Source organism: Natator depressus, chromosome 28 (genome assembly GCF_965152275.1).
Source record: "Natator depressus isolate rNatDep1 chromosome 28, rNatDep2.hap1, whole genome shotgun sequence".
NCBI classification, from domain to species: Eukaryota; Metazoa; Chordata; order Testudines; family Cheloniidae; genus Natator; species Natator depressus.
The window spans coordinates 11,999,011-12,059,958 of record NC_134261.1 but is presented as its reverse complement, the minus strand read 5'-3'; the positions used below and the strand labels follow the sequence as shown (position 1 = coordinate 12,059,958).

Genomic DNA, 60,948 nt, shown 5'->3' with positions numbered 1-60,948 from the left:
GATGATGTACTCCCTGAATCCTGGTGTGGTGTTCGTTTATCATACAGCACTGCCAACATGCTATTTACCCTCCGCCAATCACAGGAGAAAGCTTCTGAACAAGAAATGCCTCCGTACCTTGCCTTTGTCGACCTCAGTAAGGTGTTCGACTATGTCAGATGCTCGTCTGTCGGGTGCTTTTTTGCAAAGTTTGGCTGCCCAGACAAGCTAATCAACCTTATACGCGGCTTCCATGACAACATGCAGGCCCATGTATCAGTGGATGCCCACTCATCTGATCCCTTTCCTGTAGCCCATGGGGTTACGCAGAGTTTGACACAGCACACAGGTACACAGGTTTTATTTACAAGTTTAAGTTGCAGATGGAGGTGGCTGCCACGAGGTGGCAGTGGTAGCCCGAGGGCAGAAAGATACACACAGAAGTGGACATAAAATAAATGATTAAAAAAAACCATACAAAATAAAACACGGCGGGAAAAGCAGCGAACAAAAGCAAAAGCAGCCAAAATGCCAGCCAGGTGCTCCTCTCACTAAAAAGGATCATTCCCACTATCTCACCATTCACATTTCTCATAGGAACTGCCAGTGCTTGAATTACATTTGCATATGAAATTGGGGTGAATTTAAAACGATTTAAAATATTTTTAAAATAAAGAAGTATAAACATTTTAATACATTTTATTGACAGCGTCATTATTCATACTAGACTTGCTTGCCCTTCCCCCACGGCAGAGGGGCACACAGAAGAGGATCAGGACCAGCTGTGCCCCCAAAAGACCAGGCCAACCCTCCAAATCAGACCAGACCCGCCTCCCTCCCCAGAATGCCCCTCCTCGAACCAGACCAGACCCAGCCTCCCTCCCCAGACCAAAATCCCTAAACTGGACCCTTCCAGTTCAAACCAGATTAGACCTCTCTATGAACCAACCCCTCTCAACCTGAACTTCCCCACTGCCCAAGCTCCTCCCAAACATCTATTCCCAAACCAGACCCTCCTGAATTCCCAGCTGGATTACTCTCGAGAGAGATGGATTTAATGTTCCCGGAATTCAAGGTGAAGGCTCCCGTTGACTTCAGTTTGCTTTGAATGAGGCTCTAAGACACCATAAAGCATTGGGACTAAACATAAGAACAGCCCTATTGGGTCAGACCGAAGATCCATCTAGCCCAGTGTCCTGTCTTCCGACAGTGGCCAGGGCCAGGTGCCCCAGAGGGAATGAACAGAACAGGGAATCAAGTGATCCATCCTCTCTCTCCCATTCCCAGCTTCTGGCAAACAGAGGCTAGGGACACCATCTCTGCCCAACCTGGCTAATAGCCATTGATTGACCTATCCTCCGTGAATTTGTCTAGTTCTTTTTTAACCCTGTTATGGTCTTGACCTTCACAACATCCTCTGGCAAGGAGTTCCCCAGGCTGACTGTGTTGTGTGAAGAAATACTTCCTTTTCTTTGTTTTAAACCTGCTGCCTGTTCATTTCATTTGGTGGCCCCCAGTCCTTGTGTTACGAGAAGGAGTAAATGACACTTGCTTATTTACTTTCTCCACACCAGGCATGATTTTATAGACCTCTCTCATCTCCCCCACCCCACACATCTTGTGAGCTGGGCTCTTCCCTTCCTGCTGCTGCAGCCTCCTCCCCACCCTTGGCCAAAGCAGCCACCCATGCGATTGGCACCCATACACCCCTCTGCCCCTGCAGCCACCTCCCCCTCTAGGGTTGCTTGGTTGCCAAGATTGGATGGACATATTCCTGGAGGTTTCATCACGTGATATAATCTTTAATTAAAGATTAATCTTTAATTCCCGGAGACTGCGTGACAATCCTGGGGGGTTGGCAATCCTATCCCCCATCCGCTTCTCTGCCCCCTCCCCTTCCCCAGCTCATAGGCCTGATGCTGGGAACTGAAAGGGGAAGGGATGGCAGGAGAAAGGCAGGTAATGCCCTTCACCCCCAGGGGAACTGGCCTGGGGGCTGGTCAGTGCTGGGAGGGGACAGTCTCTGCTGCGGGTGTCACTGTCAGGGACAGATACTCCCTTTGGCCTGAGCTGGGACTGGGCAGATTATCAGGGGAGACATATTTGTACCCCCTTTATTGTATTCAGGATTGAAATAAGGGCGGAGCGTCCCAGAGATGCTGTCAGGGAAAGTGAAGAGATGGGACTTGTCAGTCACATTGTAAAACGAGACCTCGCCCGCCTCATAGTCCAGGAAAATCCCCACCTGGCTGGGCCTGACACTCACGGGGAGGGGAGTCGGGGGGGAGGTGTTGGCCCTTAATTGATCACCCTGCTGCCATATTGTCCAGTATCCATTCGCAGGTACAAATAGAATATGCCCCTTCCTGCTCACATTTTCCCTACAGACCCCCAGAGTCCAGACATTTTTGTCTCCGACCTCCACCTCCCAGTAACGCCTCCCGCCCGTGAATCCCTCCGCACCCAGGACAACCGCCATAGTGTCAAATCTCTCAGGAGTGTCAGGCAGATCCTGGTGCTCGTCTCTGTGTCGCACCTGTTTCCGATCCTCAGACAGGACGAGGTAGGGATTTGCTGTGTCGGGATCCAGAGTCACATCCACTGGGGAGAAAGTCACAGTCAGTGCTGGGCTGGTCACTGGGATCAAAGGGAAATTAACTTGAGTTCCCATGAATCAGCGTTGGGGGGTTGCTGCGCATTAAGGGGGGGCAGGGCCTCCTCCGAAGAGAGAACTTGAGGGGAATGATGGGGCAGAGGTGGGGGGAGGGCAGGCATTGGGGGCAGCAGAGGAGGGAAGGGGCTAGCACCTGAGGGGCAGGGGAAGGGGGCCACAGTGTGGGAGGAGAAGAGGAGAGGGGTAAATCGGAGGCAGAGGGAAGGTGAGGAGACGTTCAGCTGCAAGGGGGCAGATTGGGATGAGGAGGGGGCAGGTGCTAGGCGGACAGAGGGAGGTGAGGGAAGGGCCAAGCTGCAGGAGGCAGGGGGTGAAGAGAGGGGCAGGTGCCAAGGGAGGTCAGGAGGAGCATGCTCCAGTGGGGTGGTGGGGTGAGAGACAGCCAGGCCCCAAGGAATCTCCGTTGCTTTAGGCCGTGTCTGGTTGGTTTGTTACTGTGACCAAGTGAAAAGAAAAGGAGGACTTGTGGCCCCTTGGAGACGAACCAATTTATTTGAGCATAAGCTTTCGCTTTTTACAGCTCACTTCATCGGATGCAATGCTGTAGCTCACGAAAGCTTATGCTCAAATAAATTGGTTCGTCTCCAAGGGGCCACAAGTCCTCCTGTTCTTTTTGCGAATACAGACTAACGCGGCTGCTACTCTGAAACCTGTAATATTTTTGTAACTCCTATCTGTGCCTCACTTTCCCCTGTATTCTCCATGACTACCCAGTGGGGGAGAAAGGACTGAGTTGCGAGACACAGGAGGTGTGTGTCACCCGGCTGTCTGAGCCTGACTGGGCCATTGGAAAGGACTGGCTGAGGCTCTCCCCGTATCAATGGAAAATCAGAGAAAACAATGGAAAACCAGGACATTGACACCTAACGCCCAAGGACCCAGGGGCAGATGGATTTTCCCACCGCTCGCAGGGAAGCTGAGCAGACCCCAGCTCAAGAACGAAGGAGTGAAGGCGTGAGGTGGGGGGATAAAGTGTTGGCTTCGGGAGGAAGCTGAGGGTTCTTTGACCTGGGAACGGACTAAGGAGGTCAGACAGAGCCTGAACATGGGGTTCACTACAGCTTGGTGGGCTCTGGGCTGTACCGAATGGACACATGCTTTCACCCGCACGGCTCCCAGATTCTGCAGGGTGGCTCCCTTGTTTTGCAAAGGCTGCCCGTGTCACCACGAATACTCACTGCCAGCCCGAAGCCCTGAAAGGGCCCAGTACAAGCCTCCGGCAGCCATCTGGCTGGGCTGGATTCACCGCCGCGAGCAACGGAGGGAGTCAGAGATGGCTGGTGCCGCTGGCCCAGTCTTGGCGCTTTGGAGGCCACGGGCCTGCTCCAATGCAACTGTGTGGGTTCTTGGGGCCTGGCACGCGGAAGGGATCACCGCCAGGTGCCTGGTTACAGTCTGAGCACAGACCAGACCGTGTGAGGACGAAGAGCAGGTCAGGGCCCTCTCCACGCACACTGGTCAGGCAGCCCTGTTCCGGGGGGTAAGTGGGACTCTCCATGCCAGCTGGACCTACAGTCACCACAAACGGCCAGGCCCGCCCCTTGCCTGTCACTCTGGGAACTTTCCCACCCAGACTCTGCAGGCAGTTTCATCTACGCTGCCCAGGGCAGTGAATTTAGCCCACTTTAATTGAATTGGTAAGGCAACTCCCATCTTTTCATGTACTGTGTGTATATCTCTTCCCACTGTATTTTCCACTCCATGCATTGGATGAAGTGGGTTTTACCCCCGAAAGCTTGTGCCCAAATAAATCGGTTAGTCCCTAAGGTGCCACAAGGACTCCTCGCGGTTCTCACCTGGGTTGACAGGCTTGGGCTCATGGGGCTCATGGGGCTAAAGATCGCTGTGTAGATGTTTGGGCTCAGGCTGGCTTTCATGTAAGATCTCACTTCGCATGCTTTGGTGAACCCCCTCCCTGAGCGGCAACGCCTACATCGCTCACATTACCGCCATATCGGGAGCCCAGGTCTGTCGCCCCAGCTCTGAGAGTCACTGCCGCGGGTTGTGGAGATGAACCCTTTGGGTTTAAAACACGAGACTTTGCTCAAAGCCAAACGCTTGATTTTCTCCCTGCACTCAGCCAGATTGGCCTAAAATATCCAGAGATTTTTCCCCAGGCTGGAGAGCGCTAAGGAGACATTATAGGAGGGAAGGAGCAAGGCGGGATGATCGGGGTTAATATGGGAAGCATCTCCTGGCCTTAGCTCTGGAGTCACAACCAGGCTCCATAATGACAACCTCCCTTGCTCCCCCCCGAGGATCTAGGCGCCCCGGCTTTGCCAGCAGAGTGTGCGAGTCCCCTCCGTGCAGATCTCTGGCCTATGGCGCTGACGTGCTTCCCAGTGACTCTTCAGGGCTCGTGCACGCCTCAAACAGCTGCTCCAGGCTGGGGCTGCCCAGACACTCCTCCCAGAGTTTACAGGCCCTGCAGGCCCCGATAGGAAGAGGTTTCTCTGGGTCCCTGAGCTTTGACAGCGTTTCTGCTCCTGGCCCAGCTCTTCCTGCCCCGTGGCGCTGACAGGCTGCACCCGCTGGGAGAACCGGGTCTGCCCCTCACCGCGCAGGCAGGGATATTGTCTGTGTCCACGTTCCCTCCCCCTAATTCCTGGGATGGGGAATAGCAAGGTCCCTCCCTTTACCCTGCCTCGGGCAGGGGAGTGAGAGCCCTTGGCCTCCTGGGCACTGGGGCCTCCCGGCAGAGATTCCTAGGTCAGCGTGAAAGTGTCTCCACCCGGAGAGCTCTGCACACCCAGCAAATACAAAGATGCCCCTGGGATGAGGTGCTGGATCTGGTACTAACCCCCTCGCCCTACCTCTGGAGGAGAGGGGGCCTCGGGGCAGTGTCAGTGAGTTCACTGCTGGGGCCCGATGACTCCTGCCTCCCCATGCTGGAGCCCCAGTCTAAAGGGGAGGACACGTGGCCACCCCATGTCTCTTCTCCCCTGAGCTCAGCCCCGGGCTGCCACGCTCTCCCTGCCCCGTGGTACCTGCGGGGTCAGGGGGAGAGCTCGGGCATTCCCGCCGCCCCAGCCAGGCTGTCGCAGGAAGCCACCAGGCTCGCTGCACAGCGCAGGCATTCGTGAGCAACTGCATCAGAAGCAGCTGGTCCAGCACCTTCTGCTCTCCACCGCCAGGGCCAGGGGCCGGGCGTGCTGGGGGGCAGGCACAGCGGGAGAAGGGAACTCCTCCCTCTCCCCGCAGCAGGCCAATCTGGGGGCACTTGACCCCACATGCCCCCCCGCCCCACATGTTGCTTCAAGAGGGGGTGTTTACAACCTGGCAGCTGGAGCTCCATGCATTGAGTGGGCAAGGACGTCACAGCGGCTGTGGGCAGCTGACATGGCTCAGCCCTGACCCCTGGGGAGGAATCGTCCCTGGGGAGGAATCGTCCCTGCGGCCCACGCAGGCCTTGGGCTCCCTGTGGAGACGGCCAGTGAGGTTGCCAGTAATGTGAGTTATGATGTGAGCGCCTGTCCACAAAGACCTGGACTCAGGCTGGACTGAGATAGGTGGCTGGGAAGTGAAAGGTCTCAGCTCCCATCACTGCCCCCCCGCCAAACCCGCCCGTCCTGCTTCCCCCCCCCGCGGTGCGGAAACTGCAGTGCCCACACTTGGTGACACCCCCCCCGTGGGAAGGGCGAGGGCCTGTCCAAGGAGCAATGGGCACCATCTTCAGCAAGGGAGGCGGAGGCTGGAGATTAGGAAACACTTTCCCACTCTCAGGGCAGTGAAGCTCTGGACCCAGCTCCAAGGGAATCGTAGAATCTCAGGGGCGGAAGGGCCCTCAGGAGGTCATCTAGTCCAACCCCCTGCTCAAGCCCCAATTTTTGGCCCCGATCCCTAAATGGCCCCCTCAAGGATTGAACTCACAACCCTGGCTTTAGCAGGCCAAAGCTCAAACCACTGAGCGATCCCTCTCCATCACTGATAGATTGTAAGAACAGGTTGGACAAAGGCCTGGCAGGGATGGTCTAGGTCCTGCCCCAGTACAGGGAGCTGCACTAGGCGACCTCTCAAAGTCCCTTCCAGCCCTGCATTGCTATGAGTCTAGGTTACAGCTCTGGTGCTGGGTCCAGGGCCCTGGGGGCTGGAGTTAACAGTGTTAGTGATCACAGCAGCTGGTAGCTCAGCGTCCCTGCCAGGCATTTTGGGATGTATAAGAAGGGGCGTTACTGGGTTGTGTGGACAGGAGCTGTCCTGTCCCGCATTTCATGGGATCACCCCATTGTTCAGCTCATTCTCCTGGGAAATCTGTGAGCCCGTGCAGGATGTTAAAAGTCCTGGGTTTGTCAGTGGCTGCAGTGGGGCGGGGGCCGGGGGGGGGGGAAGCTGTGGGGTGGCATTAACTGCTCAAAGGGAGCTCCGGCTCCAGAGCGTCTCGGGACCAGTAATCGGGAGACGAGGAGCTCAGGGCCGCTAGGGCCCAGTCACCACTGTGGAAGTACCAGCTGTGACGTTTAACTGCCGGACGGCAGTGGGGTGGATCGGGTGCCAGGTCCTGCTTGCCAAGGCTGGTGCCCAGGGCAGTGAGAGGAAGAGAAGCCTGAGAGGGCTGGTGTCCTCTCCCAGGGTGGGCTGGGACACAGTGCTTAGGGTGAAGAGACAGGGGGTGTATGTGGAGCCGGCAGATGTGCCATTTTTTGCACCTCAGAGGGGGCAACCGCAAAACGACCCCCCCACAGTGTTTGTGTAACTGACCCGAGAGCCCCCCTCCCTTCCGGCTGTGTGCGGTAGGATACCCCAGAGTACGTGGAGCCCTGGGCCATGGTGCTGCAATGTGCGTGCATGTCCCTTAGGGTCTCTAATCCCTGCTGGAACTGCCTGGACTCTCCCAGCGTGCACCAGGACACGCACACGGTCCGGCGGCCTGGACTCTCCCAGCGTGCACCAGGACACGCACAGGGTCCGGCGGCCTGGACTCTCCCGGCGTGCACCAGGACACGCACACGGTCCGGCGGCCTGGACTCTCCCGGCGTGCACCAGGACACGCACACGGTCCGGCGGCCTGGACTCTCCCGGCGTGCACCAGGACACGCACACGGTCCGGCGGCCTGGACTCTCCCGGCGTGCACCAGGACACGCACACGGTCTGGCGGCCTGGACTCTCCCGGCGTGCACCAGGACACGCACACGGTCTGGCGGCCTGGACTCTCCCGGCGTGCACCAGGACACGCACACGGTCCGGCGGCCTGGACTCTCCCGGCGTGCACCAGGACACGCACACGGTCTGGCGGCCTGGACTCTCCCGGCGTGCACCAGGACACGCACATGGTCTGGCAGCATGCTGGGTACAAACACACACACACAGCTCAGCCACAGTTGTGTGGCAGAAGAGCTGCCGTGTGGGCACACTTTTTTGTAACTGGACGGGGAGTGTCCTAAACTGGTTATAAAAACATGTCTGCCCTTGGAGTGGGGACAGGTCTTCCTTCTGAACAGCCCTCTACTGGTCCTGCTACAATAGAAGGAAACTGGGGACTAAAGCTCAGTCTGAGCATGGAAACCCTGCTGTTGGGAAGAGAGCTGAGCAGTTCAATGCAAAATGAGGGGAGGGTAGGGACAGGGTCCAGAGGGACCTAGACAAATTGGAGGATTGGGCCAAAAGAAATCTGAGGAGGTTCAACAAGGACAAGTGCAGAGTCCTGCCCTTAGGACGGAAGAATCCCAGGCACCGCTACAGACTAGGGACCGTATGGCTCGGCAGCAGTTCTGCAGAAAAAGACCTAGGGGTTACAGTGGACGAGAAGCTGGATATGAGTCAACCGTGTGCCCTTGTTGCCAAGAAGGCCAATGGCATTTTGGGCTGTATAAGTGGGGGCATAGCGAGCAGATCGAGGGACGTGATCGTTCCCCTCTATTCGACACTGGTGAGGCCTCGTCTGGAGTACTGTGTCCAGTTTTGGGCCCCACATTACAAGAAGGATGTGGAAAAATTGGGAAGAGTCCAGCGGAGGGCAACGAAAATGATGAGGGGACTGGCACACATGAGTTATGAGGAGGGGCTGAGGGAACTGGGGATGTTTAGTCTACGGAAGAGAAGAATGAGGGGGGATTTGATAGCTGCTTTCAACTACCTGAGAGGTGGTTCCAGAGAGGATGGCTCTAGACTGTTCTCAGTGGTAGAAGAGGACAGGACAAGGAGTAATGGTCTCAGGTTGCAGTGGGGGAGATTTAGGTTGGATATTAGGAAAAACTTTTTCACTAGGAGGGTGGTGAAGCACTGGAATGCGTTACCTAGGAAGGTGGTGGAATCTCCTTCCTTAGAGGTTGTTAAGGCCCGGCTTGAGAAAGCCCTGGCTGGGATGATTTAGTTGGGGTTGGTCCTGCTTTGAGCAGGGGGTGGGACTAGGTGACCTCCTGAGGGCCCTTCCAACCCTGATCTTCTATGAAATTATGGGCAGATAAGAAAGTCCAGCCTGCAGAACCCAGGTACCACCCTGGAAAAGTGACAGCAGGGAGTATTACCTCATAATCAGCACTTTCCCAAAGGCAGCGTGTCCCTGCCCTGCAAGAGACCTGGGGTGTAATCTGCTCCCAGTGACACTGCTGTTTCTAGCCTATTGCCTGTCATAGGGAAATGCTCTGTAGGGAACGGAGCAGAGAGCTCCCAGGGGGAGGTGGGTCTCACCATGGATAAAATATCAGCCACATGTACAGTACCTGCGTAGATCTGGGCGCTTCTCCACCCTGGAACCAAACACAGACAGAGGGGTGAGAATGCCCGGACACACTGGACAGGAAACAATGTCACACAAGGGTGATGCTGGGGGGAATGGAACTCACTGATCTCAGCCTCGAGTTTGGCTAAAAATAAAACACAGAGAAACAGGTCAGTATCGCATTTTGTTGAAGAAGGAAAGCGAGCCAAAAATACTTTAAAGCAGAGAAGTTAAAATCCTTAGACTGAGCCAGGGGGCTCCATCAGCAACCAGAGCCTGGCACCTCCTGGGCAACAAAGGAATCAGCAAGGGGAGAAATACAGTAAGCCCATCCTGCCACCTGGCCAGCTGCAAGAGGTTGTTAGCCCTGTGAAGTCAGCAGAAAGAAGAAAAGAACATCAGGTGAAGTGTATGTACAAGAGGGTACTTAAATACACTGAAAGGCAGCAAATCTCAAACTATAAGAGGAAACGGTATTTTATAGGAATCATAATTAGCCTGTGGAACTCCTTACCACAAGATAGCACTGAGGCTAAGCAGTAAAACAAAAGGACATTTACATGGCTAAAGAGAAGATGAAGATTTACACTGGGTAGGATTAAAAGCAAAACGGGCAAGCAAAGGAAAAAAAAGCCCAGATGGACAAAGGATTCAAAAAGGCCCAGGCACTGATATGGAAATGCAAATATCCAGAGTTGTGACCGGTCTCAAAAACACAAGCATTCTCTAAGGGAGAGAAGCCTCCTCCTGCTTCTGGGCACAAGGCAAGCGCTAACTGATGGGGGTCAGGAAGGAACTTTCCCTGGGGGCAGGTTAGTCCATCGGGCATTAGGGGGGTTTCACGTACCTTCCCCTGAAACAGCAAGTGCTGGCCACTGTAAGAAGCAGGATCCCAGACTAGCTTAGCCTGAGTCTGATTTGCTCCGGAAACAATTCATGTGTTCTGAAAAGCTTCTGTTTTAGAGCCTGATTCAACAAAACTCTTAAGCACATGCTGAATGGGGATGGACTGACTCATGGCTTAAAATGCAGCATGTGCTTAATTACCCTGCTGAATTGGGGCACTAGTGAGAACACATTTAAAGGCCTGTCTAGATAATGATCCCCGGCTCCTACGAAAACAATCGATTATTATTGGCTGAGGGAAGTGAAGCCCAACACTCGGCTCAGTGGTGTTTCTGTTGGTCTGTAACGTGATAACTTCTGGAAGTTAAAACACATCCCATCAGTGCCAAGGCTTCAGGGTGTGCTCTAGGCATCAGTGGGCAGAAACCTCCTGATTTTTGGTAAAAATTGGAACACTGTTAAAGCCTGATTTCCACTAAAATCACCATTTGATTCCCTCAGGATCCAGTGTGGGGCAGTGACCTCAGGGTTTAGGGTGAGGGCTTAGGGTGGGCCCTTCATCCCGCTCCAGCCTTCCCCGTCCAGCCAGGTATCTTGTCCCCAATCCAGCCAGCCCCCATGCAGCCAGACACCTCACTCCACCACTCCCCTCCTCCCCCAGTCAGAACCCTACTGATTTTGGTGAGAATCAGAAAAATGGAAATGGATCTGCCCGGGGTGTGTGTGTGTGTGTGTGAAGGACCTGGCCACAGTAGGACTGAGGGCTCGCCTGGGTGTACAGCTCAGCCTACGTGGGCCCCAGTCTCTGCCCCACAGAGCTCAGTCTAACCAAACAAGACAGACACAGGGTGGGGAAGGGGCAGAGCATACAAGCAGAATGACCACAGCGAGGGCCGAAACGGCCCATCAGTGCCACCGTTTAACAATCATGCTGGCTACCCGGACAGCAGAGTGAACCCAAACCTGCTCCCTCCCCGGGCTGGGTGGGAGTGATAAATCCCCTGTGAGTGGGGCTTGGGTCTGTTCAGTCCATGTCCTGGCTGCGAGGGACAAGGGGCAGAGCGTCTCTGCGCACGGCACACACTAAACTGACTTTCTGTTCATAGGGAGAGTTCTGAATAGCTCCCCTGGAGGTCTATGAAACTTGGTGCGAAGTCTCAGGTTTCCCGCAGTGAACAAAGGGACCTTACCTTTCTCTGCAAGGTGTGCCTCTGAAAGTCAATAAGACAGATGCATTACACAGTAGAAAATTTAACTTCAGTTATTGCAAACTCATCGGAATATTTTTTTTTCCTACTGGTAGGAAGCGGAGTACACCCAAGAGTGCTCTGCGTAAGGGGACTGTTGGACCCTTACTGAAATGTAATGGGGGTTTTTGGTTGGCCCTCTCCCAGAACCCCCCCCCGCAAAAAAAGGGGGAAAGTCCAATGAGAAATCGAGATCCTGAGACTGACAGTTCCCAGGGACAATGAGGAGGGGCCGGCGCAACAGATCAGCCTGGGGAGGGACAGCTCAGTGGTTTGAGCATTGGCCTGCTAAACCAGGGTTGTGAGTTCCATCCTTGAGGGGGCCATTTAGGGATGTTGGGGATCGGTCCTGCTTTGAGCAGGGGGTTGGACTAGATGACCTCCTGAGGTCCCTTCCATCCCTGATATTCTATGACAGGGCAGGCAGGCCAATGAAGGAGTCACCAGGCCAGAGGGTTCCATCCTTCCTGTGAGCTGGCACTACCTGGGCCAGCGTGGGGCTAAGCTAAGGAGAGGGCAGGAGCCGAAGAATAGCTGGGGAGCAGAGGTGGCCACCGTCAGAGCATGTGTCGACCTGGAGCACAGCCAGGGCCTGGGCAGGAGGCCTGGGACGTGTGAAGAACAGACTGTGAACCGCCCTTGCAACCCAGAGATGGCTGGTTGTGATGTCCCCGTGCCACAGAGCGGAGTGACACATTTTCCTTTAACCTTTCCCATTTTTTCCTTTTTTATTTTTTATTAGTTGCTGTTTAATAAATTGTATTTGCTTTGAACTGTATGGAATTATCAAGTCAGTGGGTCAGAGAAGAGCCCAGGGCAGAGAGAGCCCCCCGGAGTGGGGACACCCTAACTCCTGTTCTAAGTGACCACAGCAGGGTTGGGGGTCGAGCCTCCCAGGAATCCCGGGCCCAGCCTTGTTGGGGTGACGAGGACTCTGCCACACAGGACAGTGGAAGGGGAGTCCTCCAGGGCAGGGAGGCCTCTGGGTAAGGAAGTGGGAGCAAGGACTCAGATCCTTTTAACAGCCCACTTCACCAGGGTCGTGTATAAGCCAGGAAAGTTCCCCACAATAGCAGGACCATTCCCCCTGTCATAAATATAAAGGGAAGGGTAAACCCCTTTAAAATCCCTCCTGGCCAGAGGAAAAACCCTCTCACCTGTAAAGGGTTAAGAAGCTAAAGGTAACCTCGCTGGCACCTGACCAAAATGACCAATGAGGAGACAAGATACTTTCAAAGCTGGAGGGGGGAAGAAACAAAGGGTCTGGGTCTGTCTGTCTATATGCTGCCTTTGCCGGGAACAGAAAAAGGAATGGAGTCTTAGAACTTAGTAAGTAATCTAGCTAGGTATGTGTTAGATTATGATTTCTTTAAATGGCTGAGAAAATAGCAGTGCTGAATAGAATGAATATTCCTGTCTGTGTGTCTTTTTTGTAACTTAAGGTTTAGCCTAGAGCGATTCTCTATGTTTTGAATCTAATTACCCTGTAAGGTATCTACCATCCTGATTTTACAGAGGTGATTCCTTTACTTTTTTTCATCAATTAAAATTCTTCTTTTATGAACCTGATTGCTTTTTCATTGTTCTTAAGATCCAAGGGTCTGGGTCTGTGTTCACCTATGCAAATTGGTGAGGATTTTTATCAAGCCTTCCCCGGGAAAGGGGGTGTAGGGCTTGGGGAGGATTTTGGGGGGAAAGACATTTCCAAACGGGCTCTTTCCCTGTTATATATTTGTTAGACGCTTGATGGTGGCAGCAATAAAGTCCAAGGGCAAAAGGTAAAATAGTTTGTACCTTGGGGAAGTTTTAACCTAAGCCGGTGAAAATAAGCTTAGGGGGTTTTCAGGCAGATCCCCACATCTGTACCCAGGAGTTCAGAGTGGGGAAGGAACCTTGACACCCCTGCTTACATAAGCCTAGCTATTCCCACTGCCAGCATGATACTGGGGACTCAATGACTAGTGTATCTGAAATGCTGAGTAAATGGCTGTTTCCTTTCCCTTTTGGCTGAGTGAAGCAAGGCCCCACATTGAACTCGATGGCATTTCTGTCTGTGATAGAATAACTTTTGAAAAAAACATCCCATCAGAGCCAGCATTTCAGGGCATGTTTTAGGAATCAATAGGCAGAATCCTCATGGTTTTGGTAAAAACTGGAAATCTGTAGAAGCCTGATTTCCACTAAAATCACTGTTTGTTTGATCCCCCAAGATACAGGATGAGGCAGTGACGTTAGGGTTTAAGGTGAGGGTGAGGTTAGAGTTAGGGTTAGCAGGCCCCTCATCCCCACTCCAGTCAGTTCCCCCCCCCCCCCCCCGCTGGACTTCTTGTCTCCTATTTAGCCAGCCCCTGCCAGCTGGGCTCCCCACCTCTGTATTCCAGCCAGGCCCCTCATCTCCCCACTCTGGTCAGAACCCTAGTGATTTATTTGGGTGAAAATCAGAAAAGCCTGATTTTAATGGAAATTAGTTTTTCCAGTTTTCTGCTTTTCTCCAAAATCAATGGGATTCTGGCCAGAGTTGGGGGCAGAGGGAGCGGGACCCAGTTGAAGTGGGGGGGCTGAGGAGCCCAGCTGGATACTCCCCTGGGCCTATGTAAGCAATGAAGTCTGCAACCCTCTAGTTAAAGAATTGCCACATAATTGTGCTCCGTGGTTTAAACTCTTAGGGTGAGATTCTGTGCTTGGAACCTGCAGCCCAGGGGCATGTGAGGGCGAAGGTGACTTTAAGTCACCCCACCCACATTCTCCTGATCCTGGGTGCTCTGGATGCCAAAGCAGCCCCCAGTTTAACTCGAGGCTTCTCTGCAGGGGAAGATTACACCAGTGTAAGGTAAGGTGGGAATTTAAACCACTCTTGTTTTATGGGTACAGTGCACTATGTCAGCGCTCTTATTGGGTATTTTTGTGGCTTAGCAGATGCCTTCAGTTATGGCAGCCTTTCACTGTGTGCTGTGGCCCCGAATACCCCTCCTGTTCCCAGTCCCATCTCCCATACACCCGTACAATCGGGCTTTCGAGTGGGTTCTCTGCAGTGCCTCCCAGAGTTGGATCCAAGCCTTCTGGAGCCCTTTTACACTGCTCTGGTCTTTTTACTGCACATAAAGGATTGAAGCGGGGGTGAAAATCTCACCCGCCATGTATTAATAAGTGTGCAGCCTTTCTGGGTATGAAGGTAGCATTCTGCAAGTGACCTGGGTGTAAGCAGTGCCCCAGCCCAGGGAGATCTGCAAGCAGCGCTGTTTGCTGCTCACACTCATCACAGTGGGGTTGGGAGGCTGACACTAATGAGTGACTTTTCTTATCTTAGTGCTGATCATTTTAGCAGAAACATCCAGGTCATGCGCTTCTCTGTCACAGCGGGATGTGAGGGCAGATACTGGGGTGGGGGACAGTGAATTCAATTCCCTCACACCTCTATCCAAATCTTGAGTAACCTCTCTTCATGCTAAAATGGGAAAGGGAGAGGAAATACATTCCCCCTTCCCTCCCCGCCCCAATACAAAATGCCTCCTGGATACCAAAACAAAGAAACACAGCCCATGGTCACTTTGGGTGAAATCCTGCCCCTTCCCTCTTTACGTGGCCACAGAAGGGCCAGAATATGGGAGGGATCCTGCTAAACACTGGACAAGTCTCAGTCACCAGCAATGACCCTGGCCTGGCTGGTCTAGGGCTACTCAGGCCCTAGGCTCAGGGTGCTGTTTCTATCATTTCCATGGGGTTTATTAGGACAATTGGCCCCTTCCCCTTAAGAACCTGTCTGTGTCAGCATGAGCAGCCCTGATCTCACCGCTTGGGCTCTGGTGCTGGTACATCACCCATTCAGACACTAGTAGGTTATTTGTAATGTGTGTTTTGCACTTTCTCCAGATCACACGTGTAGCCCCCTCCCACCCCATCAGACTTGTCTCTGTGCAAATACCTTCCCCCACAACCCCGACTGAAATGAGGGTTTGCTGATTTCCCACCCATCCCTGCTTCCCATTGCTCTGCCATGTCCCCACTGCAGCCCACACAGCCCCATAGCCGCAGCCCGAGCCATCACTTCCCATGGGCCCTCCAGGCCCAGCCATGTCCCAGGGGTGAGTGCCCTATGAAGATCTTTACACTGAGCCACATTTTTGGGAACCAGTCACATATAACCTTTAACCCACGGCACTGGTCCCACACACTGACCTTTCTGTCTCTCCAGTTCAGATTCCAGGGTCTCTAGAGGGAGAAAAGGGGGAGAGGTGAGATTTCACCCTGTTGTATTGGAGAATAAGCCTCATGTCAGTTAATGTAACGGAACCAGACACTGACCTTTCTCTCTTCCCAGTTCAGATTTCAGGGTCTCTAGGGGGAGAAAAAGGGGGAGAGGTGAGATTTCATTCCATCACATTGATGAAGAGGTTCCTATTACTGTTTAACGCAGCTCTGCTGTAGTTATGAAATAGAGAAACAAGAACACAGAGCCAGACACGTGGGTCATACAGATCTGTCTGTGGAGGTCCCTGAACTCAGCATCCCTGCTGCCTGAGCCCGAACTGCAGTAGTGGATGATTCAACCTGTCCCCTGTGCCATGCACTCTTTGGGCCATGGCAGCCATCCCTGCTTCTTGAGCCCCAGATCCACTCACATCAGATCTGGCTGTCACGGGAAGGGAGGAGAGAAGGTCTCTGTTTATCCAGTTCCCTTTCTGCTGCCCTCTGAGCCTATCTCCTGAAAGGCCCTAGCTCCTGACTTTGGGGATGGCGGACCTTTGAGGAGCAGCGGGCGCTGTCTGGGATTCTCTGCTTGGTGTCCCCCTCTGCATCCCTGATTTTGAACCTCTGACCCTCATTACTGTCCCTGTTTAATTATTGGTTGTCCCACGGATTAGTTGAACCCTAGGTTTAGTGGCTCCTCCCCTTAGGCTGGAGGAGGAGCCTTCTGATCGGGGTGGGCTCACGCTCACCCCTTTCCCACAATTCAATGGGCGGGGATAGGGGAGGGAAGAGAGCGATGGGAACGGGGCATTGACCTGGGTTGAGTCAGAGGCAGGGTCTGGTTGGCTTCATCGTAGGCCAACTCCTGACTTGGAGAGTAGTGCCTGCCCCTGGTCTTTATGATACCTAATGTTGGGGAGGAGAGTTAACATGGAAATGAGACTAATATGTATGTACAAGTGAAGAGAACAAAAAGATAAAAATTGTATAACAAAGGGAGGTTAAAGCTGTACTGTCCGGTGCTGGAGGAGACTGATGAGACCATCCTAATGAGCAATTACTTATAAGTAATTGATAACCACGTGGTGAGTGTTTTGCCTTACTAAGCAGATGGGTCGAACAAATCTTTATTAAGTGACTCTCACTCCAACAGAGACAAGCAGGGTGATGAGTGCAAGCTCCCTGCAGAGCCTGCTCCACTCATGAGGGCCTCCGGGCTTGTCTACACGAGGAAAGTACACTGGGTTGACTTAAATTGGTTTGAGCACTGCTGTGTGACTCTCCCATCTCCCTGTGGAAGTAGCTGATTGCATTTAGCTCCAGGTAGGTGAGGAATTGACCTGAACTGAGCTCAGACACGCTCAGCAAAATATGAGTGTAATGCGGGCTGGCTCATTGACCGGTTCCTATAAGGGAGAAGGAGCCGACTCAGACCCACCCTAGGTGGTTGGTTGGCAGCTAATTAGCTAACAAGCCTAATAAAGGATTACTAGGGTTCAGCTGAAGGGATCAGAATCATAGAATATCAGGGTTGGAAGGGACCTCAGGAGGTCATCTAGTCCAACCCCCTGCTCAAAGCAGGACCAATCCCCAACTAAATCATCCCAGCCAGGGCTTTGTCAAGCCTTACCTTAAAAATTTCTAGGAAAGGAGATTCCACCACCTCCCTAGGTAACACATTCCAGTGTTTCACCACCCTCCTAGTGAAAAAGTTTTTCCTAATATCCAACCTAAACCTCCCCCACTGCAACTTGAGACCATTACTCCTTGTTCTGTCATCTGCTACCACTGAGAACAGTCTAGAGCCATCCTCTTTGGACCCCCTTTCAGGGAGTTGAAAGCAGCTATCAAATCCCCCCTCATTCTTCTCTTCCGCAGACTGAACAATCCCAGTTCGCTCAGCCTGTCCTCATAAGTCATGTGTTCCAATCCCCTCATCATTTTTGTTGCCCGTCGCTGGACTCTCTCCAATTTTTCCACATCCTTCTTGTAGTGTGGGGCCCAAAACTGGACACAGTACTCCAGATGAGGCCTCACCAATGTCGAATAGAGGGGAACGATCACGTCCCTCGATCTGCTGGCAATGCCCCTACCTATACATCCCAAAATGCCATTGGCCTTCTTGGCAACAAGGGCACACATCCTAGAGACACAAAGATGCTACCAGAAGAGCTCCCAGGAGAGCTGATTGGGAGAAGCTCACCAGAGCAAGGGGCTTGCAAGGTGGGCTCCTAGAGAGAGGGGTTCCCCTCAGGGAGAATTAAGAGCTCCTAGCAGTGGCAGCCGCAGCAGGACTGAAGGCTGGAGAGCTGCTCCCGGCTGGGGAAAGTGGCTATAGAGAAGGACGGTACAGTCTGAACTGAACCCAGCTCTGCGAAGGAGGGCTGAGGGCTCCTGACTTGAGGAATTAGAGTGAGAGCCAGTGGCTGGAGCACAGAGAAGGAAGAGATTTTATTTTCTGGTTTATTTGGACTCGTATCAAGTAGACCCCAGCAGGGCACTTTTGTGTCCCACCTTTTGGGGTGTGTGGAGTAACTTAAGGAGTGCTCAAGAGGGGAAACTGAGGGAGGGTGCTTGCCAGGCCACGCTGAGCCAGCTGAGGGGGGTGGGGGGACAAGGGTACCATCTTATGATGAGTCTGTAAAACTGGCGCCCATTTAACAGAACTGCTGCCTATTCCCCATGCAGACAGAGCCTCGCTCTCTCCAGTCTGTCTGGGTGGGACCCTCACAGCAGGGTCTGACCCAATGGTGACCCACGGGTGAGCACCAGGAGCGACTGAATGCTGGGAGAGCAATCCAGCAGGGCACAGACAATCCAGGCAGTTTTTGGAGAGGGTTGGGGACAATTTCCTGGTGCAAGTGCTGGAGGAACCAACCAGGGGTCGTTCTCCTCTTGACCTGCTGCTCACAAACAGGGAAGAATGGGTAGGGGAAGTAGAAGTGGGTGGCAACCTGGGCAGGAGTGACCATGAGATGGTCGAGTTCAGGATCCTCACAAAAGGAAGAAAGGAGAGCAGCAAAATGCGGACCCTGTGCTTCAGAAAAGCAGACTTTGACTCCCTCAGGGAACTGATGAGCAGGATCCCCTGGGAGAATTTAGTCGGGGATCAGTCCTGCTTTGAGCAGGGGGTTGGACTAGACACCTCCTGAGGGCCCTTCCAACCCTGATAGTCTATGATTCTAAGTGGGCAGACGGTGTTGGGGCTCCTGGCCCTGTATCCAGCCACCCCAGCTCCCAGGCAGCTCCTGCTCCCCCACAGCCTCCCGCTCCCCCTGAGCCTGCTTTCTCCTGACGTCAGGCTGCTCCCTGGGCCTGTCTGGCTGGGTCTGACAAAGTATCATAGTGACCCCCCGACTCGATGCTGAACGGGGAGTGACCACCTCCCCACAGCCCAGCACGAAGCCAGCAGGGTCACTACGATACTCTGTCAGACCCAGGCAGACAGACCCAGGGAGCAGCTGGTTCAATACTGGGACTCTCACTCCCCCTGGCCCCTCACCACCCCGCCCCCCTCCGGCAAAGCATTTGCTGCTTTCCTCCTGGGCCTTGTCTGCACTCAGACTGGGAGCCCTTTGGGGCCAGCAGCCCTTTGGTCTGTCTCTGGCAGCTCCCTGGGACGGAGCATGGGAGTCGAGTGGCACTGACCGGCTGGGGGTGAGGGGGTGGAAGGAAAGGGTTAATCCCAGCGTGGTGGCACTTTGCTGCCCGGCCCTGGCTGGTCTCTGCCCTCTGGGTGCAGCCCAGGGCGTGTGCCTCTGAGCAAATCCCTGCCCCCTTGCCCGTCTGTCTGTCCCAGACACAGAGAATCCGGGGGCCGAGGGGAGGAGCAGCCCCAGCAGCGCCGCATCGGCCCTGGCACGGGCTGAGCCTGCAGGGGAGGCTGGGAGCTGGGCTGGGTCAGAGGCTGGGAGCTCTGGCAGCAAGTGGGGCACCCGCATCAATGGTCCTGCTGGAGACCCTGAGCTGGGCCAGCCTGGAGCAGCCAGCAAGTCTCTCAGGGCCTGAGGCCATGCCTGGGGGGACACGGCTGTCTTCTTCCCAGCAGCACGCCCTACATCTGCTGTTAAGCATCAAGCGACCTCCACCTTCCTTCCTCAAAAATCCCTTGCTCTCGGTTGGCTTCCCAGCACCGACTGCCCCTCCCATTACTCCTGCACTAACCGGTCCTTGCACATATGCACCATGTGTCCAATCACAGCACATGAGACCAACTTATGTGACAGTCCCCTGACATTGTGAGACTCAGCTCCCCAAGCCCTCTCCCTGTCCCTGCCCCTCTACATTCACTCCAGCCCAGTGTCCTTCTGGTTATTGGAATAGTGAACAGATCCTCTCATGGTTAAAGCACTGATCTACGAACCAGCAGATGTAGGTCCAGTTTGGAGCTCTGTGACAAACTCTCCCTGTGACCTTGGATAAGTCACTGAATCTTTCTGTGTTTCAGTTTCCCACCTGTGAAATGGGAGGAATTGTCCGTCCTCTCCCTCACCCTGTGTCCGCCTGGTCTATTTAGATTGGTAGCTCTTTGGGGAAGGGATGGTTCCCAAGAGGATGGTTCTAGACTGTTCTCAGTGGTAGCTGATGACAGAACAAGGAGTAATGGTCTCAAGTTGCAGTGGGGGAGGTTTAGGTTGGATATTAGGAAAAACGTTTTCACGAGGAGGGTGGTGAAACACTGGAATGGGTTCCCTAGGGAGGTGGTGGAATCTCCATCCTTAGAAGTTTTTAAGGTCAGGCTTGACAAAGCCCTGGCTGGGCTGATTTAATTGGGGATTGGTCCTGCTTTGAGCAGGGGGTTGGACTAGATACCTCCTGAGGGCCCTTCCCACCCTGATCTTCTATGATTGTATGGCCTTCTCTTATGTATCTTTACAGCTTCCAGCACTGGGGCCCTTAGCCTAGCTGGAAACTCTAGGCCGAACTCCACTGCTAATAAGTGTATTAGGACCAGATTCTGCCACACTTACTCGAGGCGTGAGACTGCTCAGCGTCCCATTGCTCAAGGACAGCAGAATCTGGCTTTTCATGTTGTATGAAATTCAGGTCATTTTATGCTGCTCTCCGATTTCCCAGCTGCAGCAGCTGTTCATGCTGCAGTCTGCCCCTGCAGTGAAGAGCCGTCATGGGGGAGTTTGAGCCTGGACAGCCAAGCAGGGGGTAGTCAGGGCTTGTGGTCCACTGGACAGGATGAGATGCATCTCCTCTTCTCCTCGGAACTAACTTTTGGCTTTTCCCCATGTAGACAAGCCCTTAACGTAGCTAGTGTGGAATAGCTATTCAGCACTAGCTGTCTGTTTGGACCCTCTCATTGCATACTAAGCACGCTCTTGTTTGGTTTAGGTTAATCCACTTTGGAAGAACAGAAGTTTGGAATAAGAGTGTCCACAAGGGGCATCAGTACAGAGTAGCTGTTGTGTATTAAATCCACACCCTAGCTATTTCACACAAACTTCCCTGTGAATTCTCCATGGCAAGGAGCCCTAAATTTGGTGGGAGGAGGTTTGATTCCCTCATTCCTCACCCCAGCAACCCTTTTAGAGCCATCAGCTGCCCTTTCCCTCTTCATCCAGTATCTGCCATCACATTCAGCAGGGCTGGATAAGTTCATTAGCTGGATGTTCTGCCAGAAATGGTTCACAGTGAAATAAACAATTCATTAACTAGGTGCTACAAAATAGAAACAGAGAGCAGTTAAAGAATTGTCACTGACACTCCTCCCGCCCTGGGAGGGAGGGAATATCCTGGGGAAACAGGGCTGAGCATCACTTGGTATCCGCTTTAGTTACCTGTGAACCTTTGGGTTTTGTCACGTGCTGAAAGAAACAGAAATGGGAATTTACACCAAAAATACAAACTCAACAAGAGAAAAATTGCTAAAAAATTAAGCTACAAAACCTAAAACCAGAGCTTACTTTGTTCTGCCGGAGGGGTCAATGGGAATGAAAAGGGAGAAAAAGGAACAAAAGCACAAATAAGCCATTAGTAGAGATTATCAATGAGAAAACTACCCCATTCTAAACCCAAATTACATTGGCTTCAGTGTGAATTTTGCCTGAGTAAGGACAGCAGGATCGGACCCCTAATTATTAATCAGGGCTTCTGCTTTATTGTACCCAATCTTGCATAACCTATATCCTAGAAACCAATGGGACTGCACCTGTGAGGATCACTCATGTGAGTCAGGGTGGCAGAATTGGGCCTTTAGTGAAAAAGGGCCAGGTTCCCTCCCCTGCTCTGGTCACTTCACGCAGGGAACTGGGCCCTAACAGGACATCCGAGAATTGCTCTGGCATAGGGGCATGTCAGGAATCATAGGGTTTGGGCGGAGGGGCAGAACTGGATCACACAGCCAATACTCAGGGACCACAGACAGCTGGAGTAAATTAGAAGAGGGCTGCAGTGATTGATGCTGGGTCGTCTTGAGAATTCAGGGGCCATAACCAACTCCCTAACTGGCCCCCTCCCCCAACACAATACTCCAAGCAGATCTTGGCACTTGAGAGATTCTGGCTTCCAGTTCAAAGACCTCTTCTTTTGTCAGGTTTCAGAGTAGCAGCCGTGTTAGTCTGCATCCGTAAAAAGAAAAGGAGGACTTGTGGCACCTTAGAGACTAAACTAATAAATTTGGAGGGTTGAGCCTTTTGTGTCAGAGATAATTATTGCTGTTAAGAACGGCCATACTGGGTCAGACCAAAGGTCCATCTAGCCCAGTGTCCTGTCTTCCGACAGTGACTAGTGCCAGGCACCCCAGAGGGAATGAACAGAACAGGGAATCATCAAGTGATCCATCCCCTGTCAGCAGGCCCAGCATCTGGAAGTCAAAGGCCTAGAGTATGGGGTTGCATCCCTGACTATCTTTGCTAACAGCCACTGATGGACATAAGCTCATGAATTTATCTAGTTCTTTTTTTAAAACCAGTTATAGTTTTGGCCTTCACAACATCCCCTGGCAGTGAGTTCCAGAGGCGCTGTGTGAAGAAATACTTCCTTTGGTTGTTTTAAACCTGCTGCCTGTTAATTTCATTGGGTGAACCCATTTGAATACCATTTATAGGTCTCTATCATATCTCCCCACTTAGTTATCTGTTTTCCAAGATGAACAGTCCTGGTCTTTTTAATCTCCCCTTGTACGGAAGCTGTTCCGTACCCTTATTCATTTTTGTTGCCCTTCTCTGACCTTTTCCATTTCTAATGTATCTTTTTCGAAATGGGGTGACCAGAGCTATCTATAGTTGGGATGATGTTTTCCAATTTGCATCACTTTGCATTTATCAACGTTGAATTTCATCTGCCATTTTGTTGCCCAGTCACCCAGTTTTGTGAGATCCCTTTTTAACACGGTCTGCTTTGTACTTAACTATCTTGAGTACTTTTGTATCCTCTGCAAACTTTGCCACCTCACTATTTACCTCTGCTTACTATTACAAGAGCTCTCGGAAGACAGAAAGTGAAGTTTGTTTGCGATTTTTCAAGGGTTAATGTGAAAAATAAAACTTAATATTCATATTTCAGTGCCACAAATTTTCCGTTTATTATTTCTAGCTAATATCTGTATATTTGTATGTTATCAGTCCTAGGCCTGCATTTCCCCTTGTATTGTGTGTCACTGTAACAAGTAACACACATTAGTTTACTTTATACTAAGCGTCTTTGCATACAGCATTTTCAGTGTTCACTTTCCAAGACTGCGCTTTATGGAACCTAGTAAAAACACACTTACCTGCCAGTGCCTCATATTCCGCTGGAAAGTAAGACAATGTGAATTAATCCTGAGTCACAAAAGTTAATGTGCAATAGTCAAGATACAAGTAATACCCCCCGCACTGGCAGGGGTGAAAGTAACTTAAAGGACTTACCTGTACTCCGGAGTCCTGCACAGGGGGGCGTGGCCTCAACCGGAAGAGGCGTGGCCTCAACTGGAAGAGGCGGGGCCTTTAAATACCCAGGCCCTTTCAATCACCCCTGGGGCTCAGGGGTGATTGAAAGGGCCCGGGGCTCTGGCCACTGCGGGGAGCCCCGGGTCCTTTAAAGTGCCAGCCTGGGGAAGCTGGTCCGGTCCGGCACGGCGTACTGGACCATACCGGCTTACTTTCACCTCTGCTCACTGGTATTATTACTGTCGTTGAGAGATTTTTTTCCTTAAGATGGTAAGCAGAGCACAGCACTTGTGGGGAAAGTCACCCAACTTCTCTTGTCCCAGCTGTTACATGTAATATTTTACACACACCAGATACTGCACAGAGAAAGCTGGACCAGAGATCAGGGCTTCCTGGCTCCATGAGATAGCTCTATGTCCCCCTCCTCCTCCCCGTGACAGGTGGGCAAGGGGTTACAGATCGGCCCCCATCACTGGCCACTAGGGTTTCTTACGTCATCTTTTGAAGCAGCTGGTAGTGCAGGTCAGAGACAGAATCCCAGGCTAGGTGGGCCCTGGTCTGATTTGCGCTGGCCACGTCTGTATTCTTAAGAGCACAGGTTTTTAGGGCTTAGTTCAGCAAAGAAATTCAGCAGATTCTTAAGTACTTTGCTTAATTGGGACATTTAGTGAATATACATTTAAGGGACAGTTCATCACAGATAACTATCCCCAAATAAAAGCTGCTAGCTTGAAGTTAAGGGTTTTTTGAAAACTACCTATAAATTGTTATATATAGCAAATAAAGTTTTAACAAGTAAAAAGGTGTTTTTTTCAAACAGGAGTTTGCCAGGCATCCAGATTTCTTAGATAGCTTTTAAAATCTCAGCCTCATTGTCTGACAGGCTGGAAATTCATAACTCCATTCCCAGCACCAGCCTTCTCCCAGCCACTGTCAGTAAAATTTTCAAAACCGCCTAAGTGACTTAGGCAGCCAAGTTCTGCCGAAAATCATTGGGACTTTGGCTCCTAAAGCACTGCACACTTTACTCTGGACATACTGAGTAAGGGGCAAAGATGGAGAACGTCTCTGCACACAGAACAAACCAATCTAAATTTCGGCTCATAGTGAGATCCCTTAATAGCTGCCTGGAAGATCCAAGAAATTCATTGCATAGTTTGAGATTTTTCCCTCTCCTCCCCATCCCTCCCCCTTAAAATGTAATGAAGAAATGTTACCTTTGTCTGAAAGTTGCTTTTCTAAAAATAAATAACAAGAGAGACATAAAGTGACACAGTTGACTTAAGTGATGGCAAACGTACAGCCGTATTTTTTCCCCTATGGATCACTGTACACACAGACTTTCTTCCTATCTGTTCCCCTTGTCTATATTATATTGAGGCCATAGGCCTGGATCCACAAGGGGTCTTAGGTGCTGTGAGGCTGAGCATCACAGAGCCTAACTTCTAGGTGTCCAGAAAAATCATAGGGAAAACAATGAGATCCACAAAGCCTGAGTTAGGGGCCTTGGCTTGTGACAGAGACATGCCCAAGCAGGCGTGTTACAAGTGTCTGACAAGGGATAGCTCAGTGGTTTGAGCTTTGGCCTGCTAAAACCCAGGGTTGTGAGTTCAATCCTTGAGGGGGCCATTTAGGGAGCTGGGGCAAAAATTGGGGATTGGCCCTGCTTTGAGCAGGGGGTTGGACTAGATGACCTCCTGAGGTCCCTTCCAACCCTGATATTCTCTGATCTTCTTGATAGTTCATCAAAGAGAGGGTCACATGTGGTCTCTGCCTAAAGCTAACACCTAGATGATTCTCATAGTTATTGTGAGATGTCTGTACAAGGGAAAAAATAGTTCTGTAACATGTAGAATATTATGTTCACCAAAACTACTGAAAACTCACTCATTCAGCAGGGAGAACAACTAACATCCCAGGCCATCCCTATGTTTACAGTCTGGGGCAGATGCAGGCATGAGCATTTACAAAGACAAATGGACCCCAAGAGAAGACTCTGACTAGGGGACCATCAGAGTTGAGCTGAAGTTAATGAAACTCCCTGATTATGAAAAGACTATAGTTTAGGATTGTATAAGAGGAGAAGAAAGTGCACAAGATCTTATCCATTATGGAAGAGAGACTCTGCTAGCAGAAGTGTCTCGTGAAGGGTGGATCCGGGCTTTATGGATTGGATAAGCACTGTTTGGATTGACCACTGAGTGAGAAATACCTTTTTGGACAGGAAAGTATTTTAAGATGTACAGACCATAAGATTGCATTTTATATTTTTCTTTTACCTGTAACCTTATGTTTGCAAATCCTTTTACTTGCTTTTATTTGAATCTTTATCTCAAGATCTGTAAAATAAACTTGTTTGGTTTTACTCTAAGTGCCTTGTGGTAACGAGCGTTGAACTGAGGTGAAGCCAGTTAACTGGGGCGCCCTGATTCCACAGAGGCAATGGACTGGTGTGCATTACAGGTGTCCAGATGACAAGGGACTGGGCAAGTGAGTGTATCAAATTGGGGTGTGTAAATTGCTAGTCCGCAGAGAGAGAGAGAGTGGGGCTTGCAGAGCCCAGAGCACAGTGTTGGTATTGCCAGAACCTGGGGGAGAGTTTCCTCTGGTGCGCACAGACAAGGCTCACACTGTAAGCCGGTGGTCGTCATTGACCCCAGGCTTCCTGTACAATGAATGGCAAGAGACGGCCCTTTAGAATGGGATCCACAAAAGCCAGCACACGAGGTAGGCAGCTGCCAAAGATAGCCAATGGCAGATGCCAATAACAGGGGTGTTTGCCTTTCTCAGGGGTTTGGTGCCTTGGGCTGGAGAGAGAGGCCCATCACTGCTAGTGACCCAAAGCTGGGAACCCCTTTCCCGCAGTCAGGTGGCTTAGGTTACTAAGTCTTTCCATGGAAGATAGTATGGCTCATGCCGATAGGCTTGTCTATACTTCCAGCTAAATCGGCACTGCTGTGATCAATGTATCAATGATCGATTTAGCGGGTCTGGTGATTGAGGGGTGGCAGGTAAGTCAGTGGGGACAGTATCTCCCGTCGACATAGCCCGGGGTAGACACCGCTGGAAGTTGACTTACGTTACGTCAACTTCCGTTACAATGACTTACGTAACTGAAGTAGCGTAACTTAGGTCGAATTACCGCTGGTCAGTACGGAAGCTGTTACTCCACACAAAATGGTCAGGGGGAAGGAGGATTATAGTGATTCCCCTTTAATATTGAATTAAGTTTAACAACTTCAGCCAAAGGGATAGAGCGAGCCCCATGTCAGAATATCCCATTGCCTAGTGGTTAAGGCACTCATCCGAGAGGTGGCAGATCCCTGTCCAAATCCTTTCTCATCCGGCAGAGGGGTGACTTGACCCAAAGTCTCCCACAACCGTGGTGGGTACCCTAACTGTTGGGTTAACGGTTATAAGGGAGGTCCTCTTCTGCTCCCACCACTACCATATCAGGCCCCATAGGTGAGAGAGACACTCCTCCACCCGTCTTCCCCTGGTTCGTCGATCATGCTGTGGCTCAGGTGGGAGATAGGTGCTCAGACGCCTAGACTGAGACAGCAGCATGCATGCCCAGAGACAGAAACTTAGACAACAAACTGGAGAACTTTTATAGCTCCGGTTTATGCCCTGGGTGAGTTTAGATGCCTACAGGATTAGGCGTCAGCCAAGTGGGGTTTTGTGGATCACAGACACTGACCTTTCTGTTTCTCCAGTTCAGATAGCAGTTTCTCTAGGGGGAGAAAAGGGGGAGATGTGAGATTTCACCCTGCCGTGTTAATGATGGTGGCCACCCCCCGCCCCCAGCGAATGTAACTGGCCCAGACACTCACCTTTCTCACTCTCCATTTCAGTTAGCAGAATCCCTAGAGGGATAAAAGGGCAGAGGTGATATATAGGTTCTAAGGCCAGAAGGGACCATTGTGATCATCTAGTTTGACCTCCTATATAACTTAGGCCAGATAACTGCCCCACAGTAATTCCTACGGCAGCTCTTACAGAAGAACATCCAGTCTTGATTTATAAACTGCCAATTATGGAGAAGCCACCACAAACAACCCTTGGTAAATTGTTCGAGTACTTCGTTAATAAAGGTGAGATTTCACCCTGCTCTGTTTGAGATGACCCTACTCTCAGGTAATGTAGTGGGTCCAGACACTTACCCTTCTGTTTCTTCATATCAGTTTGCAGGGTCTCTAGAGAGAAGGGAGAAAAAGCGGTGAGATTTCACCTTGTTGTGCTCATGGTGCAGTTCCCGCTACTCATGTAATTTATGCAAGCGAGGCAGACAGACAAACAGGACACACAGACAGATCTGTCTTGATGTTCCTTCACTCAGCATCCCTACTGCCTGGGCCCCACTGACTATCACTTCTAGGGATTGCTCTGCGTGTCTCCCCAAGGGGCCATCCTCACTGCCTGGGCCCCGTCACACTCCTGTCAGATCTGGCTGTTGTGGGAGTGGGGTAGAGAAGGTCTCTGTTTATCCAGTTCCCTGTCTGCTCCCCTCTGTACCCATCCCCTGAATGGCCACCGCTCCCCCCACCTCCTGACTGTGGGGATGGGGGCAGGAAGTGAGCAATGGTAATGGGGCATTGATCTGGCTGGATAAGGGACAGGATCTGGTTGGCTCCATCCTAGGCCAGCTCCTGACCTTGTGGCTGGTGCCTGCCCCCTGGTCCTAGTGATACCTGGGAAACAGCCCCCCGTAGGGCTGGGGCAGGCGGTGGGTGCCCTAGCTCAGAGCGGGAGTGGAGGTGCCTTTGTCTAGCTGGCTGCTCATGTCATCTTGAGCCCATAAGGGACATGCAGCAGGAACTTGGAGGCTGTCTTTCTGAGGTAGTGGCAGCTAGAAAGGCTAGCCACAGGCTTGTGTCATCTGGCCAATATGAAGAATCTTGACACCTGACAATACTCAGCTGGGGAGTCCAATATGCCTGCCTACACAGCCCCACTCAGGCTGTTACCCACTTTTCTGTGGTGCTAGGTTGTAGGACCCCTATAATCACCCTGGAAGAACGCTCGTGTAGCTGAGATTACTAGAACATTGTGGTCTTTATTATTTGTAATGTGGTAGCATCCAGAGATGAGGCCCCATTGTGCTGGGCACGTCACAAACAAAGAGACAGAACCTGCCGCAGAGAGCTTTCTCTTCCCCCCACTTCTGAAATGTAATACAATGAAATTCCCAGGTTGAGATCTGTCTGGATACTCCCTGCAGACTTGCACGTCTCCTGCGATGCCCATGCTGTTAACTGTAGGTCATCCGAGTCCATATGAAGATGGACTTCCTGCCTCAAGGTGCAGCGGAGATTTCTTGACTGTCTATTGAGTCCAAAGTACCTTCTGAGCCCCTGAAGGACTAGGAGGAGGACTTCAGCTCTTTCTTTACACTATTGCCATTGCCTACAAGAGAATCTTTGCTCTCTGGTTATTCTCTCGTTTTGGAAGGACTACAAACCTTCACGCTTCAGAGCCTCAGCATAACGGATGGCAGGCAGAGGGAAGCTTCCCTTGTGGCAAGTTATTCCATAACTGGCCACTGCAGGACTTCTTGCACCTTCCTTTTGAAGCAGCTGGTGCTTGCCACAGTCAGAGACAGGACACTGGACTGGATGGACCTGTGGTCTGATTCCGTATGGTCATGCCGTTGTTTTTTGTCCAGACACCACTGACAGAGCTAATGACATGAATTAAATACTCTGAGACTGTGGCCATGTGGAATCAGAGCAGAGTGGCTTCAGCATGCTGCTTGTACTTACCTTTCCACTCCTTTCTCTGATGCCGAGGAAGTGGGCTGTAGCTTATGCGCTAAAAAATTTGTTAGTCTCTAAGGTGCCACAAGTCCTCCTGTTCTCTTTCCACAAGGGGCATACAGAGGTGTTCTGGGAATGATGCCTAATTTTGCATTGGACCCAGGGTGTGGTTCCATGTCATCAGAAAGAATTTCTGGAGGCACATTTTCAGAAATCCCTCTCGGGATGACACTGATGCATGCACCAGCAATCCTCGCGGCTGGAGATAATTGGCTGTGGATGGCAACTGCCCAGTAATGGCTGAGGCAAATCTTTCCCCTAGCGCACTGCATTCTCCCTTCTTGTTACTTTACCTTTTGCTCTGTGTTGTGTCCAGATGCAATAGATGGCCAGGGCAATGAGAAGAGCCAGGATCACTCCCAGAGCCACCACCCAGGGAGAGACCCGCGGAAAAAAGAGATCTGCAAGAGATAAGATTGATTTAGGAACAAACGCATGTAGAATGAAGACAGGACATTGAGAAAATGGTGACACTGTGACTGGTTAAAAGAATCTCACAGGGAAATACAACGTGAAATGTGACTCCTTTGAGTTTTATTATTAAGCCAATGAAATTCCAGGTGCTAATCTGGTTACTAAATATGGTTAATTAATGAGAATGGGGATATTAGTGGTAGGGAGGGGGCATGGCAGAGCTCCATTACACCCATCTGCCACGGGTGTAACTTAGAGCAGCCCCTAGGCTTCTCTAACGGATGTCAGGGCTGCAATCAGTGCAGACTGGCCCTCGAGATCAGAATGCTGTAACCAGTTACTGATGCTCCACACTCTCCTGTGCTCAGGGAAGCTCAACCACACAGGGATTTTAATAACAACAAAGCCTGAGTCTCAGGGTGGGTTTACATTGCAGTGTAGACATACTCGGTGCGTTCCTTGCTCACTGGGGGCAGGGGTTTCCTACAGAATCTAGAATCACTAGGAGGTGATTCATACAATATTCCCCAACAGTGGCTCTGCAAATTCCCCAGTCCTTGAAGCTTGACCTTCTGGGGAATAGGGGGAGGGACTGGTTTTACCTGTTTCCAGGAGGTTGGGGGACAAAGTGAGACTTTTGGAATAAAAGGCAGTTAAAACAGACTCAAGGGACAGGGCTTTCTTCCTGGGTGAGCAAATGGACAGCACCTTCTTTACACTCGTGCTGGAGCCTGACTAGACCTGCTGGGGGAATCACAGTGAGGTGCAGAGGGGACTGCAAGTCCAAGCCCCCAGTCTGGAGGGAGAGAGATGCAGGTATCTGCCTAAAAGAGATGACAACTGGGAGCTGGAATCCTTAACTGGGTGCCTTCAAGGAAGACCAGGAAGGGAGTCAAAGGTGACTCTGTGAAACTGATACACTGGGCATGCCGTAGGGTAGCCAGGAAAGGGTAGCCAGGATTAGTGGCTAGATTTTTTCAAAAATGCTCAACACCCAGCAACTCCCGTTGGGAACAAAGGAGAATTCCCCCTCCAGCCCCACAGAGAAGAAAGGAGATTGCTGGCTGCTGACTTTTTCTGGCCAATGGAGTTCAAGCCCACAAGGGGCTAAACACCCTCAGCTACGATTGAAGTCAAGGGTTTGTCTACACTAGAGTTTTTTACCTGGAGTAAACTGTCAGTTAACTCGAGGTAGCTTTTACATGTCAGTCTAGATTGTCCACAAACGTTATGCAGAACTATTTTTTAGTCACCAGATACATCCAAAGAGAGTTGAGGATGCTCAAGATTTCACTAATAGGAGACACTCTAGTAAGTACTCCCCACTAACATCTGCAGTGTCTCAGTCTATCCATGTGCGGCATGGACGGGCACTGACCTGCTATGGAAATTGTTGACGCTCTTTCCTGGTTGACACGCGGGTTCCTGACACAGCAGGACACTTTCTGGTTGGACTCTTCTGTTAGAACAATGGCAATCTCTGTTTGAAACAAGCCATTGGCCTCTTGGGATATCTTTTCAGAGGCTGATGGTAAGAGCTGCCCATGGAGATCTTTCCACTGAGCCTCGGGCTGTGGGTACCATCCGGATGATCGACACACCACCTTGATCCCTCCATCCTGATGTCCCTCTACAGAGATGTCCGGGCCAGAGCCCAAACCTGGAGGGGAATGCAATGAACTGATGTTAATTCTACAATAATGTGTTATAAGCCAAATGTTTCATGACAGTATCTTCAAGAAATTTACTAATAACTGAATGTGAGTCCATGAGTGTGATAGGCCAATTAAGCAGTGAACCCTTACCGGAGTTGGGGACAGCTTGGGAGAACACCCCTTTGGGAATCGGGGGAGGACATGGATTCTTGTAAACTAGGAAAGTCTGGGACACCTGGAAGATGTAAGAGCACTGACCAAGGTAAGGAGGAGATGATGTTTGGCAGGGATGGCCAACCTGGGGCTCCGGAGCCCCGTGCGGCTCTTCAGAAGTTAAAGTGCGGCTCCTTGTCTAGGCACCGACTCCGGGGCTGGAGCGACAGGTGCCAACTTTCCAATGTGTCGGGGGGTGGCTCACTGCACAACCCCTGGCTCTGCCACAGGCCCTGCCCCCACTCCGCCCCTTCCCGCCCCCACCCCTGAGCCTGCCATGCCCTCGCTCCTCCTTCCTTCCCCCCAGAACCTCCTGCATGCCACGAAACAGCTGATCGGGGGGTGCGGGGAGGCGCTCATCGGCGGGGCTGCTGGTGGGTGGGAGGCACTGGGAGAGACGGGGGTGGGGGGAGCTGATGGGGGGCTGCTGACATATTATTGGCAAGGTACATTGGTAAATTCTGGCTCCTTCTCAGGCTCAAGTTGGCCACCCCGATGTATGGTATTGTTCTATCCACTCTCAAGGCTTGATCCAGAGCCCCTTGAAGACAGCGTAAAGCCTCACATTGACGCTCTGGGCTTTGGATTAGGCCTAGAAGAGCTCTGTAGTGTCAGGCTAGATTGGTTATAGAGACCATTTCTTTTTGTTTTAATAGGATCGATGCTCTCCATTCTCAGTAAATCTTGTGTTAATGAGAGTATTTGAGTCTCAGGGCTAGTCGACTCACAAACTGGCACCAGGGAAACTAAACCAATTTCAACTCACATCTTTGGTTCTTTCAGTGCAAGTCAGCGTGTAACACTCTTCTTTTGGATGAAGAGTGTCTAATTTTTATTTAATTTAAATCAGTTGTGAAATGGGACACTGTTAATCTGAAAAGACAAACACAGACTTGCACTGAAATCACAAAGGTGTTAATTCACACACTTTGTATCTTGTTTAGGCTGAGTGCATCGCCTGCATGAGGGGCTCCTTGCATGCCTCCATACCCCCCACAAGTCACTGTCCCATCCCCCTCTATTTCAGGGACTCCCTGCAACTCCCCCCAATCTCCCACATACCAGGGGTTCTGTCTGCACACTCCCATTCCCACTTCCACCCACGCTGTCCCTTTACTGTCCTATTTCCATGTCCTCCACACTGGGTCCTCATCCTTCCCATCATGCCATGGTTTCTGGGTGTCTCTTCTCCCCCATAGATTGGAAGGGTAGGGTGGATGGTTGGTGCCCTCTCCCCCATCTGGAGCAGGTGTTGAGGAGGCAGGACATTGGGAAGGAGGAAGGAAGGAAGGAAGTCTCCACCTCTCTACTCTCCCTCTGGCTGCCCCTGCTGGCTGAGTATCCACCCCATGGAGGGAGAACAATCATTTCTCTTCTATCACTGGAGGTGTCAACATGATAAACTCTGTTGGCAGGATGAGCAGGGCTGTTATGCTTCAAGGTGTTAATGGGTGCCATCAACAGAGAGCAGCTCCATATGTCCCCCATTTTTGTTTTCTGATTGTCCCCAAGATCAACAGAATTCTAGCCTTTGATGCCAAGAAAATTCCCTAAAATTTTGGAATTGATCAGAGGTGGCATTCAGAAGTTATTGTGTTACAGACAGACCGATGGACGGAGAAACCCTGTGTTCTGGAGTCTAAAGCCTGCACAAGCTCAGCCAGTTTTAATTATGACAGAGATTAGAGGCCCAAACTGAGATCATGATGCCAGTGTGCTGGGCACTGCTCACAGACGAGAAACCGAGGCAGAGAGATTTTCCCAAGGTCACAAAACGGTTCAGTTGCAAAGCCAGGAACAGTGCCCAGGGCTCCTGACTCCCAGTCCCTTTGGCCCCACTGTCTCTTATTGATTGCTGTTTTATCATATGTGCATATCCTTCATTGTCTCTAAGGACCATGGATAAACTGCTACGTATCCCAGGGGACTGATAGTTTGAGCAGGAGTAAGAACCACCTAATGGACACGCATGAAAGCTGAACTCTTCCGTAACCTTCACTTGCAAAGCAAAGTTTAGAAGCATTCTCAGAGTACCGAGCATTTCAGCAAGCCCTTCAATGTGTCTGAAGTAAAAACAGCTCTGAGACAAGTTACTAACCTTCCACCTGCAGGAGCACGGAGGCTTCGTGAAAAAAGGTAAGTGATTGAAATAAACAAGTGTACTGCCCCTCGTCAGAAGGTCGGATATCATATATTCTCAGGGAAACACCTCCGTGGGTGAGGTCATCTTTCAGCAGCTCCGTCCTTCCTTGATATTCCAACATCTGATTTCCGTACCAGTCCTGCCCATCATGGTACAGGTGCACAACTGCAGAGTGCTGGGATCGGAACCATCTCACCGCCATGCTCTGAGCGTCCATCCTGGGGGAGAGGTGGCAGGGCAGGGCGGCCTCCCCACCGACAGATGCGGTGATTGGATGATCAGGTCCGGTCACTGTGAACTGTGCTGCGAAACGTGTAAATTAAATCAAAGAGGGGTTGAGAGGCGCGTTAATTCCGCAGTAAGACACACAGTAAGAGAGAGTATCTTGTATTAGAACGCATGGCAGGTACCCATGCAGTGCCCTCCACGTGTGGATGAGGACAGGGTTCATATGTGAAGGTTATGCATTACTTGTGTTAGTTCTGAATATGGCTCAACGCTTCTCATGGACGCCCTGGGGGCAACGGCATGGGGGGCCTGATTCTCTGATGCGCCAGTTCAGGGACCGCCCCAGCTGCTGTAGGGATGGTGTAAGGGCTTAAGAAGTGTAAAGATATGCAAACAGATCATCACTACGTAGGTGGTCACTCGAAAGGCAAAAACTTAGAGACGATGGAGAGGGAGGACAAGGGCAGGAGGCAGAGAACTGGTCCTTGTGGGACTGCACAGAATGGGGGGTCTCCGTGCACCCACCTGACACCAGCCTGTGAACCTGCAGAAGGAGGCAGAGAGCGACGTAGCCAGGCAGAGCGGAGCTCGCTGTGGAGCCGGGGGAGAACGAGGGACTCTTCCCCGTCATCGTAGCTGGGTCTGGGGAACAGGAGAAATAACAAACCAGACGGTGAGTGAGTGTGATGCAGCGATAGTGCCGTGGGGCAGGGGGGAGGAGGTAACCAGCCTTACGGCTGCCTACCATACACCGAAAGGGAAGGGATTTCCTCCGCAGTTCGTGTCTGCCCCGGTTCTGAGCAGGGTTAGAGGTTGCTGTGGCTAAAACCCCAGAGCTGCTGTCTGGTTGTAAGAAACTCTCCAGGGCAGGGATGGTCTCTCACTATTGGAGTGTCCAGGGCCCAGCACGATGGGGCCCCCATCTCGGCTGGGGCATTTAGGTGTTACCATACTCCCAGTGAGCGGATAAATAAGAATGGCGATATTAAGGAAAAGAAGCTGGTTCAGGCAAAGCCCTTGAGTGTGGTAGGCTTAGGCCACTTATTATTTTGGGGAAAGCAGCTCCCTCTCCCTGTAACATCTGTCCCAGGTGAGGGTGCTCTGGGGATCTTGCTACCTCGGGGCGGGGCGGGGGCATCACAGCATTGCTTGCTGGGCTGCCCTTCGTCTTTCTGAACAAGCTCCTTCTCTGCTTCCTGGTCACACACATCAACGTAACATCATCTAGAGCAGCGGTTGGCAATCTTTGCGGCCTGTCAGGGTAATCCACTGGCGGGCCGTGAGACAGTTCGTTTACATCGACCATCCGCAGGCACGGCCGCCCGCAGTTCCCGGGGGCTGCGGTTTACCGTTTCTGGCCAATGGGAGCTGTGGGAAGTGGCGGCCAGCACATCAGGGGTCAGACAGTTCCTTGGTGTACGTGGTTTGCCATCAGTTATTCATAGTTATACGAAAGGCAAAGGCCTTTGGGCGTTTCTCAGACTCACAATACGTTTCAGTTACAAACATACAGCAAAATTTCATAACTCCCTACGCAGCGTTGATACACACGTTATAACAAAATAATAATATGCAGCAGATTACGACTTACCGTACAAGGGATTCTTTGTACAAGATTTATCACAATTTTGTAAAAGTGGTGACCATATGAGAGTAGATGGTCACCTTCCCCTGTAGACAGCACCCCAGCACCGAAGCTTGATCTGAAGACAACAAGAGCTGGACAATTCGCCACTTCCCTTGGTAGTTTGTTACAATGATTAATCACCCTCACTAGTAAAATTTCATGCTTTATTTCTAATTTCCCATGGACATGAAATCAGACTAAGTTTTTGAAACATAGAAACACTTGGACTGTCTGGGCTTGAATCAACCTAGATCAATGGGAAGCTTCAGGGCCTGAACGTCAACTCCTAGAGCAAGTTTCTTCCCCTCATCTCTCTGCAGTGAAGTGGAACAAAAGCATGGAGCTGGAGAGCAAGGAGGAAGGTGTCAGTTGTCTTTGTTAAAGAACTGGGCTCACAGGGACACAGGAACAAAGACAAAAAAGGGACAGGGAGACAGTGAGCAAAGCTGGACTCTCTGGCAGCATGGCTTGGCAGAGCCCCAGCTCTTGCCAAGCTGAACCCTCACATAGACTGTAACGCCAGAAGGGGCCATCACGATCATCTAGTCTGACCTGTTGGACATCGCAGGCCACAGAACCTCACTCACCCACTCCTGTAATAGACCCCGAACCTCTGGCTGAGTAACTGAAGTCCTCAAATCTTGGTGCACAGGGTACGCCTGGACCCAGTAGAGGGAAGCAGAGCACTTAGGATGGATGTACATGGAGACGGAGGGGGATGGATGGAGGGAGCATGGCCAGCCTCCTTGAGGAGGATGGGGATGGAGGAGGTGTGGCCGGCTTCTTTGACAGTGATGAGGGACATGACTGTCCCCTTTCGGGGTACCGGAAAGGAGAGACCAAGTGGGCAGGTCCAGGAGAGGCCATGGTGAAATGAGTGTGTCGACACATGTGAGCATCACACATGACACTTTGGGGCTGAATGCCCACAGAATCAGCGGCCATGTGTGGGGTAGGAGAATAGATGAAGTGACGTAAGGGAAGCAGCCAGGGGGGCTGTCTGCATTGCCCTGGGTTGTGCATTGTCCAGGGATGGGGTCAGTGAATGGAGGCCATCAGTGTGCATGGTGGAGAGGGGAGGAGGGAACAGGGCTGGTGGGTGAGCACCTGCAATCAGTGGTGGCCGCTGACAGAGTGCCAGTGAGAGGTAAAGCTACCCTCTCCCCGCCAGAAACGCCCTGAGGGCAGTAGCGGCCTCACCTGCCCTCCCGTGGGGTCAGCTCCCTCCCGTCTGGGATGCAAAAGGCATCATGGGCACAGACAGGTGCAATTTACACTCAGAGGGGGAGATTTTCATAAACACAGGGGAGTTAGGATCAACAGGGCTTGTGCTCCTGAATCCCTTAGGAGCTTTAGAAAATCTCCCCCTCCCTGCATCAGTTGCACCGACTCTGGCCTCACGTGTTTGCCTTCCATCTTTCACTCTCTCACTCTGGAGCTTCACAGGAGTGAGTTCCGGGTGAAAACACCTGCACACCTGCAAGAACGCCCTAAGGGGAAATTACTCCTGGCTATCGGTTCCTACAGCTGTCAGTAAATAAAGCAGATTGGCAAACGAATCTGAACCTGGCAGTGGAGAAGTGACTGGACAGGTCTTCTGAATCTGTGTGGGTATTTCTACAGCCATAGCTGATTTCCCAGTAGGAACGTTACTCTTTGTCCTCCAAATCCCCAGGGGTGGCAAGTTTGTATAATTTTTGGTGGTGCCCAGAACAGGTCCAAGTCTCCCCCCCACACCCACACACACACACACACCTGCCTTGTAAGCAGATATATCTGCTTATATATATATATATATATAAAATATATATATATTTATTTTAAATAATGTAAAAATGTGAGGGCTCTGGGGTGGGGCTGGTAATGAGGGGTTCATGATGCAGGAGGGGGCTCAGGGCTGGGGCAGAAGGTTGGAGTGTGTGGGGGGGCGAGGGCTCTGGCTGGGGCTCAGGGATTTGGGGGGTGGGAGGGGCTCAGGGCTGGGGCAGAGGGTTCGGGTGTGGGGGGGTGAGGGCTCTGGGGTGTGGTGGGGCCGGGGATGAGGAGTTTGGGGTGCAGGCAGGCTGCCCCTGGCTGGATCCAGAGAGGAGGACTCCCTGTAGGAATGTGTTACTGGTATCAGTTATCAATACGTAGTAGATCGTAAGAACCTGATATCTGCTGTAGCAAATGCCCACAGATAGCAGATTTCCCCCTGTACTCATGGCAGGACAAAGTATTATCTAGACCTTTCCTCCTGACACATGTGTCCAGCTCGCTCTTAAAAATCCCCACTGATGGAGATTCTCTTCCCTAAGCAATTTATTCCAGTGCTTCACCACCCTGACGGTTAGGAAGTTTTTCCTGTTGCCCAACCTAAACCACCCTTGCTGCAATGTAAGCCCATTGCTTCTTGTCCTATCCTCAGAGGTTAAGGAGAACAATTTTTCTCCCTCCTCCTTGTAACCACCTTTTATGTCCTTGAAAACTGTTATCATGTTTCAGGCTTCCCTCACAGGTCGTGTTTCCTAGACCTTTAATCATTTTTGTTGCTCTTCTCTGGACTTTCTCCAAGTTGTCCACATCTTTCCTGAAATGTGGCGCCCAGAAGTGGACACAATATTTTAGTTGAGGCCTAATCAGCACGGAGTAGAGCGGATTAATTATTTCTCGCGTCTTGCTTACAGTACTCCTGCTAATACATCCCAGAATGATGTTTCCTTTTTTTGCAACAGCGTTACACTGTTGACTCATATTTAGCTTGTGATCCACTGTGACCCCCAGCTCCCTTTCCACAGTACTCCTTCCTGTGCAGTCATTTCCCATTTTCATAGAATCATAGAATATCAGGGTTGGAAGGGACCTCAGGAGGTCATCTAGTCCAACCCCCTGCCCAAAGCAGGACCGATCCCCGACTAATCATCCCAGCCAGGGCTTTGTCAAGCCTGACCTTAAAAACTTCTAGGGAAGGAGATTCCACCACCTCCCTAGGTAACGCATTCCAGTGTTTCACCACCCTCCTAGTGAAAAAGTTTTTCCTAATATCCAACCTAAATCTCCCCCACTGCAACTGGAGACCATTACTCCTTGTTCTGTCCTCTGCTACCGCTGAGAACAGTCTAGAGCCATCCTCTTTGGAACCCCCTTTCAGGTAGTTGAAAACAGCTATCAAATCCCCCCTCATTCTTCTCTTCTGCAGACTAAACATCCCCAGTTCCCTCAGCCTCTCCTCATAAGTCATGTGTTCCAGTCCCCTGATCATTTTTGTTGCCCTCCGCTGGACTCTTTCCAATTTTTCCACATCCTTCTTGTAGTGTGGGGCCCAAAACTGGACACAGTACTCCAGATGAGGCCTCACCAATGTCAAATAGAGGGGAACGATCACGTCCCTCGATCTGCTGGCAATGCCCCTACTTATACATCCCAAAATGCCATTGGCCTTCTTGGCAACAAGGGCACACTGTTGACTCATATCCAGCTTCTCGTCCACTGTAATCCCTAGGTCCTTTTCTGCAGAACTGCTGCTGAGCCATTCGGTCCCTAGTCTGTAGCGGTTCATGGGACTCTTCCGTCCTAAGTGCAGGATTCTGCACTTGTCCTTGTTGAACCTCCTCAGATTTCTTTTGGCCCAATCCTCCCATTTGTCTAGGGCCCTCTGTATCCTATCCCTGCCCTCCAGTGTATCTACCTCTCCTCCCAGTTTAGTGTCATCCGCAAACTTGCTGAGGGTGCAATCCACCCCATCCTCCAGATCATTTATGAAGATATTGAACAAAACCGGCCCCAGGACCGACCCCTGGGGCACTCCACTTGATACCGGCTGCCAACTAGCCATGGAGCCATTGATCGCTACCCATTGAGCCCGACAATCTAGCCAGCTTTCTATCCACCTTATCGTCCATTCATCCAGCCCATACTTCTTTAACTTGCTGGCAAGAATACTGTGGGAGACCGTGTCAAAAGCTTTGCTAAAGTCAAGGAACAACACATCCACTGCTTTCCCTTCATCCACAGAGCCAGTTATCTTGTCATAGAAGGCAATTAGATTAGTTAGGCATGACTAATTAGATTAGATTAGTCAGGCATTGTGTATGCATGCAACTGATTGTTCCTTCCTAGATGGAATACTTTGCATTTGTCCTTATTGAATTTCATCCTATTAACTACAGGTTATCCAGATCCTTTTGAATTTTAACCCTATCCTCCAAAGCACTTGTAACCCCTCCTAGCTTGGTTTCATCTGCAAACTTTATAAATGTACTCTCTATGCCATTATCTCAATCACTGATGAAGCTATTGAACAGAAACGTACCCAGAACTGATCTCTGCAGCTCGCCATTCGTTATACCCTTCCAGCGTGACAATGAACCATTGATAATTACTCTCTGGGAATGGTTTTCCAACCAGTTTTTCACCCACCTTATAGTAGCTCCATCTAGGTTGCATTTCCCTAGTTTGTTTATGAGAAGGTCATGTGACACAGTTTATACCATATACCGTATAATAAGATCTACCATGTCGACCAATTCCCCTCCTCCCCCGCCCCATCAACAAGGCTTGTTACCCTGTCAAAGAAAGCTATCAGGTTGGTTTGACAGATTTGTTGTTGACAAATCCATGGTGACTGTTACTTATCACCTTATTTTCTTCTAGATGTTTGCAAATTGATTGCTTAATTATTTGATCCATTATCTTTCCGGGTACACAAGTTAAGCGGAATGGTCAGTAATTCCCCGGGTTGTCCTTATTTCCCTTTTTGTACATTGGCACTATAATTGTCCTTTTCTAGTCCTCTGGAATTTAAGAAGTGGGTTTTTTACCCACAAAAGCTTATGCCCAAATGAACCAGTTAGTCTTTAAGGTGCCACCAGACTCCTCGTTTTTTCTCCATCTTTCATGACTTTTCAAAGATAATCGCTAATGGCTCAGATATCTCCTCAGTCAGCTCCTTGAGTATTCTAGGATGCATTTCATCAGGCTCTGGTGACTTGAAGACATCTAATTTGTCTAAGTAATTTTTAACTTGTTCTTTCCCTATTTTAGCCTCTTCTGATCCTACCTCATGTTCACAGGAATTCACTACATTAGACGTCCAATCACCACCAACCTTCTTGGTGAAATCCGAAACAAAGACGTCATTGAGCACTTCTGCCATTTCCACATTTTCTGTTAGTTTTCCCCCCCTCATTGAGTAATGGGCTTACCCTGTCCTTGGTTTCAGAGTAGCAGCCGTGTTAGTCTGTATCCGCAAAAAGAACAGGAGGACTTGTGGCACCTTAGAGACGAACAAATTTATTAGAGCATAAGCATTCGTGGGCTACAGCTCACTTCATCGGATGCATAGAATGGAACATGTAGTAAGAAGATATATATATATACATACAGATAAGTGGGAAGTTGCCATACAAACCGTGAGAGGCTAATTAGTTAAGATGAGCTATTATCAGCAGGAGAAAAAAAGTTTGTAGTGATAATCAAGATGGCCCATTTAGACAGTTGACAAGAAGCCTCTCACAGTTTGTTTGGCAACTTCCACCTTCTCTGTTTGTGTATATATCTATCTTCTTCCTACATGTTCCATTCTACGCATCCGATGAAGTGAGCTGTAGCCCACGAAAGCTTATGCTCTAATAAATGTGTTTGTCTCTAAGGTGCCACAAGTCCCCCTGTTCTTTTTTTCCTGTCCTTGGTGTTCCTCTTGATTCTAATGTATTTGCAGAATGTTTTCTTGTCACCCTTTATGTCTCTAGTTAGTTTGATCTCGTATTGTGCCTTGGCCTTTCTAATTTTGTCCCTACATATTTGTGTTATTTATTTATGTTCATCCTTTGTCATTTGACCGAGTTTCCACTTTTTGTAGGACTCTTTTTTTTTTTTAAGACCATTGACAATCACCTGGTTAAGTCAAGGTGGTCTCTTCCTATCTTTTCTATGCAGTGTTATAGTTTGCTCTTGTGCCCTTAATAATGTCTTTTTCATAAACTGCCAATTGTCTTAAATTGCTTTTCCCCTTAGACTTGCTTCCCATGGGATCTGACCTACCAACTCACCGAGTTTGCTAACGTCTGCCTCCACTGTCTTTATTGTGCTGTTCTCCCTCCTACCGTTCCTTAGAATCATGAACTCGACCATGTCATGATCACGTCCACCCAGGCTGCCTTCCACTTTCAAATTCTCCACCAGTTCCTCCCTATTCGTGAAAATCCAATCTAGACCAGCCTCTCCCCTGGTAGCTGTCTCCACCTTCTGAACTAAAAAATTGTTCCCAGTGCGTCCCAAGAACTTGTTGGATAATCTGGGCCCTGCTGTGTTGTTTTCCCAACGGATGTCTGGGGAGTTGAAGTCCCCCATCACCACCAAGAACATAAGGTTTGTTCTTATTTGCTGACTTGTCCTAAATTGCTAAAAACTGCGATATGATGTAGCTAATTTCTATGGGTAGCAGCATCTTACACTACAGGTATATCAGTAGGAATTTGCTACCTGTAGCAGCGACAGGTCCTACTTTGCTAAAAATTGCTATCTGATGTAGGCTTCAGTGATAGCCGTGTTAGTCCCTATCAGCAAAAAAAAGAAAAAAAAAAAGAAAAAAACAAGGCGTCCTTGTGGCACTTTAGAGACTAACCAATTTATTTGGGCATAAGCTTTCGTGAGCTAGAACCCACTTCATCAGATGCATGTGTATATATATCTATCTATCTTCCTACTGAATTTTCCACTGCATGCATCTGATGAAGTGGGTTCTAGCCCACGAAAGCTTATGCCCAAATAAATTGGTTAGTCTCTAAGGTGCCACAAGGACGCCTTGTTTTTTTTTTAATCTGATGTAGCTAATTCCTACAGATAGCAGTTTCTTACACTATTAGGTGTGTGAAACTGCTTTCTGTATAAAGAAAAGGAGGACTTGTGGCACCTTAGAGACTAACCAATTTATTTGAGCATAAGCTTTCGTGGGCTAGAACCCACTTCATCAGATGCATTCAGTGCTGTAGCTCACAAAAGCTTATGCTCAAATAAACTGGTTAGTCTCTAAAGTGCCACAAGTCCTCCTGTTCTTTTTGCGAATACAGACTAACACGGCTGCTCCTCTGAAACCTGCTTTCTGTATGAATTTGCCACCTCCTACTTCGCTAGAAAACTTGAAAGTAGCTATACTTGAACAAAAAATCTTCAGGAACAGACTGCAAAGAGAAACAGCAGAACTAAAATTCATTTGCAAATTTAACACCATTAGTTTGGGCTTGCATAGGGACTGGGAGTGGTTGGCTCATGACAAAAGCAGCTTTGTCTCTCCTGGAATTGACATCTCCTCATCTATCATTGGAGTGGACTACATCCACCCTGATCAAATTGGCCTTGTCAGCACTGGTTCTCCACTTGTCAGGTAACTCCCTTCTCTTCATGTGCCAGTATAATTATGTCTGCATCTGTAATTTTCATTCTATGCATCTGAAGAAGTGGGGTTTTTACCCACGAAAGCTTATGCTCAAATAAATCTGTTAGTCTTTAAGGTGCCACCAGACTCCTTGTTTTTGTGAATACAGACTAACATGACTACCCCCCGATCTCTGGAGCACTGTCGTGGATGGTTATAAACTGTTCAGGAAGGACAGGGAGGCCAGAAAAGGTGGGGGCCTAGCACTGTATGTAAGGGAGCAGTATGACTGCTCAGAGCTCCGGTAGGAAACTGCAGAAAAACCTGAGAGTCTCTGGATTAAGTTTAGAAGTGTGAGCAACAAGAGTGATGCCGTGGTGGGAGTCTGCTACAGACCACCGGACCAGGGGGATGAGGTGGATGAGGCTTTCTTCCGGCAACTCGCAGAAGTTACTAGATCGCACGCCCTGGTTCTCATGGGCGACTTCAATCCTCCTGATATCTGCTGGGAGAGCAATACAGCGGTGCATAGACAATCCAGGAAGTTTTTGGAAAGCGTAGGGGACAATTTCCTGGTGCAAGTGCTAGACGAGCCAACTAGGGGGAGCTTTTCTTGACCTGCTGCTCACAAACAGGGAAGAATTAGTGGGGGAAGCAAAAGTGGACGGGAATCTGGGAGGCAGTGACCATGAGATGGTCGAGTTCAGGATCCTGACACAGGGAAGAAAGGTAAGCAGCAGAATACGGACCCTGGACTTCAGGAAAGCAGACTTCGACTCCCTCAGGGAACAGATGGGTAGGATCCCCTGGGGGACTAACATGAAGGGGAAGGGAGTCCAGGAGAGCTGGCTGTATTTCAAGGAATCCCTGTTGAGGTTACAGGGACAAACCATCCCGATGTGTCGAAAGAATAGTAAATATGGCAGGCGACCAGCTTGGCTTAATGGTGAAATCCTAGCGGATCTTAAACATAAAAAAGAAGCTTACAAGAAGTGGAAGGTTGGACATATGACCAGGGAAGAGTATAAAAATATTGCTCGGGCATGTAGGAATGAAATTAGGAAGGCAAATCACACCTGGAGCTGCAGCTAGCAAGAGATGTCAAGAGTAACAAGAAGGGTTTCTTCAGGTATGTTGGCAACAAGAAGAAAGTCAAGGAAAGTGTGGGCCCCTTACTGAATGAGGGAGGCAACCTAGTGACAGAGGATGTGGAAAAAGCTAATGTGCTCAGTGCTTTTTTTGCCTCTGTCTTCACTAACAAGGCCAGCTCCCAGACTGCTGCCCTGGGCAACACAGCATGGGGAGGAGGTGACCAGCCCTCTGTGGAGATAGAGGTGGTTAGGGACTGTTTAGAAAAGCTGGACGTGCACAAGTCCATGGGGCCGGATGCGCTGCATCCGAGAGTGCTAAAGGAATTGGCGGCTGTGATTGCAGAGCCATTGGCCATTATCTTTGAAAACTCGTAGCAAACGGGGGAAGTCCCAGATGACTGGAAAAAGGCTAATGTAGTGCCCATCTTTAAAAAAGGGAAGAAGGAGGATCCTGGGAACAACAGGCCAGTCAGCCTCACCTCAGTTCCCGGAAAAATCATGGAGCAGGTCCTCAAGGAATCAATCCTGAAGCACTTACACGAGAGGAAAGTGATCAGGAACAGTCAGCATGGATTCACCAAGGGAAGGTCATGCCTGACTAATCTAATCGCCTTCTATGATGAGATTACTGGTTCTGTGGATGAAGGGAAAGCAGTGGATGTGTTGTTTCTTGACTTTAGCAAAGCTTTTGACACGGTCTCCCACAGTATTCTTGTCAGCAAGTTAAAGAAGTATGGGCTGGATGAATGCACTATAAGGTGGGTAGAAATTTGGCTAGATTGTCGGGCTCAATGGGTAGTGATCAATGGCTCCATGTCTAGTTGGCAGCCGGTGTCAAGTGGAGTGCCCCAGGGGTCGGTCCTGGGGCCGGTTTTGTTCAATATCTTCATTAAAGATCTGGAGGATGGTGTGGATTGCACTCTCAGCAAATTTGCGGATGATACTAAACTGGGAGGAGTGGTAGATACGCTGGAGGGCAGGGATAGGATACAGAGGGACCTAGACAAATTGGAGGATTGGGCCAAAAGAAATCTGATGAGGTTCAACAAGGATAAGTGCAGGGTCCTGCACTTACGACGGAAGAATCCCATGCACCGCTACAGACTAGGGACCGAATGGCTCGGCAGCAGTTCTGCGGAAAAGGACCTAGGGTTGACAGTGGACGAGAAGCTGGATATGAGTCAGCAGTGTGCCCTTGTTGCCAAGAAGGCCAATGGCATTTTGGGATGTATACGTAGGGGCATTGCCAGCAGATCGAGGGACGTGATCGTTCCCCTCTATTCGACATTGGTGAGGCCTCATCTGCAGTACTGTGTCCAGTTTTGGGCCCCACACTACAAGAAGGATGTGGATAAATTGGAGAGAGTCCAGAGAAGGGCAACAAAAATGATTAGGGGTCTGGAACACATGACTTATGAGGAGAGGCTGAGGGAACTGGGGATGTTTAGTCCGCAGAAGAGAAGTGTGAGGGGGGATTTGATAGCTGCTTTCAACTCCCTGAAAGGGGGTTCCAAAGAGGATGGTTCTAGACTATTCTCAGTGGTAGAAGATGACAGAACAAGGAGTAATGGTCTCAAGTTGCAGTGGGGGAGGTTTAGGTTGGATATTAGGAAAAACTTTTTCACTAGGAGGGTGGTGAAACACTGGAATGCGTTGCCTAGGGAGGTGGTGGAATCTCCTTCTTTGGAAGTTTTTAAGGTCAGGCTTGACAAAGCCCTGGCTGGGATGATTTAATTGGGGATCAGTCCTGCTTTGAGCAGGGGGTTGGACTAGATGACCTCCTGAGGTCCCTTCCAACCCTGATATTCTATGATTCTATGATGTAGCTAATTCCTACGGGTAGCAGTGTCTTACATAATAGGGTGTGTGAAACTGATATCTGTAGGAATTTGCTACCTGTAGCTGGGAGAGGTAGTGAATTGTTACCCTTAGCAGTTAGTGATACATGAGGTGGTTATTTGTTGACTTGTCCTAATTTGCTGAAACTTGCCAGTGGGATAGAAACATAAATTGTTCAGCTTCCAAACGTCCCCGCCTGAATTCATAGTAGTGGGACATGGGACATATTGAGGATAATTTAAACTCTTAATTTCCTTATGGTTCACCAGAGTGTTGATTCCTGCAAGCTCCTGGGGTAACATCTCATTGGAAATGAAAGGGCTTGTTCAGAAAGAGATTTTGATGTCTGTAGGGTAAAGATGAGCCAGATGGGCTTGTCTCCATGCAGATATCTTTTATTCTTGGGGCAAAGGGTAGAAAAAAAGAGAGAAGTATTTTTAATTTCCTATTTCCCTGACTGAGGGCTATCTATGCTCACCTGACATTTTTCCTGGCAGAAGCAGCTCCGATCTATTTATTACAGGGTCAAAATATAGCTGTCATCACACAGAAGCATTAGTGGTGGTGGAGGTGAGAAGAGGGCCAAAAAGTGTAGAACTGATCAATGAAATTGTTTTTAATTGTTCACTTTATTAATATAACTTTAGAAGTAACTTCTGTTCTCTGTTTGCCATTCCTTACACTTGTCCATATTGTAACCCAAACTCCATTTTAACTTGTCCCAAACCCCATTTTGAAATGCTCACTCCATTTTGTAAACCCTGCTGCAACCTTCATTTTTGCAAAACCCTGCTGTAATCTGATTCGTGTAGTTTCGATGTGGGAATGAGGTCTGTGTGGATGATGAAATCAACCTCCAGCCCCAGCCGGCCCTGATGAAATAAAGTGTAAACACCAAGGGCTGAAGATGCAGACAACAGCCCTGACAAAGCAAGAAGAGTCCACCCTCAAAAGAAAAGAACAAAAGTACAATGGAAGAAAGATCAAAGCCAGGTCCCAGGCTGAAAGTCATGTCTGCAATTGATGGGTCATCAATCACACTGAACCCAGAGGCAGCCTGACACAGCAAGACCTATAGGCTCTGGATTCAAACTAAAAACCTACAAAAAAGATGGGTGAGATGGAAGACTTTGGGTAACGTTCTGCTTCCAGCATCAAGGGGCATCGGTGCGTGCCCGACAGAGCCCCAGCCCTCCCTCGTGCCTGGCTTTCCTGGCCAGTTAGCCACCACCAGCTACGATCCCGAGATGCGAACCCAAGCCTCGAACTCAAGCTACAATCAGGGCTGGTAACTATCTAGCAGCTGCAGGACATCTGATGTGTGTGTGTGTGTGTGAGTGTGTATACATAGGTATTAGATATTAGTTATTGGTCATAAATCAAATCGTGTTGTTATAATAAACGTGACATCTTGTCTTGTCCCCTGAAACGATCCTGTGTAATTTTATCTGTGTAACAAAAGTCCTTTCCCTCCCCCAAACGCACCTGTGCACATGGAAGCCATAAGATTGCTGCAACCTAAAAACCCTGATGGCAAACAGGGAGGGGCAGAAGGCACGCCAGCTGTCCTGAGCACCCCAGAGGAGCCAGGCACGGTGTGGCCTGGGTGCTCCTTCATCTCTCCTGTACTGGTGAGGGCAACCCTCACTCCCCAGGGCTCCCGGTGGCCCCAGGGCTTCACCAGCTTCCACCAGCACAAACGCCCCTCCTACCACCACGGCTTGAAGATGTGCCACCTTCTCCTCCTCCACCCCATGGCTCAGGCTTCAGAGGCATAACTGAGCCTCCTGTTGGTAAAGTGCTCCTGATCTCTATGACACACGACACAGGGTGATTATAAATGTTGTTACTAAGGATCTCAAACTCAGACACTCTTTAGTGGGGAGACAAAGAGTTCTGGGTTCAGGCTTCTCCCACAAACAAACAAATGAGCCAGAGAAGCAGCCTAGCCAAATAAGCAAACCTACCCTGTTATTTATCTTAGGAGCAAACCTAGTGCTGAAAACTGGGGCTGCTGCTGGAAATACAGCGGGGCGGGGGAATATACCAGAGAGATTAAACTGATCAGGCCTTTGGAGAATTTACCAGGGAAACCCAGAAAGTTTGTAATTTGGGATTCTGAAGAAAAGACCTGATAAATGAGAGCCAGGATTTCCACTGACTTGCTGTGTAACCTTGGGCAAGTCACAGCACCTTGTGTGCCTGCAGCTTCTCCTCGAACTTTCCCCTCCTCTGTTAACCTGAAATTCAGAGTAAATAGGCCAGCTACAATTCTGGTTTCAGCAGCAGGATCTTTTCACCCCGCAGAATCGATCAGCTGGGGTTAGATACAAGGGAGGTGGGAGACACATCAACGTCTGTGGTGTATAACAGTCGCAAAAATGCAATCCCCACTGGTGGACTGAATGAAAACAAAGTTTTGCGACCTGGCCAGAAATTCAGTCAGAGTGGAAGACAGAACTTCTGCTCTAAAAATAAGAAGAAAAATTCTGAATTAAGAATTCAGGTTTCAGAGTAGCAGCCGTGTTAGTCTGTATTCGCAAAAAGAAAAGGAGGACTTGTGGCACCTTAGGGACTAACCAATTTATTTGAGCATGAGCTTTCGTGAGCTACAGCTCACTTCATCGGCTGCATACTGTGGAAAGTGTAGAAGATCTTTTTATATACACACAAAGCATGAAAAAATACCTCCTCCCACCCCACTCTCCTGCTGGCAATAGCTTATCTAAAGTGATCACTCTCCTTACAATGTGTATGATAATCAAGGTGGGCCATTTCCAGCCCAAATCCAGGTTTTCTCACCCCCCCCACACCCAAACCCACTCTCCTGCTGGTAATAGCTTATCCAAAGTGACCATTCTCCTTAGCAGCAGGAGAGTGGGGTGGGAGGAGGTATTTTTTCATGCTTTGTGTGTATATAAAAAGATCTTCTACACTTTCCACAGGATGCATCCGATGAAGTGAGCTGTAGCTCACGAAAGCTCATGCTCAAATAAATTGGTTCGTCTCTAAGGTGCCACAAGTCCTCCTTTTCTTTTTAAGAATTCAGGGAATCCCAGCAGCAAATAAGACAACTTGGCAAACTGCTATGAGACGTTACGCAGCCCGATACACTAGTAAGGTATTCTTTGTTTCGGGGAGGGAGGGGGTATATGTAAAATGTTTCACTGAAGGAAGTCTCCTGCAGCCCCCCGGTCGGTGACGGTGACGGCAGAGGCCCGGGCCTTGAAGCACCCGCCCTGGGCAACCCAGGCTGAGAGGTGCCGTCTGCGGGAGGGGAAATAAAAAAGCCCCTCTGCCCTCTTCCCCCCCCATTATTGCAAACACGGGGGGCTCAGTCCACCGGGGTGACAGTTCCCTCTCTGCCCCTGCCTGGGCCGGGTTTCACCCTCTGTCTGGCAACACCTCACCCTTGTGCTTACCCCTGGCTCTTTCCCCCCATCCCTGATTTTGCCCCTCAGCCCCTATCCTCATAGGTGCTGACTTTTGGTTTTGCAGAGGGGTGCCCCATCCCGGCTCCGCCCCCTTCCCCAAGGCCCCCGCCCTCACGCTGCCCCCCTCCACCTCTTCCTGCCCCCGCTCTGCCCCCTCCCCTTAGGTCCTCTCCCTTGAGCATCTCCTGCCCACTGCTCACTCCTTTCCGCCCCCTCCTGCCTTGAAGGCGAGGGGTGTGTGTTTGGGGGGGCTCAGCCTCCCCCCAAACTGGCAATTTTCAGCGTATTTATACACGTCTTTCATATTCTCTTATTGAATGTGTGTCTATCGTTGGCACCGTTACAGTGTAATCATCATTAAAATCGGAGTGAAATAGATCGTTACATTATCATGAATTACAGTATGTTAGACTCATGACATGCAGCGACCAGCTGTCGTCTCTGACACCCCCGTGTAAAGACGTTACCTTCGCTCTGGGCCTCACGCCTGCTTGCGGCCTCTTTGGGAGCTGAGGCCGCTGACGGCTGTGGGAAGAAGGTGGATGGGAGGGACAAGCAGGGGGGAGTCCCCTCCTCTTGCTCTCCCTGCCCCTTTTCCTTTCTCTTGTTTCTTCTCTAAGTCCTTGCTCCCCGTCCTGAAGCTTTCCCCTTCTTGCTTCCCACCTACGTCCCTTTTCCCATCTCTCCCTGCTCCCCACCACCTGTCTCGTGCCTGCTCCCACCCACACACTCAAAGTGGCAGAGGGGGTTCCCCCTCCTTGGGTGCGAAGGTTGCCTAGTGGTTAAGGCTCCGGTGTTCTGGGTTCGATTCTCTGCTCTGCCACAGACTCCCTGCTTAGCCTTGGGAAAGTCACTTCACCTCTGCGTGCCCTAGATCCCACCTGCCAGCTCCCCGGGGGGATGGGAGAGAGAGGGGTTCAGGCCAGTTCCGCACAGAGTGGGGTCGGGGCTTCAGCCCTGCAGCTTCTGCCATTAGGGTGGCTGGGGCTCCCGAGCAGGGCACTTCAGCCCCACATCTTCTGCCCGGGCTTCTCCTCCCCCCTGTATGACTCCTGCCGGGGTCCAGGGCTTCTCCTCCCCCCTCCTCCCCCCAGCATGACTCCTGCCGGGGTCCAGGGCTTCTCCTCCCCCCTCCTCCCCCCAGCATGACTCCTGCCGGGGTCCAGGGCTTCTCCTCCCCCGTCCTCCCCCCCAGTAGGACTCCTGCCGGGGTCCAGGGCTTCTCCTCCCCCCTCTTCTCCCCAGTATGACTCCTGCCGGGGTCCAGGGCTTCTCCTCCCCCCTCCTCCCCCCCAGTAGGACTCCTGCCGGGGTCCAGGGCTTCTCCTCCCCCCTCCTCCCCCCCAGTAGGACTCCTGCCGGGGTCCAGGGCTTCTCCTCCCCCCTCTTCTCCCCAGTATGACTCCTGCCGGGGTCCAGGGCTTCTCCTCCCCCCTCCTCCCCCCAGTATGACTCCTGCCGGGGTCCAGGGCTTCTCCTCCCCCCTCCTCCCCCCCAGTACGACTCCTGCCGGGGTCTAGGGCTTCTCCTCCCCCCTCCTCCCCCCAGCATGACTCCTGCCGGGGTCCAGGGCTTCTCCTCCCCCCTCCTCCCCCCAGTATGACTCCTGCCGGGGTCCAGGGCTTCTCCTCCCCCCTCCTCCCCCCCAGTAGGACTCCTGCCGGGGTCCAGGGCTTCTCCTCCCCCCTCTTCTCCCCAGTATGACTCCTGCCGGGGTCCAGGGCTTCTCCTCCCCCCTCCTCCCCCCAGTATGACTCCTGCCGGGGTCCAGGGCTTCTCCTCCCCCCTCCTCCCCCCCAGTACGACTCCTGCCGGGGTCCAGGGCTTCTCCTCCCCCCTCCTCCCCCCAGTATGACTCCTGCCGGGGTCCAGGGCTTCTCCTCCCCCCTCCTCCCCCCAGTATGACTCCTGCCGGGGTCCAGGGCTTCTCCTCCCCCATTCTCCCCCCAGTATGACTCCTGCCGGGGTCCAGGGCTTCTCCTCCCCCCTCCTCCCCCCAGTATGACTCCTGCCGGGGTCCAGGGCTTCTCCTCCCCCCTCCTCCCCCCAGTATGACTCCTGCCGGGGTCCAGGGCTTCTCCTCCCCGCTCCTCCCCCCCAGTACGACTCCTGCCGGGGTCCAGGGCTTCTCCTCCCCCCTCCTCCCCCCAGTATGACTCCTGCCGGGGTCCAGGGCTTCTCCTCCCCCCTCCTCCCCCCCAGTAGGACTCCTGCCGGGGTCCAGGGCTTCTCCTCCCCCCTCTTCTCCCCAGTATGACTCCTGCCGGGGTCCAGGGCTTCTCCTCCCCCCTCCTCCCCCCAGTACGACTCCTGCCGGGGTCCAGGGCTTCTCCTCCCCCCTCTTCTCCCCAGTATGACTCCTGCCGGGGTCCAGGGCTTCTCCTCCCCCCTCCTCCCCCCAGTATGACTCCTGCCGGGGTCCAGGGCTTCTCCTCCCCCCTCCTCCCCCCAGTACGACTCCTGCCGGGGTCCAGGGCTTCTCCTCCCCCCTCCTCCCCCCAGTATGACTCCTGCCGGGGTCCAGGGCCTCTCCTCCCCCCTCCTCCCCCCAGTATGACTCCTGCCGGGGTCCAGGGCTTCTCCTCCCCCCTCCTCCCCCCAGTATGACTCCTGCCGGGGTCCAGGGCTTCTCCTCCCCCCTCCTCCCCCCAGTATGACTCCTGCCGGGGTCCAGGGCTTCTCCTCCCCCCTGCTCCCCCCAGTATGACTCCTGCCGGGGTCCAGGGCTTCTCCTCCCCCCTCCTCCCCCCAGTATGACTCCTGCCGGGGTCCAGGGCTTCTCCTCCCCCCTCTTCCCCCCAGTATGACTCCTGCCGGGGTCCAGGGCTTCTCCTCCCCCCTCCTCCCCCCAGTATGACTCCTGCCGGGGTCCAGGGCTTCTCCTCCCCCCTCCTCCCCCCAGTATGACTCCTGCCGGGGTCCAGGGCTTCTCCTCCCCCCTCCTCCCCCCAGTATGACTCCTGCCGGGGTCCAGGGCTTCTCCTCCCCCCTCCTCCCCCCAGTATGACTCCTGCCGGGGTCCAGGGCTTCTCCTCCCCCCTGCTCCCCCCAGTATGACTCCTGCCGGGGTCCAGGGCTTCTCCTCCCCCCTCCTCCCCCCAGTACGACTCCTGCCGGGGTCCAGGGCTTCTCCTCCCCCCTCCTCCCCCCAGTATGACTCCTGCACTCACGTTGCAGTGGGGGAGGTGTAGGTTGGACGTCCCGGGGCCGGAGTTGCAGTGAGCGACCCCCCCTCACCTGCAGGGTCCAGTGGAAGTTGTTTCTGAGCCGGTCTAATCCCCCCAGGCGGCTCCCAGCTTCGCCAGCACCCAGAGCCCTTCTCCCCAGGGCGCCCGCCGGCTCCCGGGGCCCGCTTCCCTCTCCCGGGCTGGAACAGCCGGGCCGGGGGCTGGGGGGGGTCAGGGAGCCCCAGGGTTTAACTCCAGCCTGCTCCTGAGGGTTTCGTTGTGTTTTATAGGAAACGGGGGCGTTGTCCTCCCCTGGCACGTTCACCAGCTTTGAAACCGAAAGAAGCCCAGAGCCTGGCACGGATCCGGCTCCAGGATGGCTCTGGCACAACGTCCAGCTTCCTCTGGCAAACCCAGGGCGCTGGCGAGAGGGCAGCTTTGGTGCCAGCAGCCTCAGCTCTTAAGTTTGGCTGGTGGCACCGTCGGTTCTGCAGGCTGTTTTTCTGGTGCTCTAGGCCTTGCTGTAATTACCCCAGCCCCGCGCAAAGGATCGGACCAAAGTCCGCCCCAGCAGCTGCCAGGCTCAGGGGCCATGTCAACCTATTCTAGTGCCCTGAAATATTCATCGGATGCATTCAGTGCTGCAGCTCACGAAAGCTTATGCTCAAATAAATTGGTTCGTCTCTAAGGTGCCTCAAGTCCTCCTGTTCTTTTTGCGAATACAGACTAACACGGCTGCTCCTCTGAAACCTGCTTTCTGTATGAATTTGCCACCTCCTACTTCGCTAGAAAACTTGAAAGTAGCTATGCTTGAACACAAAATCTTCAGAAACAGACTGCAAAGAGAAACCCACTTCATCAGATGCATGTGTATATATCTATCTATCTTCCTACTGAATTTTCCACTGCATGCATCTGATGAAGTGGGTTCTAGCCCACAAAAGCTTATGCCCAAATAAATTGGTTAGTCTCTAAGGTGCCCCAAGTCCTCCTGTTCTTTTTGCGAATACAGACTAACACGGCTGCTCCTCTGAAACCTGCTTTCTGTATGAATTTGCCACCTCCTACTTCGCTAGAAAACTTGAAAGTAGCTATACTTGAACAAAAAATCTTAGGCACAGACTGCAAAGAGAAACCCACTTCATCAGATGCATGTGTATATATCTATCTATCTTCCTACTGAATTTTCCACTGCATGCATCTGATGAAGTGGGTTCTAGCCCACGAAAGCTTATGCCCAAATAAATTGGTTAGTCTCTAAGGTGCCACAAGGACGCCTTGTTTTTTTTTTTAATCTGATGTAGCTAATTCCTACAGATAGCAGTTTCTTACACTATTAGGTGTGTGAAACTGCTTTCTGTATAAAGAAAAGGAGGACTTGTGACACCTTAGAGACTAACCAATTTATTTGAGCAAAAGCTTTCGTGAGCTACAGCTCACTTCATCGGATGCTCAAATAAATTGGTTCGTCTCTAAGGTGCCACAAGTCCTCCTGTTCTTTTTGCGAATACAGACTAACACGGCTGCTCCTCTGAAACCTGAACTATTCTTCATTCCCATCCCCGCCCTCCAAACACATGCAGGACTTGTGGCTGAAAAGACTCATTGACACAAAATTAACCAGTGATTCTTTGGGGGACAGGGTTGGTTGCTCTGCTCTCCAGTGGCCCAGCCCCACTCTCTGGGCCTCAGCTCCTCCAATGTTGTTCAGACAGGCTGGCTCAGACACTCATCTTCTGGACTCCAGCTTCTGTGCTGTTCTCCGCAAGAAACAGGTTCCAGCAAGCCAGGGAGACAAAAAACTAGATGGTGCCTGGCTGCATGCAACAAACCTGCTGAATTCTCTGGGATCTTGGGAAAATGCTAAATTCCCTCACTGTGGAATGTTGTGATAATTGGGCTACAAATGTACCCAAATTGTGAGCTGAGCTGTGAGAAGCGAGCGAAAGTTAATAAATATCACAATAACCGATAACAATAAATGCTGACAGGAAAAGCTGCAGACAGAGCCGGTGCTATCCCATTGGGGGCCCTAAGCAGGACTGGAGGGGGTGGCCCTTATCCAGCCCCTGAGAATTCGAATTGCATTATTTCCACAACTGGGGGGCCCCTGAGCTGCTCAGGGCCCAAAGCAATTGTCTAGTCTGCTTATGTCTAGAGCCGGTTTTGGTGTGAAACAGGCAGACTTATGTAAGCAGAGTCAGGATGGGCTCCACCCTGACATCTGGTGGTGAGGTGTGGCAAGTAGTGGAAAAGAACTTCAGGGGCTGATCTCAATTTGCATAGGCACACCCACCCCACCTAGAATGAGGCCATAACTGCCCAAGTGGTCACTTTGGCTGTTGTGGGATCCCCAGTGTCTTTGTTATTGGGGCGGGAAGAGTAAATTGTTATTACCCTGATTATGGGAACTGTGCTTGGAACTGTACTTGGCCTTTTGTTATGATGGAGGGACTCACCATCAACTGAGTAGCACTCGCTAGGCAAGGGACATGGGTTCCAAAACTCTGTGAAGAGAGAGAGACTTGAGACAGGTATTAGTACCTGGTGGTGTGGGCCCCTTTGTGAGGGCCTGAAGCACCAATTGCACTCTGTCTCTCTCCACTGTGGAATGTCAGAGCTAATTTTGGGTCTATTAAGAGTCTTGCTACAGGTACTGTGCTGCATTCACTTTGGCCTTATGGTGCACCAGCACTAAGGCCCCCACTACTATGAGCTGAAATCACTGAGAGCTGAAATCACTGAGCACTGTGTCAAGTAGTGGGGAGCCGGAAGATCTAGAGTGCAGTGGTGCTGTTCGTGAGATGGCGAGCTGTGCAGAGCGGAGCCGTTCGCGAGACGGCGAGCTGAGCAGAGCTGTTCGTGGGACGGCGAGCTGTGCAGAGTGGAGCCGGTCGTGAGACAGCGGCGTGTTCGTGAGACGGCGAGCTGTGCAGAGGGAGCCGGTCGTGAGACAGCGGTGTGTTCGTGAGACGGCGAGCTGAGCCGAGCTGTTCGTGAGACAGCGAGCTGTGCCGAGCGGAGCCGGTCGTGGTGGAGCGGAGCTGTTCGTGAGACGACGAGCTGAGCAGAGCTGTTCGTGAGACGGCGAGCTGAGCAGAGCGGAGCCGGTCGCGGTGGAGCGGAGCCGGTCGTGAGACAGCGTAGCAGAGCAGAGCCCTGTGGGGCAGTCAGCTTCAGGACACGTAAGGTACCCCTTACCTCTTTCCCCCACACACAGGCACATTTTAGCCAGACTGGGGAGTAACACTCTGCAGATGAACTTTTGAACTCTGGGGCTGGACTTTTTGGATTTTGGGTGATTTGAGGATTGCTGGACTCAAGAGACGTTTGGGTTCTGGGACTCACGAACCCGAGGGAAAGGATGTGGCCCAATTTTCTGGGGTGGGTCTTTGCTCATGGTTTGGTTAATGAACACTAGTTGTGGTGTTTTCCCAATTTAATGCTGATGTCGTTTACCTCATGTTATTAAAGATTCTCTACTACACCGAGACTCCGTGCTTGCGAGAGGGGAAGTAATGCCTCTTTGAGGCGCCCAGGGGGTGTGTAAGATTTTCCCAGGTCACTGGGTGGGGGCTCGAGCCAGTTTTGTATTTGCTTTGATGAGAGGGAACCCCTGTGTACTGAACCCGGCCCTTGCTGCTATCAACTTGGCCTGGCAGAAGGGTTACACTTAATCAATCCAAACAGACAGGCCTCCTGATGTAAGTCAAGGACTGTGTTAAGATTATGCCTGGTAAACATGAGAAGTGTGGGATCGGAAATCAATGGACCAGAACGGGTGTCTCTTAAATTAGACCTAGCTGGTGAACAAAATAATGAAGGGATGGGCTATTCCACCCACCACTTCCCCTTGGGGTTTTCTTGAAGAAATTTTTTGGGGAAAATTAGGAGATGCTGGCTGCCTGGGAGATGTGTGGGCCAGAAAGAGTGAACTTCACCATCATGGCTGCCACCCCCACTTTCTCTTGGGACCTCAGAATCCACCATTACACTGTTGGGCCTTCATAGTCCTGATCCAGAGAGAGGCACTGATCAGACTGAGCCAGGGAGAGAACAGATGACATCACCTTGTGTCCCTTCACCGCCTCCTCCCCTGAGCGCGCCGCATCCCTGCTCTTCCCCCCTCTCTTCTGGAAAGTCCTAAGCGCCGCCAAACAGCTGTTTGGCGGCAGGAAGCACTGGGAGGTAGGCAGAGGAGCGGGGACTCAGCGTGCTCTGGGGGGAGGAGGTGGGGCGGAGGGGGAGGGGAGCTTGGATGCCGGTGGGTTCAGAGCACCCACTAATTTTTACCCATGGGTACTCCAGCCCCGGAGCACCCATGGAGTCGGCACCTATGGTCCCAGGCCCTGCACCCTCCCCCCGCTCAGCCCCCTTCCCATGAGTTATGGGCGTCCTTCCTCTACTTCCCCCTCCTCCCCACTTTGCCCTCCCGCCACTGCTCACCAGTCCCTCCTCCCCTCTCCCCCACTCAGCCCCCTCCCTGCTCACTGCATGCGTCCCTCCTCTCCTTCCCCCTCCTCCCTGCTCAGCCCCCCCGCAGTGCTGCTAGCCTGTCCCTCCTCCCCCACCCTCCCCGCTCAGCACCCCTCCTCTCCTCCACACCCCCCATTCCCCTGAGATCCTTGCCACTCATGCTCTCTGCCCCTCCCCAAAGCCAATTTCCCTGGGGAGTCCTAGGGACCCAGAAAGCTGAAGAGCAGATACCACCTCCTCAGTTGCCCAGGAACCTGCCTGGCTCATAATAAATAAGTGAAAACTTCCCTGGTGGAAGGAAACCCACTCCCAGTAAGGAGGGGAAGAGGCGAGGCCGTCACAGCCCAGGTGTCTGGCAGCAGGGATGGCTTAGCCTCTCCTGGACTATTATACCTGCCTCCTTTGGACCACCTCCACTGACTCTGGCTAAATCCCAGACACTCCCCAGGATATGTGACCTTGTCACACACACCCTGTGTCCTTTTCCTTCCCTACCTTCCCTTTCTCTGTCCTATCCCTCTCCTTTTGCAAATATTTCAACTGTTTGTTCTTCTTTTTTGTATCTTTAATAAAAGGGCCCAGGCACATAGGTGGAAGGGGGAGACACTACCCACTGCAGTGAGTAGGGCAGTGCACACCTCTCACAGCTGGGCAGGACAAGGGAAGGGAAAGCTGAAGGAGGGTGGGGGGAAGGGGAAAGGGAGGGGACACCTGGGTCCTTCCCAAAGGGGATGCAGCTGTCTGGGAATCCCTGTGCTGTGGGTGTGGTTTCCTCTGCTCTTCCCCCCCCCCCCAACCCCCCACGACCTGCAAGGAGCAGCCCAGTGCCTGGCACCTCTTTGCACTGCCCTGTGCAAACTGTGCCCAGAGCCAGCTCCGAGGGGGACACAGCCATAGGCATCCTTGGGAATGCCACTGCCCATCCTCAACTCCTTCCCACAGTTAGTCAGTGTCTGGCCTGGGTGCAGGGGACGGGGGGGAGCCGGTGACAAGTTCTAACTATTTCGATTTTTACCAAACAACTGGAAAATTCACTAACAAAACCCTTCATTAATGCTGAGTTAGACTTGTCCAGGGCTGCCTCATTCCCTTCCCAAGTGCTGAGTGCTCCTCCACGAAAACCGTGGAAATCCAGGATATCAAGACAGGTTTCAGAGTAACAGCCGTGTTAGTCTGTATTCGCAAAAAGAAAAGGAGGACTTGTGGCACCTTAGAGACTAACCAATTTATTTGAGCATGAGCTTTCGTGAGAGCTCATGCTCAAATAAATTGGTTAGTCTCTAAGGTGCCACAAGTCCTCCTTTTCTTTTTGAGGATATCAAGAGTTAACATACAGCAAATTTAAGCTTGTCCACGCTGGGAAGTTTCAACTCACCAGATCTCAGCACATGTCCCTGTGCTGAACCTGCTTATTCTTACCTCCTCCAGTGAGGCTGGGCAGTTTTGGTGATATGCTGAGCTTTTAATGATAACAGTGTAGCTAAAATATAACCACATCTACTTTCAGAGATGCATAGAGTTCAAGGCCAGAAGGAACCATTAGATCATTTATTCTGACCTTACACACCATTAAATTTCAGCCGGTTATCCCTTGTTGAGTCCAGTAACTTGTGTCTGACTAAGTCATCTCTTCAGAAAGACATCCAGTCCAAAAGTTAAAACATCAAGAGATGGAGAACCCACCACCTCCGTTGGCAGTTTGTTTCAGAGGTTTATCACCCTTTGTGTTAAACAGTTGTGCCTGATTTCTAATTTGAGTATGTCATCTTCACTTTCTAGCTAGGTTTCAGAGTAACAGCCGTGTTAGTCTGTATTCGTAAAAAGAAAAAAGAATAAAGAAAAGGAGGACTTGTGGCACCTTAGAGACTAACCAGTTTATTTGAGCATGAGCTTTCGTGAGCTACAGCTCACTTCATCGGATGCATAGCATATCGTGGAAACTGCAGAAGACATTATATACACACAGAGACCATGAAACAAAACTTCCTCCCACCCCACTCTCCTGCTGGTAACAGCTTATCTAAAGTGATCATCAAGGAGGGCCATTTCCAGCACAAATCCAGGTTTTCTCACCCTTCCCCCCCCCCACCACACACACATACAAACTCACTCTCCTGCTGGTAATAGCCCATCCCTCTTTGAAACCTCTCTTTATAATGCGCATGATAATCAAGGTGGGTCATTTCCAGCACTAATCCAGGTTTTCTCACCCCCCCCCCCTTCCAAAAACCACACACACAAACTCACTCTCCTGCTGGCAATAGCTCATCTTACAATGTGCACAGCAATAATCCAAGTTTAACCAGAACGTCTTGGGGGGGGGGTTTGTAGGAAAAAAACAAGGGGAGATAGGCTACCTTGCATAATGACTTAGCCACTCCCAGTCTCTATTCAAGCCCAAATTAATAGTATCCAATTTGCAAATGAATTCCAATTCAGCAGTTTCTCGCTGGAGTCTGGATTTGAAGTTTTTTTGCTTTAAGATAGCGACCCTCATGTCTGTGATTGCGTGACCAGAGAGATTGAAGTGTTCTCCGACTGGTTTATGAATGTTATAATTCTTAACATCTGATTTGTGACCATTTATTCTTTTACGTAGAGACTGTCCAGTTTGACCAATGTACATGGCAGAGGGGCACTGCTGGCACATGATGGCATATATCACATTGGTGGATGTGCAGGTGAACGAGCCTCTGATAGTGTGGCTGATGTTATTAGGCCCTGTGATGGTGTCCCCTGAATAGATATGTGGGCACAGTTGGCAACGGGCTTTGTTGCAAGGATAGGTTCCTGGGTTAGTGGTTCTGTTGTGTGGTATGTGGTTGCTGGTGAGTATTCGCTTCAGGTTGGGGGGCTGTCTGTAGGCAAGGACTGGCCTGTCTCCCAAGATTTGTGAGAGTGTTGGGTCATCCTTCAGGATAGGTTGTAGATCCTTAATAATGCGTTGGAGGGGTTTTAGTTGGGGGCTGAAGGTGACGGCTAGTGGCGTTCTGTTATTTTCTTTGTTAGGCCTGTCCTGTAGTAGGTGACTTCTGGGAACTCTTCTGGCTCTATCAATCTCTTTCTTCACTTCCGCAGGTGGGTATTGTAGTTGTAAGAATGCTTGATAGAGATCTTGTAGGTGTTTGTCTCTGTCTGAGGGGTTGGAGCAAATGCGGTTGTATCGCAGAGCTTGGCTGTAGACAATGGATCGTGTGGTGTGGTCAGGGTGAAAGCTGGAGGCATGTAGGTAGGAATAGCGGTCAGTAGGTTTCCGGTATAGGGTGGTGTTGATGTGACCATCGTTTATTAGCACTGTAGTGTCCAGGAAGTGGATCTCTTGTGTGGACTGGACCAGGCTGAGGTGGGATGGAAATTGTTGAAATCATGGTGGAATTCCTCCAGGGCTTCTTTTCCATGGGTCCAGATGATGAAGATGTCATCAATATAGCGCAAGTAGAGTAGGGGCGTTAGGGGACGAGAGCTGAGGAAGCGTTGTTCTAAGTCAGCCATAAAAATGTTGGCATACTGTGGGGCCATGCGGGTACCCATAGCAGTGCCGCTGACTTGAAGGTATACATTGTCCCCAAATGTAAAATGTTATGGGTAAGGACAAAGTCACAAAGTTCAGCCACCAGGTTAGCCGTGACATTATCGGGGATACTGTTCCTGACGGCTTGTAGTCCATCTTTGTGTGGAATGTTGGTGTAGAGGGCTTCGACATCCATTGTGGCCAGGATGGTGTTATCAGGAAGATCACTGATGGATTCTAGTTTCCTCAGGAAGTCAGTGGTGTCTCGAAGATAGCTGGGAGTGCTGGTAGCGTAGGGCCTGAGGAGTGAGTCTACATAGCCGGACAATCCTGCTGTCAGGGTGCCAATGCTAATGATTCTTGTTACGCTTTTCTCTGCTAGATCAAATAGCCCTTTAGGAAACCCTATTTTTTCCCTAGGAAGATAATCATTCACTGTAATCGAGTCCCTGCTGTGAGAAAATTCCTCCTCTGCCTTGGGGGGTCCTGCGCTTTTTGGCAGATTTG

At 51.1% G+C, this 60,948-nt stretch overlaps 1 protein-coding gene across 4 annotated transcripts; it reads right to left on the bottom strand.

Annotated features, from left to right (window-relative positions):
• Positions 1 to 210: 210 nt before the first annotated feature.
• Positions 211 to 52,657, bottom strand: LOC141978905 (butyrophilin subfamily 1 member A1-like). Of its 4 annotated transcripts, XM_074941266.1 has the most exons (17): positions 52,525 to 52,638; positions 34,468 to 34,584; positions 33,670 to 34,017; positions 31,082 to 31,363; positions 29,583 to 29,690; positions 27,637 to 27,669; positions 27,307 to 27,339; positions 27,174 to 27,206; positions 24,691 to 24,711; positions 23,317 to 23,337; positions 21,383 to 21,409; positions 15,708 to 15,740; positions 15,582 to 15,614; positions 11,349 to 11,369; positions 9,437 to 9,457; positions 9,314 to 9,340; positions 212 to 2,580 (listed from the first exon to the last, which is right to left on the bottom strand). In XM_074941266.1, the coding sequence occupies exons 2-17, from the start codon at positions 34,571 to 34,573 to the stop codon at positions 2,021 to 2,023; spliced, it is 1,707 nt and encodes a 568-aa protein (XP_074797367.1). In that variant the 5' UTR covers positions 34,574 to 34,584; positions 52,525 to 52,638; the 3' UTR covers positions 212 to 2,020. The 4 variants fall into 4 exon arrangements, with proteins under 4 accessions (XP_074797369.1, XP_074797368.1, XP_074797366.1 ...); XM_074941268.1 differs by having other exon boundaries at positions 211 to 2,580; positions 9,314 to 9,457; positions 52,525 to 52,657; XM_074941267.1 differs by lacking the exon at positions 9,437 to 9,457 and having other exon boundaries at positions 211 to 2,580.
• Between the last annotated feature and the right edge of the window lie 8,291 nt (positions 52,658 to 60,948).

Coding starts and splice junctions, on each gene's coding strand:
- LOC141978905 (XM_074941268.1), bottom strand. CDS start 34,573: ATGACGGGGAAGAGTCCCTCGTTCTCCCCCGGCTCCACAGCGAGCTCC. Junction 15,741..21,382: donor CAAAACCCAAAGGTTCACAG/GTAACTAAAGCG, acceptor TTCTCCCCCTAG/AGACCCTGAAATCTGAACTG. Junction 9,458..11,348: donor GGCACACCTTGCAGAGAAAG/GTAAGGTCCCTT, acceptor TTTTATTTTTAG/CCAAACTCGAGGCTGAGATC.